The sequence below is a fragment of the Pseudonaja textilis genome, chromosome 4, assembly GCF_049901715.1.
Source record: "Pseudonaja textilis isolate UNSWEBS1 chromosome 4, rPseTex1.2, whole genome shotgun sequence".
NCBI classification, from domain to species: Eukaryota; Metazoa; Chordata; class Lepidosauria; order Squamata; family Elapidae; genus Pseudonaja; species Pseudonaja textilis.
In genome coordinates this window covers 65972420-66044508 of record NC_141993.1, presented here as the reverse complement: position 1 = coordinate 66044508, position 72089 = coordinate 65972420, and the positions used below count along the sequence as shown (strand labels likewise).

Sequence of the window (72089 nt, the reverse complement as noted above, 5' to 3'; positions counted from 1 at the left end):
CTTCCTTCCTCCCCTTGTAATTTCTATTCAACTCAACCCTATCCAACTCAATAACAGCCACTAATGCTAATCTCTGGCATGTGGGTCAGCATGTGGGTCAGTTGTGGACTCGCTGTATTGCAATGGTGTCTGCCACACTTTAGTTATCACCTTGACAAAGGAGAAAATATTTTTTCACATAACTTATTTTTGACAGCTATGCTACAAAATAGAACTTATTTTATGGCAGTCATAGATTATACAGCCATGTTGATTGCTAGCCATCACAGCATTGTTTTCAATATGCTTACAAATGGCTTAATTAATTATACAGTATGTTCTAAGATCTTTTCAGATGTTAATGTTAGGCTCAATGACAATCAGTCTTGGCTCATCCATTTTCCCCCCTCTCCTTTTCCATTTCCTGATCTCCAATTCTCTTATCTACTTCTTCGAGAATCCTCAGAGATAATTGACAGCTCTTAAGTTTATTTAGAAACTGAAATAGCTAAGAGATCCTTTGCTGTGTCTTTACTAAACTCCACCCTTTCCTCTTTTGTTTGTTATTGATCTATATGATTTAAATTGGCATTTTCTATAGTACAAATATGGATGTAAAATATGTGATGGCATTTTGGGAAAAATAAAAAGAAACTTGCTGGATTTTACTTCTAGTGTCAGGATTCTGGCAGTTGTCCTAATTAAATCATGAGCCTCGAGCCAAGTTTCAAAAACTTCAAAGGATTTATAAGGAGCTAACATGTCGATATGACCTGTATGTAGCCGATTCTAAGACACGTAATTCACTGTCACCCTTGACCCTGGTTTTCTCCCACTCCTCTGGGTGTATCATAATTCATATTCTCCAATGAAACATGTTCATAGCCAAGAGTCATCAAGCATATTTTCCAATTAGAGATTTGCATGGCAGAAACTCCAGTTGCTTAGTTATAATCTTTGCAAGGTAAGAATGGAATGCACTTTCGGTTCCAAACTGCTGCACTGCTTTTTCAAATTGCTGCCCCCACTTTCTGTTTATGGCAACTCTAAAACAGGCATAGGAATGTTTTATGAGTTGACATTAGACATAGCTCATTTTCTTCATTTCTATATTTTTGAGCTGAAGTGTTGTACACTTCTTAGTGATTATTTCTAGAAAATTTCATTTTCAGCCTTTTTTAGCGTCTGCTTCTTTGTAAGATGCCTATTAAAAATACTCTAGATGTCTGCAAGAATATTATTTCTATTACTACTACTATTCTTCTTCTTCTTCTTTTTCTTCAGCGTTTGTCTCGCGCTCGGGCGAGGTCCGCTAATGTCCTTAATGTCTATTACTACTACTATTATCATTATCAATATCATTATTTATTGCAGTCAGCCAGATGTCCAGACTGGGTTTGGCATTTTTGTCTACCTATCAAGTCCTTACCAAGGACCTGGGATAGGCAAATCTGGATGTTGTTGTTAATAATAATAATAATAATAATAATAATAATAATAATAATAATAATAATATCATCTTCAATTATTAAAATCTGTCTTTCCAAAATCCATGGCTGGTCTTTAATTAAAATTCCTGTTACACTCAATAAATCAATTAAGTCCTCCTTGTTAGTAAAGATCAAATCCAAGATAGTTGATCTGCTAATGCCTACATCAACCCTTTGAATGAATGTTTTTTTTCTCTCTCTCTGTTGACATGTACATATGTGTGTGCGCATTTACACAGATACACATTGTGTTTTGTAACATTACTTTTCCCATGGATATCTGGATTACTTATCAACACTACCATAATTTTTTGAGGCTTCAGTTATCTGCTTTAAAACATCTTCATCCACCTACCACTTTTGATGGGTGTAGCGATCTTAGCAAGATAGTCTTTCTATTTGCATGTTTTTAAAAATATTTTTACACTCATGTTACTATTTGTCCAGTTAGCTCTATACGGCTAGCTTAATGCCTGATATATAATACTACATAACTTTCTCTCTTGTGTTGCCTGTTCCTCTCAAATCCACTGGCCCCTTCCAGGCAAACTTCCCTGTTTATTATTCAATAAATTCAAACTGCAAATTCAGGGCACGTCAAACACTCTGGATTGTTATCTTGGTAATGGCAATAGGAGTTTCCTCATTATTATGCACCAAACAGAAGGAATATTGTTCAGATCTGTTTGTTGGCTTTTATTATTGAAGTAGGTGTACAGCTACCTGCTAAGCGGCCAGTCCCTCCCTATTTGGGAAGAAGCAATTTTTTAAAGAAAAACTAATTTCAGTAATTTTGTTTTTTATAGGTAGGCTTGCACAAGACATTCTGTGTACTGCTTCATGTTATTGGATCATCACTGTTTAAATCCACTAATCTTCTGCATAATCATGAATTGGCATGCTGTGCAAACACTCAGAAATCATTTTCAAACCCAATTTGAGTGGCAGGGAGGATACATCGAAAAAAACCTGCCTGTTATAAAATGACTAATGAAATTTAGGCTTTTTATATATCAGAGCTGTAAACAGCTGTTTCTACCTAGTATTTTCCCTGCCCCCACCCACCCCGAGCATTAGAGTAAAAGGAAACATAAAATGCAGCACAGAACAAAAAATGAATAGATAACAATTGACTTTTCTACCATCATTTTCAAAAGATTCTGCCAGCTATTTATTTGTCAGCAAGTCGATTTAAGTCTCTGATGCTCCAAAAATTGTTTTTCATGTTTTGATATTGATATCACAAATTATTAATTTGGGGCTTTCAGTGAGAAAAAAAATACCACCTTATTTCCTCCTTCTAGTGCTGACCCTTCTCTCTTGCCCTCTATACCTACTGAGAGACAGCCTTACTTCTCTTTCTGGCATCTGGATAGCATCTTCTTGAAAATAAAGTCCCTCCCACACCAGCTAAAAATTACATTAAGAATGTATTAAAATAGCCTTGGATAAAGTGACCTTGATCTTCTATCAAGCAGTATAATAACATACTGATTAGTTGTTACTCTTGCCAGTCTTCTAAAAAATTATGACAGGCCACACAGCAGGATGCAAATGATCCTTAATATTTTATCCTTTGGGACACAATAAAATGCCTTTCACTTTCATACAAATAAAATATACATAAAGCTTGTCATACAAGATGGCAGGAGAATAAAAATGCTTCACACTGACTTTGCAATGTAATTATTGAACACTTTTGTCTTAGATATGATCTTGCTATAATTGCTGTAATTACAGTATATATTTTCTATTTAAATCTACCAGTTTCTCTTTCTGTCTGTCTGTCTGTCTGTGTCTCCCACTCTCTCTCAGCCAAAAAATGTATCTGCTTTCCAAATAATATTTTTCTATATGTGGTTGAGTCTTTTATGAGAAAATCACCTATTTTATTGACTTTCCTTACAGATTTAATGAAGGCCAAGTCATCTTTTGCAGTGAGAGTTGATAGATTTTAAAATACCATGAAAAACTCTAATATCTTTTTCTATCATAATTATTGGTCTGAGTAGATATGTTGTACCCCATGCAGTCAGTCTATATACTGATATCCTTATGAGGGATACAGCAAAAGCTCACAAAACAATGTGAAAGGTTTTGCATATTCCAGAACTCTTCTTGAGGCAAGATCAAAAAGAAGGAAATCCAAGAATTAGGTCAATTCTTTAAAGTCAATTCTAAGTTGAAGACCATGGACTAGGACGATGTAAAGCTAACTTGAACAAACATTCATTTGAAGCATCTTCATACTGTAACAATGATGAATTTATTGTACCATTATTACTTCGTTTTAATGCTTCATTAGGCAATTCCATTTACTAGAAGAAACTTCTCGGCATGCATTCCACCCATGCAGAATCCTCTTCCAGCTAGTGGAGCTGCCAAGCGAGTGTTTTAGGTAATGGAAGGTGCTTAATGAAAGAAATTATATTGTATCCATACCTGAGTCAGGTAAATCTCTGCACCTAGACATGACCATGCTATACAGCTTTATTGTCCAAATGAATTGTGTTATAAGTAGCAAATTTGCCATTGTTAGATTACACCTAACATTCAGAGACAAAGAAACTTGTGCTCTGATTTAAATACTTGTATACACACTCATTCAAGTTCAGAAAACACACAAAAAAACCCCTCATTTATCTCTAATCATCTGTTGCCTTACTGAAGCATGCAATCTCATTACCTGAAAAGGAACAGAATTACAATGAACAATTACAGTTATATTCACGTATGTATGTACTATAATTATATATAGATTTGTAACTGTTTATTGCAACAATGTATTATACCTCATTTTTTGTTGTTGTATGTTGTCACTCATTTTAAACACTTGAAAGTAAATGTATTTTTGTGTCTTGTTTCTTTTCTTTTTAAATTTTTTATCCCACACATTTTTAAAATAAATAACTCAAGACAATGACATACATTTCCCTCCTCCTATTTTCCACAATAACAACATTGTGAAGTAGGTTGGGCAGAGAGGTGGGGGGGAGCAAGGTCATCCAGCGGCCTTTCATGGCTAAGGCAGTACTAGAACTCATAGTTCCCTGTTTCTAGCTTGATGCCTTAACCACTAGACTAAATTGGCTCTCTCTTTTTCTTCTTTTTCTGTCATTATTTTAAATGTAGTAAAGAAATTGTTAAAAAGAACCTGAAAGAAAGCAAAAGTATTTCATGTGAAATTCCCATTATTTTTACATTCTTCTCCTTTTCATGGGATCTCTTCAGTGTCAGTAGATTGTTGTGAGAATAAAATGAAATTTAATTCAGCAGCACTAAATTCAAGACAATTTTATTGTTTTGCTATGATATAGGCCCATCAGTTGTAAAGTACAGAGGAAAAATGTGTTGATCACAAAAACATATGCTGGCCAATGAGAAAAGGAATTTACCCTACTAATTGTTGCTGACAGTGAGAGCAATGCTCATTTCTGTTTCAAGGCCTTGAAACAGGCATTGTCTAAAGATGGCTCCATGCTCATGTGACCAGCCTGATGTCACGAAGTGCTGTTTCCTCCCCACTGAAGTGGTATCGATTTATCTACTCACATTTAGATGCTTTTAAACTGCTAGGTAAACTGCTAGGTGCTAGATGAAGATGGGGCTGAGTGCATGATATTTCTAGCCAACAACCCAGGATTTTAACCACTGAGCCATCACACTGCCTAGTGGCACATAAGTGTAAAAAATGTCTAGCAAAATAAGACTTCTGGCAGATCAATTTTGTATAGGTACAAGCAAGATTATTGTATGCTTAGAAATGGAAGAATAATTAAATTCCTACAATGGAGGAATGAATTGTGAAATGTCAGAATTTGCTAAAATGACAAAATGAATCAAAGGCAAAAGCAAAATACTGAAAAACATATATGGACTATTTGCTAAAAGAAGAATTATTATTTAATTATAATTATTTCTTCTAATTATTTGTTATTTTTTTATTTTTAAAAACAAACATACATATACAAAACATAAAAACATCTTCCATTTTATATACATACAGTGTGTCAGTTGGTTACATTTCTTTTGTGCGATCCTTTTGTAGTCATTTACTTACAATTTATATCAGTCTTCACATTGTCGAACTAACATATGCTTATATATTTATCAGTTATTAATCATCCATGACTAAACTATTTAATCCATCATTTTATATGAGATGTTCCAAGTTTTATCTTAAAGTTTGTGTTATACTTTCAACCAGTGGCTATATATATCTATATTATGTTTTATATCAGTCTATTAAATTATCTAGTCTATTATATTACCATGCCTTTTTATCCAACCATTGATAAAACAAATCCCATATCATATAAAATTGTTTATCTTCTTGTTCTCTAATTTCAAATGTCAGTTTATTCATTTCAGCACAGTCCATAATATTTTTGATAACGTCCTCCTGCATAGGTATTTTGTCATTTTTCCAGTTCTTCACAAATACAATTCTAGCTGCTGTTAAAACTTTTCCAATCAAATATTTAAGTTCTTTATTATATATGTCTGGTATGACTCCCAATAAAAAGATCTCTGGTTTATAGTCTATATGTTGTTTTATCATTTTTTCCAACCATGTGTGGATTTTAGTCCAATATTTCTTCGCATCTGAACATGTCCACCACATATGGTAATATGAACCAGGTGTCTGATGACATTTCCAGCATAGATCCGAATTATTTGTTAAAGAGGTTGGAATTAATTATATTTCATAAGTTTAGATACTTTCCTTTTTTCTTTTTTTCTTTAGATTTGTCTTTTATTTCATATAAAATCCTTTACAAATATAAATTAAAAAGTAAATCTATATGCGACAGTTAGTATTGCTATATACTATTCTTGTAAAAAATTCTAGAGGACATCAGTGAGCATAAAAGAAATTTAGCAAGAAAAATATAGAAATATGATTACAAAGATAAAAAGAGCAGAGTAATTCAAACTGTTGTAAAGTAAATTCCATTTGTAATGCAAGAATCCCAGTTATTTTAACATATGTAGATTTATTCAAAAATAGACTAATATATTGCCCTTAGGATATGTATAAGGTATTTGCATTTGCTTAAGGCAGCATATCTAGTTTCAAACTTTGCCTAACTTGCCTATTAAGGATTAGTTGCTCTTGGAAAAAGTTGGTGAATGTAATTGTGCTGATATTCCTGGATGATTGGTAGCTTGTATGATATTATAACATTTTGCTGAACTGTTTACTGTGGGGGTAGAGTCTTTTCTACCTTTACTGTAAGTTTTAACAGTGGCTTTAGTAGTCTTCTTGGTGCTACTAAGCTATAGAGATTCCACAAGGTCTTTGAATTCAGGTAAGTGTAGATTAATCTGCCATTTCAAGGTCCAGTGACATTGGTTGGATTGATTCATTTATTGATAATGTGCCATTGAATTGCTTTCATCTCCTAGTGATGACATAGATTTTTCTCCCTGATGATCATTGCAAACAGTATACTCATCAGCACTATAACTCAATCCATCCAACCTGCTGCTCATTGTTCTCTTCTTCTTTTTCCTTCCACCTTCCTTCCCCTACAGCCTTCTCCAAAGAGTTAGATCTTTGCATAATGTATCCAAAATTGGGTAATTTGAGCATGCCTCAAATGAGATCTCTGGGTTGATTTATTCAACATTGATTGGTTTTATTTTCTTGGTTGTCCATGATATTCTCAGGAGTCTTTTCCACAATAAAGCTCAAAGGCTTTGCTTCTTCAAAGTCAAGACTTTTTTTCTTTAAAATGGATTACCACCTAAGTATCACCAGCTATGGCTGGAAAAAAACAACATCTGTATGAAAATTTATAGCTTTCTCTATTCAGGTGTCTTCCAGATTTTGAAAGTGTAAATTCATACCTATTGGCTATGCTGAGGAAAAATTCTGGAAACTGTATTTCCAGCTGGATGATACTTAGCTTGACAAGGCTACACATTTACACAGTTCTGAGATAGGTGGACAAATATTCAAACTTGATATAAGATAATTCTGGCTTTATGAATCATTTGCACATTCACATAGCAGCTTCTTTCTTCTTATAATTTTCCCATTCCCATTCTTATCCCCATGCCCAGAACAATATGTATCAGAATTATGTTTTTATAATGCTTCTGGAATATGGTATATGGTAAAGCCCCTGCAGTTCTACAAATCTCTGCAATTATTGGAGTCTGTAAGATAACACTTTCTATTTTCCTATTCATGGGGATTATATCAAAAAGCAACATTCTATCTTTCAAATTGCATGAGCTGAGTCTTGGGGAAGTTCTGAAAACATGGTTTGAAAAGAAATAAATCTTGAACTGCAATAACCCACTTGGAAAATACTACATGTGTTTCAATCATTTGTTGGAATACTATATCCTGTTTTATGAGAAAGAAATAGACTTCTCATGAGAATGTTTAAAATGTCACTTAGGTTCAGTGTTGAGTTGGGTGCAGGTGGTCCTACAAAGCATTCATTTGAAAGATATGTGTTTATTCAGTTGTTGCGGAAAATGGAACTGATTGGCTGGACAACTAGTAAAATAAGCAATTGTGCTTTGATCTCCTTGATTCTTATTCTCTCTGAAGATGGAAAAGTGGTTTTCATTGTTTATTCCTTTTATTCTGCTTATTTTAATTTCTTAACATTCTCATGCAAGTGTTTGCCATCCTCTTTTTCTTTATAGGCATGAAGGCATCATGCTGATACGAAATATCTCCCACCGCCCACCATTTAGCTCTGCTATTTTACAGCTGCTTTGGATCAATGGAAATAAGGATTTGCTGACCCTGATTCTTCATAGATTGCATTTCTTCTTCGGGACAAGAAATTTCTCGAAATAAGAAACGAGAGGCATGTATATTTATTTCTAAAATCATTTTAGTTGCTGGAAGGAACAGTCATTTTGTTTACACTGGCAAATAATACTACATCAGCCTCTGTGGATTTCTTTGATTTTCAGAAAAGAATCCCAATCCTTACTTATCTGTACAACTGGGTCTTGTATAAGGCATTGTGGGAAGACTGCTTGATCAGATAAGGTGCTTTAAATCAGCAGAGGCCCAAAAAATATTTTTTATTGATTTATTAAATTCATATGCCACCAATCTCATAAAAAGGCAACTCTAGCCAGCTTACAACCAAGTAAAAGCAACAAGATAAAACAGGAAAATAATACAATAATAAATATTAACATTAAAATTGACTTAACATAAACAAAAATAGCAATAGAAGGGGAGCAAGACGTAGATGGGGTGGAGTGGTCTTAGTTCATCAACCATCTCCAGTATAACATGTCCCCCATTGGGACTCCAGGCCAACTGGCAGAACCAGATTTTCAAGCTCTTTCAGAAGGCCAAAAGAGTGGCTGTGGATCTCCTATTGGGGGGGGGGGGCACTATGTTGCAGAAGTTAGGAGCCATAGTAGAAAAAGTTATTCTCCTGGACCCTACCAGCCAGAGTTCCTTGACTAATGACCTTCCTTCTGTGATATGAGTGTAACAGACCAATCCCATTGGGGTAAGACAGTTCCTTAGGTAACTTGGATCCATGGCATAAAGGGCTTTAAAAGTGATAACCAAAACCTTGAATGGATCTGGAAGGAATCTGACATTAGACTACAAAGTTATATTGGTTACATGAGCTGTCCTATACTTTATAAACTTGTATGCTGCTGTCAAAAGCTATGGGAATCATAGTACCAAAATAAGCATAAGGCAATTATGGGAATATATTAGATGTTAAGGGATGTTTAGAATTTGGGGAGTGGTGGGAGAAGACGGGATAGGTTGGACAATGAGATGCAAACATTATGGGCTAGTGGAGATCCTCCATATTTGAGAGGAGTCCTTTGACCAAGAAGAAAATACGTATGTTTCTTTATGTATAACTGCCTATTTTGTGCTTGCAACTTTTCATTTGTATCCTTCATCAAACCTGTGGAAACTACACCATCAATTTTTGCAAGTAACACAAAACAATAATCAATTCATGTACTATAAATAGAGAACTGATATTTAATGTTTTTATTACATTTCTGAAGGTTGCAAAAGAGAATTTTACAAGTAACGTATTGCCTTAGTACACATTTACTAGTATAACATTCTGACTGCAGAATTAGAACTGTACATACCTCACCCACTCTTCAAAAAAAAAAAAAAGATTCCTAGATCAGTTTACATAAATATGAATGAAAGTGTTTATATTTTTAAAAATAGGAATTCAGTACTTAGAAATAAGCCTCATATATGTTTCATATATGCTTGGGTGGTTACACTTTTAGAATACGCATACTCGGAAAACTTCTAATCTAAAGTAGTGTTTCTCAACTTTGACATCTTTAGAAGGTCTGGACTTCAGCTTCCATAATCACCTGCTGGCATGAAGTTGAGAAACATTGATCTACAGGAATTAGGGAGAATTAAGTCTGATTCAGGGATAGATAGCTTGAGGTTCTTGGTTTTCTCTAAGCTTTGTTGTTTTCTTGCAGACATTTGATTGCTTATTGTACCCTATGACTATCATTAAGTATTGTACCTTATGATTCTTGACTCTTGACAAATGTATCTCTTTTTTATGTATACTGTGAGTATTTGCACCAAGGCAAATTGCTTGTGTGTCCAACCAAACTTGGCCAATAAAGAATTCCATCCTATTCTATTTCAGTACTCCAATAGGTAACAGTATCAACACTAGCTACAAATATTCTCTACCATACAGCTCTGGCTTCGACATGTAGCCTGGATAAGAGATTTTAAGATAACGTTTAGGTAACCATGCTCCTATATGTTAACCTAAGAAACAAGCAGAGAAATAAAAGTTTTTCATTTATACATATAAGTAAAACTAATTCATAGTTTTATTACACAGTCAGGTCTTTTTCTTCCTTTGCCCTTGTTCCACACTTTCTCATGGTCCAAAGACTAGGTTCAACTATGGTTATGATTCCCATGTTAATGACATTAAAACATACTAATATTTTTCATAGGCTATAAGCAGCAGCAGCAGCAAAAGCCAGACCATTGGTTTGAAAAATTCCACACAGTTCACTTTCAAGCTTTTTCCTGTCCAGTGAGTAAAATTAACTGATTTGAAACCCCTTATTTTACTTTTATTTGTCTATGTTTAATTCTACCTGTCTCAACATTTTTTCTCTATGATAATTCTTATGCTGTGGGAGGGATTTTCTTGCAAGAGAAATATGTTTATTTGTTTGCAGAAGAGACCTATGTTTTGTTATCTCTCTGGGAAAAATATCTGAAATGCATGTAAATGAGGCATGCAGTTTATAATGAATTGGTCTGAAGAACATGATGATCTATCTGCTCATAAGCATTTCATTAACTCCGTGCATTATAACTCTCCTATTAAATCTTAGTTTTCAGATTTAGAGTGAAGATAACATTGGTTTTACCACTCTTACAATGTTACCCAGCTCTCCCACAAATTATAAGATGAATCCTCTTCTTCATTTTAATTTATGGATTAACAGAAGGGCTAAAGTTAAAACTGAGAATTTTTGGCTGGTTATAGAGTACACAAACCACAATGAATGTTTAACAAACAGGTATCTATCTCTCCCACATACATACTTAAAAACATATTCCAGCTAGCATAATGGAGTTTATTCTGTATATACTGTAGGATGAACAACTATAGGAAAGATATAGGTTCAATAAAACAGGTTGCCAATCCAAGGACATCCTTGAACTCAGATGAAAGAATGAAAAGACCTGGAATAATATTTGACCCTGTAAATGTTGTTACTATGACAGTAGAGGTTGAATGAGTGAGACCAGCCCACAGTAGGCTCAGACTAATTCTAGGGTTAAAGCTTTGTTCTGCTTTGTACTCAGTGCTTATTAAATTGAAGAGGAAATTGAAGAGATAAAGAGTATACATTGCTCAGCACCATCTCTTCAAGGAAATTGAAGAGATAAAGAGTATACATTGCTCAGCACCATGAAGCATTATATAGGAGATGTCATTTCTGAAGCTATAATCACTATTTGTTTGCCTACCCTGTGGTTCATTTTGTATACCCTTATGCATTAAAGAAGGAAAAGGAGGCACTCTGACACATACACTGCGCACAGAGTTATATTTGTAGGAGATACTTAATTGAGAAAGGGAACACAATATGTGAAATTAAACCAGGGAATTTTATTTTTAAAGTCAAACTTTTCACAGGTGTGTGCGTATTGTTGACATTAATTTATTTACATGTCTTAATTAGTTGAGGTGTTAATCCGCCAGTCTGCCTTTATTATTTATTTATTTCTTAAAGTTCTACACTTCCCGTCTCATCTAAGAGACCCTTGTTATGATGAGAAATCTATTACAACTTTGTAGTTTGCACAAAACTTTGCTTTAAAACTATACAAATCTACATATAGAAACTCTGTTCTACTTGAGTCATCCCATAGATTTTTATTTCAATTTATGATGCAGTTCTATGGAAGGAGACTGTACATAACTTCAGACTTTTGTATATATATCAAAGAAATCTATATTTGCATTATTCATGCTTAATTTTTGAATTGCTTTTGTGATAAGCTCAGTCATGGACTATTAAAGTACCATGTCTTCAGATCTTTTTTTAAAATAAGAATCCTAGGAAGACATGGCAATTAATGGCAGGCTTTCTGTCATTTGATTGTTGACACAAATCACTGTAACTAAAAAGTAGCAAACTTCAAATTAACTATAAATGATAGCTTTACTGTATTATTGTTTGTTTTATTATTTCATATTTTAAACTTCACAACTGTTAGGTGGATTCAGATTTAGTCAGTTATGACTAAGTCTTGTTGATTCAGTTGCTATATTTTAAGTATAATTCAGGTAGCTTCAAAACTTTTGATATCTGTAGCATATTGTAAGATAGATATACTGTATTTTGTTGTTTCATTTGGTGGTCAAAGTATTTGAGTTTCAGCTTTATTATGTGTCCTTCTAAAGGACAGTTGGGGTTGATTTCCTTTAAGATTGACTGATTTGATTTCCTTGCAGTACAAGGGATTCTCAAGAGTTTTCTCTAACACCACAATTCTTCAGTGTTCAACCTTCCTTACAGTCCAACTTTCACAAGCATACATTATTACTGGGAAAACCATAGGATCTTTGTTGGCAAGGTGATGTCTCAGGATGGATATACTGTATATCTCCATATAAATACATTAATTGTTGAAGATGTTTTTGGCTTGTGAAATTTAGCTAAGGGACTGAGAGCACTGCTATGCTGGTAAATGTTTGAAAGAATTAAATGGCACAATTCATACAATTGAATGAATATATAACCATCTCTAGCAAAAGAAGAAGTGATTTGCAGTTTCTTGTTTGTTGTCATTTATCTTATCTCACGTAGTTGATGTGAGATATAGTGTATCACTCACAAAATAAAAGAGAAAGAAAAACAGATATATTGCTCTAAGTTTCATCAAAAGAAGGGGAAATACAAACTTTCTTTTGTACTGCTCGTCTTAGCTTTTTACAATTTAGAAAAAATATTAGGCACAGGATAAAGACAACAAGGATTATCAGACTGATGGTTCTGAAGAAACTTTCCCTAGCAAGAAAAGGTGGCCATGACTTTTAGATCTTAATATGGGTATCTCAGAGTCATCTACAGAGTAAAGCAACTTGTGTTGCGAGAGTTGTATCCATCCTCCAAAATTTTAAGAGATAACTCTCAGAAATTCTACAAATCATCTTCAGAAGAGGAAAATTATTATTATATACACAGATTTGCATTATATGAATATTTCACTACAGTCCTTTAACATGCTCTTCAGAGGACAAATGCAAGCCTCACATGTTTGTAAATATACTATCCTACACCCCCCAACTGATTTGTAAAACTGCTTTTATGACTATAAGCCACTCAGAGTTACCCTGGATAAGATGGGTGGCCAATAAATTTTATAAATACTGTAAATGAAAAATAAAATGCTGAAATTATATTTATATTTTTTTTTACAAATTGTAAAATTATTCTGTCTTTCACATATGTACATCTCAAGCAGGAGAAAAGTTAAAAGTGTTTTAAATGGCACATGTAATATCCCTTTAAAACATAATCTACAATGGGATTTTGCTTTAAAACTCTGCCATTACTCAGGATGCCCAGAGACCACCTCCTGCTGTTTCTTACACAAATGAATGGGAAATCCAAAGATAAATTGCCACCCAGAGTGCCTGATAGTGGACATAGCAAGCAACTGTCATTGCAGCTCTATAATTATGTATGTATTCTTCCAATATTAGACAATTAGATGACCTCATCTTTCTTTCTTTTGATAACATTTTGTAGGTGTCAAGAACACTGAAGTACTTGTTCATTCACTTAGGTATTAACTTAGGCATTAATAGAACACCAATGCTTGCAGGGAAACTATGTTTTGGGATGTGATTTTTTTTTTTTTAGTTTTTCCAATGACATAACATTTTAAAGATGTGATACCCGCACATAGAAAAATACATATGAATGATCAGGATTAATTTTTATGCTGATGCAATGAAAGTAATTTGCTTTGTGGTGTCTCTAAATATTTTATTTATTTATAAGCAGACGCTATGCCTAAAATACATATTTTTCAAGCCTTCTAATTTTTATTAGGGCTAGTGGCTTAATATTCACTGGAAATCTCATCCCATCTCATCCGAGAAACATTAAAATATGAAAAAAATAAGTATTATAAATATTATTTATTGTAAATAATACTTATTTATAATATATAAATAAATATGCATGCATGCAAATAATGCATAGTTTTGCTCAATGATGTAACCCATGATGCAACTTAAATAGTTTGTATTTAAACAAACATTTTAGACTTTAAAAAACTTTGATAATAAGATTCTATGTATACCCACAACAGTTTTGGCTGAGTTATAAAAACTATCATGGCAACATAACTGAGTACTGTTTATAATTGATGGGTATTAAATACATACATTTCTATTAGTTAAATGCCTCCTTTTTTAATGCATTATGGTTTGGCTGGTCTGAAAGTATCAAGTACCTACAGTTTTTTGACACATTATTTTATTTTTCTATGTATCATAAAAAATCCTTCATTACTCTAATATGATAGCTGAGTTTATATTTGTATATAAATTCACACGCACACACATAACACAAAACATTCTGGTGAAATAACAATTTGCCTCAAACACATCAGTTGAATTGCAATATACCAGAACCACCACTTGGTGGCAACATTTTATTGTGCAGGTTTATTTTTTTTCCACCTGAAGGTTGGAGTTTTCACTCTGCCTTCAAAGGAAAAATCTGTTGTAAGGTTGCAGCTTAATTTGGTATCACCCACTTCTCCTGCCTTACTTTTCCTTCCAAAACTGCTCATTTAGTTCCATGTTTGTTTCTTTTTTTAAAAAAAAAGCAGTGTCAGAGGCTGAAGAACACTGAGCTTGTGTCCTGTGTCAGAAGATCAAAATCACAATATGAAATGTCACAACTATCCAGTTCTGCAGAAATTGCCAGTAGGCTTCTGGTCCAACTTAAAGTGCTGATTTTAATCTTTATTGCCACATACAACATGCCACAAAGTTTCTGTAGAAGACCTTCTCTTGGTGGCATCACCTGTTCTATATATACATCAGATTGGGGAGGTTAAGGTTCTCCACCATTGTGAGATAAGAGAAACACACCCCAAAGGCAGTGTGTTTTCCACTTTATAGATCAACCTTCCACTGCTATATCCAAATCTATGTTGATATAATCTTAAAATCTCTTTAAAATGGTTCTTTCACTGACCCTATTATTAATGTATGCATGTACAACCCCATAGTTTTCTATTTGCATTATATGAATAACAGAATAACTGAGTTGGAAGGGACCTTGGAGGTCTTCTAGTCCAAGCAGATGACCCTATACCCTTTCAGACAAATGGTTGTCCAATCTCTTCTTTAAAAGATCCAATGTTGGAGCATTCACAACTTCTGGAGGCAAGTTATTCCACTGATTAATTATTCTGTCAGGAAATTTTTCCTAAATTCTAGGTCGGTTCTCTCTTTGATTAGTCCTGCCTTCGGGAACAGGCTGACCCTCTTCTTTGTGGCATCCCCTCAAATATTGGAAAACTATTGTCATGTCACCCCCAGCCCTTCTTTTCATTAAACTAGATATGCTCAACCATTCTTCATTCACATTTATATATTTTATGTACATATTGTATATGCATTTATAGCTGTTGTATTGTGTTAATTTAAATGACAGTAAACCTCTGAGAATTAGTTGAAGGTATTCAAACTCAGCTTTTGAAAAGCTTCCCCCCCTCAAAGTGCATGAGGAGATATCGGTTGCTGTGTTGAGGACTAACAAAAATCTTGAGGATTAACAAAAATAAGACTATTAGCCTGTGAGGTCAAGCTCTGCAAAATAAGAGAATCCTTAGTTCATTAGTGAAGCTTAAGCGCTTATATCAAAGACCAAGCAATTGAAACAATGATTGCAGTAGCTATTCTTTATATTTCTGTGCCCAAGAGACTGACTAAATTTGTTCTCCAGATCTCTAAGCTTTGACTATTTCTATACTCTGCATCTCATCCTATGAACTTCCAGGATTGTCTCCTTGGTTCTCAATGTCCAAGAAAACTTTGATTATGCTTCCCTCCACTGTATGTGCCCATTAAAATAGACCAAGCACCAGATGAGGATAGAAGGAATAAATCTAACACATTTGCATACCATGTAAAATGTAAAAGTAAACAAAAAATAGTTTTCATAACTATAATGTGCAAAATTTGAAATGAGTTGTGTGGCCAATGGAAACCCTGAAGGTTATTTACTTACCCATAATCTAAAAAGCTTCTTCAAAATCATGCCATTAGCTTTGTGAGGGTACCGCACAGCAGAGCTAATAATGCAAATAAGGTTCATGTAGTTAAACAGTGCTATTGATATTTTTTTTTAGTTTCCCAGGAGGTCTCCTTATCTAGCAGCTATAATCATATCCATTGTGAAGTGGTATAAATTGTATGTATCACTTAGAAAGAAATAAAAATGCATAAAATATCAGCATAAAATGTCCTTCTATTTTTTGTTTTGTAAATGCCAAATTTAGTAACTACTTCCAAATGCTGGAACCTATATATGTTTGAGTGCTCCATCAGAAGCCCAAGGTTATTGTTACTTCTATATTAGAGTGATTAGGGCTTTTCTTTGAATGGTGATCTCCCATCATATTTCTAAAATAAAATATAGTAAGTCTCTGTCTTGTCATTTTGGAAACAGCTCAGAAATACTGACAAACAAAAAAGAAATTTAGCATATCAAGCAAAAGTATGTATATGCAGGGGTGGGATTCTACCGGTTCTGTCCACTTCTGTAGAACCAGTTGCTCTGAAGAGCAGCAGACAGAGAGCATACAGAGAACCGGATTCAAATTTTTAACAACTGGTTCTGTGGGCGTGGCTTAGGTGGTGGGCATGGCTTGGTGGTCATGTGACTGGGTGGACATGGCTTGGTAGACATGTTATTGGCTGGATGTGGCCAACTCAATATCACTCACATCAAGGCACGCATCTCCTCACCTGGCTTCTCATGACTGTGGGGATGCTGCAACAGTCGTAAGTGTGAAAAATGGTCATGACACTTTTTTCAGTGCCATTGTAACTTTGAATGGTCACTCCACACAAGCAAAGTACCAGCAAAGGAGGGAAAAAAAACTCCAGAGAAGTTCCTGAGACAGCAAGTCTAGTCCTGCCAAGAATGTAATAAGGGTTAATGGAGAGGCAGTTTCTGTAAGCAACACCAGAATGTTTCCTTCCTGCCTTCCTTACAGGATTAGGCCAGTAATTTCTTCTAACAACTGGTTCTCCGAACTGCTTAGAATGTTAACTACCAGTTCTAGCGAATAGGTGTGAACTGGTAGAATCCCACCCCTGGAACTGGTTCTATGTTTGCTGCTGTTTTGGCCCTCCCGCCTGCCTGGGCTCTTACCTGACCTTTATTTCCTGCATTTTCAATTGCAGCTGCTTTGTGCGACACAGCTGTGGTTGAAAAAGCAGGAAAAAAGGGCTTTTCCAACTGCTGTGCATTGCACCAGCGCTGCTCAGCTGTCCGGGCAGCTCAGCAGGTCGTAAATTGCACTTGCACGACTAGAGTATACCATTCTTTAGGCCTTGAGTATATTTACTAATTCATTGGATTGCAAAGGGCTGTTCTCTTGTCAATCTATTTTTGATTCTGCTCTGTTCCACATTATCACTGATGAAGAAGCACAAAGAAGGCTGATTATGGCTATTTCATCCTTCAGTCAAGCATTGGAGCACATTGGACCACAAGTCCTCGATTAACTTCTCAAGCTTAATTCCAAAAGTTGCCACTAGGTTGTAATGTTTGCTGCGTCAGGAGGATGCATTATTACTTATAATCATAAAAACAGAATAACAGGGAACTTGGAGGTCTTCTAGTCCAAACCCTGCTCAAGCAGGAAATCTTATATCATTTCAGGTAAATCAAAATGAAGGCATTTATTTTAACTGCAGTAACATTTTCAATCAAATCAAATTTTAGTTTAGTGTAGTCAATGATTTGAAAAATGATAAATTTAATTATTTAAATGTATAAGTCATCTATTAGAAGCTGAAGTAAAAATGTACACATTTGTTTGGTGCTATGAACCATGCAATATCATTTAAAACACATACACACACACAGAAACACAAACATTCCTTTAGATGACCATGTTTAAATTGCAGAGCCACTCTAAATATTACAAATAGTAAGTTCATAGCTAGTTCATAAAGTTACCTGAAGTAGAACTCTGAAGAGGTGAAGTAAAAGATAATTTTCATGACTCTATGGCTCACAGAGCATCAGACGGGCAGTATCAAATTCCCTTGAACCACTGATATTAAGAAACACAATGCTCCAGAATAAGGGTGAAAATATTCATGCAGTGATGCATGCATTTTTTCCTCATAAATCATATTATTACAAAGGATGCAATTTAATATTATTAACAGAGATACTACAGCTCCACATGTCTGACTGTCTGTCTGTTTGTCTATTTCTTGATCTCTGATTTGCTGATTGCTGAAATTCTGGGAACATGTACTTCCCCACAAATGTTCTACTTTCCTTTCCTTGTTTCTCCACTTACTGTTTCCAATAAAATTAAAAGAAATGAATTGGTTTCCCCCATGCCCTTCACCTTTTGTGTCATTTTAGTAGGTGAATAGAATGGTTTTATTAAGTGGTGGGATTCAAAAAAATTTTTTAGTACCAGTTCTGTGGACATGGCCTGGTGGCCATGGCAGGGGAAGGATACTGTAAAATCTCCAGTCAGAGGTGGTCTTTGCCGGTTCTCCGAAGTACTCAAAATTTCTGCTACCAGTTCTCCAGAACTGGTCAGAACCTGCTGGACCTTTGATTTTATTGTTCTTACTGTATTTGAGCCTGTATTTATGTGCTTCTTTAAATGGATTTTGTTATTTTTGTTGCAGTTACTTTGCAGCTCACTGATAATAAATAAATATGATAAAATTGTGGGCTGTAAGTTATAAGGCACTCTCAAAGAAGCAGATTATGTAAACCCATTTCGGTCTGGATTTATTTCCACTCATGGAATGGCATTAGTTGGCAACGCTTTGGAAGACAGACTCAAGATTCAGAAGGATATTAACCAGGGGTGGGATTCAATTTTTTTAACAACTGGTTCTGTGGGCATGGCTTAGTTGGTGGGTGTGGCCAACTCAATATCACTCACACCAAGGCATGCATCTCCTTGCCTGCCCTCTCATGACTGTGGGGATGCTGCAACAGTCATAAGTGTGAAAAACAGTCAAAAGTCACTTTTTTCAGTGCCACTGTAACTTTGAATGGTCACTCCACACAAGCAAAGTACCAGCAAAGGAGGGAAAAAAACTCCAGAGAAGTTCCTGAGACAGGAAGTCTAGTTCTGCAAAGAATGTAATAAGGGTTAATGAAGAGACAGTTTCTGTAAGCAACACCAGAATGTTTCCTTCCTGCCTTCCTTACAGGGTTAGGCCAGTAATTTCTTCTGACAACTAGTTCTCCGAACTGCTTAGAATGTTAACAACTGGTTCTAGCGAATAGGTGTAAACTGGTAGAATCCCAGCCCTGATATTAACAGACCTGAGCAATGGGCCCAATCCAAGAAGTTGTTCAATGACGAAAAGAGGGGGGGAAACCCCAATTGCACAGATATACAATGGGCAGTATCTGGCACAGCAGTAGTAATTGTGAGAGGGATCTTAATGTCATAGTGGACATTTAAATATGAACCAGTCTGTTCTCACAGTGGCAACCATTTGCACAGGGAAGCCACTACTCTCCAATAGATGGAAGTAACCAGGAATTACACTGCAATCAAATCTAATAGCTGCTGAGCCCCATGACCTTCATGAATTGTACTAATTCTTTTTGGAAGGAGGCAAGGGTGGACAAGCAAAGGTTTTTTCTAGCAGTCTTTATAGAATACTCTGTCCACAAGATTAGATTAATACCTTCATTATTGGTCTCTGTAAAAGGCAGAACTTGAAAGGCTTTTGGGGAGAATGAATCATCACCATCAATAGTGGGATTCATTTTTTTTTACTACCAGTTATGTGGGCGTGGCTTGGTGGGCAGGGGAAGGATACTGTAAAATCTCCACTCAGAGGTGGTAATTTGTTGCTTCTCTAAACTATTCAAAATTTCCACTACCAGTTCTCCAGAATTGGTCAGAACCTGCTGAATACCACCTCTGGTCACCATCACACATATAGCTTGATCAGTGTTTCTGTTGGGTTTTATGTTTTTATCACGTGTGTAGAGTTTTGTGCTAAGAGTGGAATAACTACCATGAGTCACTTGTGTTGTGTCTTAAATAAAAAGAGAATTGTGAAATTTTAATTGATCCAAAATGTAGCAAAGCCCATCCCACCCAATACTTGGGATAAAAAAAATAGTTCCAGAGGCAGAAACAAAAGTTTGAGGAATTAGAAGTAGGTCAAATTGGTAGGGAATCACAGCCATAAGTTCTATATGCCAAAACAAGGTTGCAAGGCCTTGGCCAAGTATTCCTCTGTGAAGAGATACTATTTATATATGGAATGTACATGCTATGCTCCAACCTTTCTTACTGGGAGAAAATTGAGTCTTGAAAACTCATTTCAGTGCTTTTGGTTCTGTTGTAGCACCTAAAGGTTTCAGGCAACCATGTTCCTTCATGTTGTCATTTAGGATAAGAGAAATTCAAGGGGAAATATGATTTAAACAGGGAAAAAGGAATATTGATGACATCAGCCATGGCTTGCAACAATAAACCGTTCAAAAAGTACATGAAAAATACCACATTGGGTAACATCTATTCTCAGTAAGCTAAAACTTGGAAAATTAAATATGACCAGTTTCATTCCTTGTTTTCCCTTCTTTTTCTATTAAATGCATTTAATAGAATAAGCACACAAATTTTGCTCAGGATAATTATTGTTCTAGCAACAATTTTACCTAAATGTATTACTCCTTGGTTGAGTTCAATTGCTGTATAATGTAGGAAAAACTATCCTCTCCTCCTTCCCACCCTCCCCTGCAATAAATGGGAGCAGGATATGTTCCAGTATTTCTGCTTGTTTATTTAAAAATTCCTGATCAGATCTGAAAACCTTGCTGAGTGCAGTAACTTTTCCCTGTGGATTACACATGGGAAAAAAGAAATAACAGGACACATTCAGAGATAAATTTGGGAGATAGGTTTGTCTCTTGTGCATTTAACAGTATTTAATGGGCAATCCTTTTCCTTGTACTTGGGAAAAAATGTTTAGGGATTTTCCTGGTAATTTATCAGTTGCTTACTGACCACTGGATTTACCACGTATCTTCAGACATAGTGAACCTGCTGTGCTGGGAATGCATCAGCAACATCTGAACCTGCTATTCATTCTGGTGGAATGTTAATGGAAAACAGCCAGTTGAGCTGATCAGTGCAAAAGGTTCTTTAACAGACCATATAGCCTTCTTTTTGTTATCTGCATTAATGGCAGAGAAAACATTATGAGGAATGAACTGATGTGATGTCTAGCAGAAATAACTACTTCAGGGGAACAGAATAATATCATCAGCATGCCATCAGGAAGATATTTGAAAGGAATTAAGCACCAAAAATAAAACATTTATGAATTAAAAAAGATTACTCTGCAGCTACATTCAATAGTGTCTCTAAACATTGCTATTAAATGCAGAAAATAAATTGGATGGAGACTTTTAATTCCTTTTATTATTTTTTTAGGAGATGAAATGCTTTATTACAATTAAACTCATCTGAAACTTATTATTCTTTCAGTATGCTAATTAATAGAGTAAGATCATGGAATTGTTAATTAAAATACAACACCTCAGGGAAACTGAAATTAATTTTGATGTCCTAATCGAGCTACCATTATGTCATTAAATCTTCCCAATACTTTGTTTGTTTGTTTTAAAAAAGAGATGTAGATGGGTTTTTTAAAATGTATTTTGCATTTGTAATAGAACTGTAGAATGACACAGTTTTAATGTGGGCAAATGTGATGAATCAGTAGAATTACAACTGTGGATGCAACAAGAACTGAAATCTTGATAAGCTAAGAGTAAATCATTATCCACTCTTAGTAGACCATTGGCAGACTCTTAGTTTGCAGTCCATACTCCAAATTGGATAATACTAAGCTAACGCCTGAAAATTAGTGGTCTTGGGACTTGCTGAAGAGAATTCTCTGGAGTCCTGATATTGCTAGAACCCAGGTTTTTCCATGACTTCTAACTGACCTTTTTGCTATCTGTTTCCATATTTAGATATTTTAAGCAGGTCAGTGTCCTGAGCAGTTGTGGGATTCAATTTTTTTTTACTACCCGTTCTGTGGGTGTGGCTTAGTGGGTGTGGCAGAGGACGGATACTATAAAATCTCCAGTCAGAAGTGGTATTTGCCGGTTTTCTGAACTGCTCAAAATTCCTGCTACCAGTTCTCCGGAACTGGTCAGAACCTGCTGAATACCAACTCTGGTCCTGAGGCTCTTATATCCAGCTGTTATTGGTTGTTCTGCATAAGAGTTTTAATAGGGATCTCTAGTTAATATTTTCTTGAGTACCAATACAACTTTAATTTCAAGCATGTGTTCATAACATTTATCATAATTTTTTCTTAGCTATTGATTTCTTCCCCAGTCCATCTTGATCTTGTCCTTAAGATTTAATCTACGCTTTGGTCCTAACTTAGATTTCTTCCATGGTTTTCGGTTTTATTATTTATTTATTTATTTATTCCAACATAAGAGAACCTTTCATGATGATTGCATGAAATTAGAAATTAAAATCAAGACCCAGTTTTGGTGTAGTGGTTAAGATGCTGCCATATAAGCCAGGAAATTATGAATTCTAGTTCCGCCTTAGGCATGAAAGCCAGCTCAGTGACCATGGGCCAGTCATCCTCTCTCAGCCCAACTCACATCACAGGATTGTTGTGATGAAACTAAATGGAAAGACTATTATGATTATACTGCCTTGGGTTACCAATAAAGGCAGGATAAACATAAATAAATTATCAATGAGAAACATGGATTTTCATGGATGTGAACTATTTTAATTTTTTTCACCAAATTCTTATTAAACATTAAACAATCCTCTGAACAAAGAATGTCTCTGATGCTTCTTTACACCACTCAACTTATCACTTTCAAAAATAATTTCTTTTTTTTGTGGGGGGGGGGGTATTAAGTTTTTTATTTTAAAGTTACAACAAATCTATCTTTCATTTAAACAGTGTGTTTATTGGGTACATATATCTTGTGCTAACAATTACAATTAAGATACTTTCCTTGCCAATATAACAGTAATCCATTTTCTTTTTAAGCAGTTATATGTTACATATTTTATCTTTATAACAAGTTTAACTTATTTCTCTATATATTCATCTAATTTTAACTTGTTACTTTATTTTATAACCATTGATAAAATAGATCCCATACCATATAATATTCAGTTTCTTCTTTTTCTTTAATTGCCAATGTTAATCTATTTATCTCTGCACATTCTAATATTTCCTCAATCACCTTTTCCTCTTTCAGAATTTTTCGCTTTTCCAGTTCTGAGCCAATACAATTCTAGATGTAGTTAATACATGAATAATTAAATATATTTTTTCTTTGTTATAGCTTTCAGGTACCATATTTCAGGTTTTAAAGCTATCTGTTGCTTTATCATTTTTTCCAACCATGTGGGTACTTTTGTTCAGTATCTTTTAACTTCTGCACATGTCCACCACATATCATAATATGATCCAGGTGTCTGGTGGCACTTTCAGCATTTGGCTTATTTGTCTTTAAACATCTTTACCAATTTTGCTGGTGCAAAGTGCCATCTATAAACATCTTATACAAATTTTCTTTATATGCTGTTGATATTGTTAATTTATAGTTTCTTTCCCATAGTTTCTGCCACTTATCTAATTCTACAGCATACCCAAAACATTTTGCCCATGCTATCATCATTTCACTTGTTCTTCTTCTAGTTTGACACCTAGTAAATAACAATACAATTTTTGATCAGCTTATCTTCCATTCCTGTTAGTATTTTATCCAATTCTATCAACTCCTTATAAAAAACCCTCAGCTTTGACATCTTTTTCATATCTTGACTATATTTGTATATATGAGTACCAATGCATCTTCACCCATTGTTCATTCAACTCTTGTTTGGTTTTGAGCTCACCCTTTTCATTCAGTATATCTTTATATCTGACAATAGTTTGCATTTTACAAAATAATTTCTGATTCTTCTAAGTATTGTAGTATTATTCATAATTGATCTACACTTGATCTCAGTCAAAAGGCTGAAAAGAACTCTAGTACTTAAGAAATCTGATAACTCTGTGCATTAAAAGCATGTTTTGTTAATTTTTATTAGAACAAAAGTACACCTGATTGGAAGCAGAAATATATAATTCCCATAGAATTTTAAAAAGATATAATTATAAACTATATGATCTGCACAATCATAAGGAAAAGATGTGTGAAGATAGTTAGATGTTTGTTTTTCCTCTGCCATAAACTATTGAGCATGCATGCTCACTGGGCACGGACTTCCTTAAATTTGGCATCTAGGGCACAGATTCTGCTTGTCAGCCCTGAATGATTGACCCTTTAGTGCAGGAAACTGGTTTGTTCTCCATGTTTTTTAAATCTAATTTGCATTTTCTTACCATTTGTCATATTGCTTGGAGATTATAGGAATATAAAGTTCACAACATCCACAAAGCTTTGGATAGCCTATCTTTGCAATAGGACAATATTATCTTTGCATTGCACAGGGACACAAGAAGTTGTTAGCAGATTTTTTTGTCTATAGCATTGAGAAATGGCTGTGCATTGCATTTAAAGTTGGGATAACCTTAAAAGAGTAATCATTCTGAGGATTAAACTGCAAACTTGTTTCAATAAGTATTTGACAGAGTAAAAGCCAATGGTCAGCTGATTCTCTTAGAAATTCCAGAACTCAGAAAAAGCCATTTTCAGTCCATAATCCTTTTTATGACATTAAAGAAGATGAAAACAAAGCAAAAAGTTTTCCTTCTCTAAAATTCATTACAATTAGTATGTAGGATTTAAACATTTGCTCTTGTTTTGCCCTGCCATTTGAAATCTATGGTTAAATTATCACTGTGACCTAGTTCTTCATTTCAGTTAATTGCCAACATAAATAGTGAATTAGCTATAGCTACTAAGAAAATTTGCAATAAAGTGTTAATTGTTATTTTAAAGATTTTCTTCTTTATGTTTTGCAAAAAAAGTTCAGTTCAAACAAAGATTTTTATTCCTTCCATGATAAACTATCAAGAACATACTGTACAAGCAGTGAGTTCTGTGAATTAAATGCAGCTAGCAAAAATCAAAATAATATGGCAGCATTTACAATTACAATTACTACTAGACTATCTGCAATACCTCTGCAAAATGATTAATATCAATGAAGTTACTATACATACCAGATGAAGGAAGAGAATCAGAAAAGGCAAAATACAGCCAAGTTACAAAACACTGTTCATTTTACCCTAATTTTTTATCCTTTTAGATGAATATGACAAGTTATTTGCCAGAAAAAGGAAAATAATAGCAATGTGGTGGGAAACTTTAACAAAGCAAGTTTCAAATTCCAGTATAGCTATCAGACTGCCCACAGTCTAGAACTTGAACTTCTAGATAGATTCTAGATTCTTGGCTCTATTTGTTGAGAAAGATATAGTTTTATTAGAGATCAAGTGTATTGCGGTATTGCATAGCCAGAACTGAGAATCAAAATCCCTAAGTTCTATTATACGTCCCACCCCACACTTTACTGTCTCTCATTGGCCACCCAGTGTAACCAATCAAGTTCATGCAAGATGTTTTCATAACGGTCAGTCCAAGTGCAGATTGATATGCAGCTCCGTCCTTCTTCCAGCTGAGTGACCTTGAGGCAGCATATTGAGATAGTACAGCCTCTATTTTCTATTTCCCAAGCATTTCCCCCTTCATTCCCCTTTCCCACAGCCAATGACAGTCTGTCACCACCTAGCAGCAAAGCACATAAAATGATAGCTTCATGCATTTTCTTGATATTTAGCACTTTAAATAACAATATGTCTCCAAATGTCAAGACTTATAAATGTTCTTTCTTAGAGATGAATAAACTCATGAAATCCTAGTATATGACTGAGGGAAATGCTTGTAAAAGTTTTTGCAGATAGCAGAAGGATTAGCCATTGGCATCTCCTTCAATCCTTCTGATTCCAGAAGTATATTACTTGTTAGGCAATACGGAAAAAGTGGGAATTAAAGTAATTCTTAGTCATAGCACAGCAACACTAATGGCTCTGTAGACACATTCCTACTTTGCAATTCATTTTATGTGGTATGATAGGATTTGATCAATCTGCCTCCCAAATGTGAGGTTGCAGCCTATTTATATTGTATCCTCCTTAGTTTTAGTTGTACTTTAATTCTTATTTTGGCAGTAAGAAAAAAAAAGCCTGGTTTGATAACATAGCTTTTAAATTAAATTTATAACAAATGTAATCTGCATTAGGTCCCAAAGACAAAGAGGCAACTAGAAAAAGATGTTTCGCTTCTCATCCATTCGCTTCTTTACTCTGATAATATGGTGGGAAATGGAAGAACTTATATTCTTTGCAGACAGTTGGTCATTTGCATTCTTTTAGACATTCATTGAGGCCATTTGAAGGTTTGTCTGTGTAACCTGGTGCAAATGGATGTGGAGCCCTCCCTGGAACCTCATAAAGTACCTTGCCATGGAGCTGCACCCTCTGAAGGAAGTGACGATAGAACACTCGAAGAGGCCATTTTTGAAAGCCAATAATCAAAGCAAATTGTCTGAAATAAAAATATAAAACCTAGTTTTGTACTTGTAAAGTTCATTACTCAATTTTTTAAAAACACACAAAAAAGAAAAATTCAAATAACCCAACTGTTTAAATCAAGAATATCAGCTAGTTTCCTATGGAAATCGTTTTGTTTTGTTTTTTACAGTCCTTGGATCTCTCTAAACTTCAGTGCTGAAATTTAACTTCATGCAGAGAAAAGAGAACAAAATAAGCAGAGGCATTTATCTGCAATAGATTTGTACAATCTATATTAATTCAATAACATTGCCTCTAGAATAATAAAAAGTTACCCAAAGTTCAAAGTTTCATCTCCCAGCGATGTCATAGTATAATTACTCGACTCTGTGACTACAGGTGTTATTTTAAAAAATCCTCTCAGAAAAAATTGCCCATCTCTGCTTTAAGCATATTTTATGAGACATATTTTCTCAAACCCAAATAAATAAAGCCAAATGGAAGAGATTTCCCAGAATAGTTTAGGTGGAATTGAATTTGATGTTTGGTACTGGCTTAAAGTTTGTATTTCTAAAGTTTTACTTTTTGAAATTTATATAGTTGTACGCTCTGATGCTATTATTAACCAAGAATTTCTGGCTGCAATCCTATAATTTATAAACTGAAGGATTGTGTGAAAGTGATTGTGGAGAATTGTGTGAAAGTGTTGATCCTCCAGTAGAAAGACATTCTGGTGAAAGGATAGCAATTATCTCCAAGGAAAAGATTTCAGGACCCTCAGTACTTCAGTCACTGGTCATTAGTTCCAGCTTCTAAAATCAAATCATAGATGGCTTTGATAGGAAAAACTTGTGGAAGTTAATTACATGGTTTCATAGGAAACTATACAATCAAAAAGATAATTTGCATTCAGAAATAAAATATATGTGATTTTTTTGTGGAAGATCATGAGCTGGACATTAACCTTACACTGTTTCCAAAACAGCTATGCCTATATGGTATTTTTCAGCAATCATAAGAATACAGAGAATATACGAAAAATACAAATTTGGGGGAGAATCCAGGTAGTCGTCAACTTACAACCATTCATTCAGCACAGATTTGGAGTTCTAAGCATAACATAAAGAGGGTCCTGTAAGCACTTTAGAAACAATGCAATGATTATTAACAATCAACATGGATTTCTCAGTAACAACTCCTGGTAAGCTAATCTTATTTCAATTTTTGATAACTTTCTGTATAGATTGTGATAATGTACCATATATATCTTGCATATATATATATATATATTTGTTTTCTTAAGTTTTTGCGGGTACATATATGCATGGTATTCAGCTTTGTTCGGGTATTTTCCCACATCATTGTAGTTGTGCTTTGAAAGTTGTAGCAACGTTTCGGCAGAATCTCATCTGCCATCATCAGGCTTCTGTATTGTGTTCGTCTGTGAGTCAGACTGTTACAGTGGTTTCAGTTTTAAATTTGGGGCTAGCCTATTGCTGTGCCAGAATGGTTTTTTCTTCATCCTGATTGGTTGGGAGTCTTGGTCTGTGTTTATTGGTCTTGGAGTTTGCTGTGTTCTACTTGATTGGTGTTTTTAATATCTTCTGTCTGTTTTGTGGCTTTTTTTTGTGTTCCTTTATTGGAGGCCTTTAGGGCAGCTTGGCTCTGGGTAAATGGACAGCTATCATTTGTTAGGAAGCTAGGTTTCATCTGGGTGCCTGGTTGGGGTGTGTTTGAGCTGGAGGTATCAGGGGGGATCTGTTTGTGCCCAGGTGTTTGCCTGGCTAGTGGTGTGGAGATTTTTCTGTTTGTGAGTGCAGGCTTCTAAATGATTGACAGTCTGGTGGAATCATCTCTTCTATTCATGCTTTCAGGTCTTTTTTCAATCTCTATGGCTTCTCTGATAATTCTGTGGATGGGGTTTTCTATAGTGGCTAGGGTTTTGGTGCCATTGAAGTTGATGCTATGACCTGTGGCTTACATGTGTTGGACTAGTGAGGAAGTGTGTTCCAGCTTTTTTACTGCATTTTTGTGTTCATCCAGGCAGGTACTTATTTTTCTATTGGTCTGTCCAATGTATGTGGCTAGGCAAGATGCACAGGGGACTTCGTATATGCCTTGGTTTTCGAGGTCAATTTTATCTTTGGGGTTTCTAAGGATGGCTGCTATTTTTCTGTCTGTTTTGAAGGCAGTCTTGATATGATGCCTGTATAGTATCTTACTGATTTTGTCTGTAGTACCTCTTATGTAGAGCAGGACAGCTGTTCCATAGGCTCCTGTATAGTGTTTATCTGTGAGTCAGACTTTCACAGCCATTTCTGCTTTAAATTTGGTGCTAGCCTACGCTGTGCCAAAATGGTTTTTTCTTTCGGCTTCCTGCCAGTGCAAGCAGTGTGTGATCGGAGCTGCCGTCTCTCTATAAATACTCTCTATACTCTCTATAAATCCACCATACTAGTAGGGCCTCCTTTTATTACACAGGCTCTTAAAGGAATAACAGCCAAAGACTCTGCTGACTCATTCTCCTCACTGCATCAGCTGGTCAGATCTTAAATTATCACTTTGACACTTTCCAGGGCTGAAAGAAACTGGCTAGGCCAAAGTCACAAAGTTGGCTTTGCCCCTAAGGCTGAATTCAGTGAACTGGGATTCAGTGTCCCCCAGTTTTTTTCACTCTTGTGGTGTCTTTAACACCTACATCAAAATGTTTCTCAAGACAATTAAATCTATATATAATCCGACAGTGTTCTTGGAAATTCAGATAGTCACATTTTCTTTTGCTGCATAACTGTTTCCTTCTATCACATTTACAATTAAAGTAGCATTTGCACATAGTAGAGTAGTTGGCCTATGAAGTATCAAAAGAGCTGTGCCTAAAGCAGCTGCTATATATGGATGAACCTACATACATGAAAAACACATTATGCTTTCTCTAATTGTCCATTTAGCCAAGTACTGACAACTATTTCTTCACATCACAATATTTTAATTGTAAATATCAAGTGTTAAATCTAGTACTTCATGTACCAAGGTATGATCCTTTCCTTTTGCAGTTTAGGCAACTGCTGGGTTCCTATTGAAGCTATTTGATCCCAGGCAGGAATGGATCTTAATGTAGAAAACGGGCTGGTAATATGATCTGGAATCCTTTGGAAGCAGTAGTTATCTTATAGAACAGACTGTCAACATAAATGGTCTTGAACCAAGTTTAGTGAAGAAAATAAGAATATGGCTAAAATGAGAAACAGTGTATTATTGCTTTCTATATATCCTCCTTCACAATGGAACTTTTTTGTTAGTGTCAAAGGTTTTTAGAAATCTAGTTCAGCCATGGAAGCTATTATCAAGGACATAATCTTCTATCCTCTGTCTTGTAAGCAGTAAATATGTTCTGAAAATATAAAAAGGTAGCATTATTTTTGTAAGTATTTCGGAGAACGGTATGTTATTGAAAATGTCTGGTATAACTTCACAAGCATAATTATCTTTCTTTTTGCTATGATCCCCTTTCCCTATCATACAACTTTTTTTTTTCTCTTCTCCATTTTGATCATAATGTGTGGTCTTTCCTTCATAAAAAGGGCCTTTAATGTTGCAAAGAAATTCGTTACTTCAATTTGTTACACTTGGTTTTGTAGACTAGCAGCTTCTTTTACTACACACAGAGATCCTCGAAAACTGTGCAGGCCAAAGCAATTTTCTTTTTTCCTACTGATTATTTGTCAAAAGTAAGCCTACCATTGGAATAAGGTAAGAATAAAGAGAGAAATCATTTTTGGAGGAAAAAAATAAACATATTGTCACCCCCACAATTCTTTATACTGGTCTTTATTTTTACATTATCTTTGCTGAAAAAGGAAAAAAGAACTTAGAGTATGCTTAAAACAATCAAATGAGCATCAGCTGCCCATGATAACAATCATTCTGACACCTCAAATTGTAAATCACTCCATTAGGAAAACATGTTTCAGCTACAAATCCCATAATAAGAACCTTCTTTCTCTGTGCTGAATGATTCTGATAGCTGAGAGGCTTACGAACAAAGCTTATCGAGGAACCAATATTCCCCGAGTTGTATTAAGTGTAATACAAAAAGGTCAGTTTTTGAACTGGATCCTTAGATGCAGCTTGCACAAATTCATATATAACTTCCCATTTGATAGGCCTTTCCCCCTCTCCAGTTATAGTGAATAGTTTACATATGTTTCATTACACATGGCAAATGGATCCTCTGCTGTTCATGTTGTAAACTAAATCTGGAAAAATTTCTTTGGAAAGGCAGGGTACAAACTGTTAAATGTATATGATGCTTTCAAACTGATTCTATATTTCCAAGCTGATCTTTTAAAGACTGAATTAAACATTGACAATATGAGAAAGACCTGGTTCTTGGGTTTAATCCAAACATGTCTTTTTAGTCTGGCTTTGTTTTTTAAAAGACATCTCTTTTGAAATAAAAATGGTATTGAACTTGTCTCTTTTCCTCTTGTACACGCTTTAGCTTCTCAGACAAAATCTTATACTAACTCTTATCCTTATCTTTCTTTTGTCTTTAATTCCCTTACCAAACATCTTTTCTCAGGAAAGATGAATCTAATGTTAGGTTGGAGCATTCCAACTTTAATAGACCCTTGAGTTTTCCGAAATGAGGAGCTGTTCGTCTTCCTTTGTTCTATTCTGTGTTTTTATTTATTATTAAATTTAGTTTCCTTTTCCAAAGCATTTAATGCAGGAAGAAATTTAAACCATCTGTCAAACTCTTTTAAACTTATGCCTCACAGTAGAAAATTAGATGGAGGTTTCAGATGCGCTACTCCAGCCCTTCTGGGGTTTCAGATATCCTGATGTCAAAAACAGTCTGATCTGGAACATAATTCTAGTTCTTGGCAGCTGATGCACGTGATGGTGAGACCTTTCTTGTTTTTGTCTGTAGTACTTGGTCTTCATTGGGATTCATCTTCAGAATTCTTTTATTATTAACCAAAGAAGGAAGGAAGAAGAGGAGCAATAAAAGGAGAGAGGAAGAAATAAAGCAAAATGACAAACAGCCAGTTAGCCTGTCAGATAAGGCAGATGTAGAGTCCACCTCTTCAGAAAGGACAGAGGCTGTCTGTCACTTACACGGAGAGTGTCTAATGCCTTCCTTTCATTTGGAGATAAAAATGTTGCTTCTCCTTTTAAAATCTGTCCAAATTGTTGGAGCAAAGCTAAGAAAAGAAAGGACTAATGTCATTACCTGGAGTCTCAGATTAAAGGTTGGGATTTTCAAGGTGTGTTAGGGGAAGTCCAGATAAAAAGAAGAGGGGATAGGAAGCAGATTTTCAAAGGGGGGAAATCTACTAGACATTTCTACAAAGAATAAACTGATAAATATGTTAAAAAAGCAGGATTTTTTTATTTGTTTCAACATGCTATGTTAAAGCCTTGTTATCTCCTTTCCTATTTCTATATGCAAGACCAGAAACTGTAACAGCCTTTAATGCATAGCTCAGATTGTTCCAGATGATATTCTTTGGGTTAGAAATATAATTATAAAAGTTTAAATATTGATCAGGGCTTCATGCTTTCTTTTAATGAGGCCTACTAATATATTAGTTTTCCTTAAAAATGTCTAATTTGTCATTAATCATTAAAATGTGTAGTCAACACATCTTATGTTCCACAGAAATGTTTTGAACTGCCTTCATATACTAATATGTGGCATAACTAAAGGATCCATAAATCTTGAGTGGAATCTTGTACCAACAAGTTCTATACATTAAAATTAGTGTATGTTATAATTAGTGTATTAGTATATGAAACGATGAATGTCAAGTCACAGGCTATTTCTCTGAATAATTGGGGAGAAAGGCTAAAATTGTAGTTCTGCCATCAGCCATATGAAAATACAATTTAGATGTAATTATCCTGAGCAAGAACTAAAAAGACATCATAAAATGAGCTTGAGCATGTATAAATAACTATCAGTGTCAGGTGACAATGACTTTCAACCTGCTGAAATTTGTATGACAGCTTTTTCTTCTATTGCCCTTTTTGTGGTCACTTAATAGTTGTGAATCATGGCTGTGTGAGTCAGACTTGGACACAATCACCATGACAACTTGATTATGAGTTAGAAATATAAACTGGCATCTCAAGGTTATTTTTAGGATGACCATTAGTTTTATAATTTAGTCTTTATATTGTGAAGAAATATCTCCATATCTGAATTCTATTTCCATTGCAAAACAAACAAGCAGTTTACTGAGTAGGAGCTTCTTCTGCCAAGGAACACTCTCCCTTGATAAAAGCTGACTGTCAGGAGGATAAAACCTCCATCATACATGCACATTTTCTTTCTTTTTTTTTGCCATAGAAAACATTGTGACATCACCTTTCTTTAATTCATACATCTTAATGTTGCCATAGATAGCGGATAATGTAAAAACAAAATACTGCATACGATATGCAAGTGAGATTTAATCTCACAGCCATTAATACATCAGCTAGCTTGTTGAATATGATTGTTTATGCATTGTCTTTTCATTATTCACACAGATGCAGAATTCTTTATCTCAGTTCCAGGCATTATCTCCCCCTGTTGCTCATACCAGCAAAATGCAGGAATCAGTAATATAAAAAAGGTGTTTTCATGCTATTCTTTTGCAACCTGACTTGAAGTAGACAGACATTTTCTGAACTTTCTGCATGTTGTGCTTTTTCTATCCCCCTTCTGCTGTGTTGTAACCAGGTAACACATTATTTCTTTATTTATTTAACCCTGCTTACTTTGAAGAAGCGATCCAGGCAGCTTCATGGCTTCTCAAGGTAAGTGCTGATATATAAAGTATAAAAAGAAATACTATTCATATAGCAATCAGTAATATGATTAGATGGGAAGGTGAAAGTCCCTTTTAATTTCTGCTCTGAATTGAGATAGAATAGAATGGAATGTTAAGTATAATATATAAATTTAAATCTGCATATGTCTTCATAGATATTTTATTGATTATACTTCACTGCCTGCTCTAGTCTGCAGGTATGTATTGGTGCTATTTATTCAACAAGAGGAAAACTCAGAAATGTCAGGCTTCCATTAAAAAGGTTTGCATCCTTCAAGCACACTTCACCTGAGAAATCTCATGTCAGCAACTCCTGATCATTCTGAAACATGCTTGAGAAAATTCCTGCTAACAAGCTTCTGAAGGACAATTGAGTGCAATCAAACTGAAGGGTAGTTCATGCCATGTCTTCTCTTTAGTCTGAAACAGCTAACTTCTCATTAAAGGTGAAAATTACAGCTTGGCTCAAAAGCCTTTCAAATATCCCCCCTCCCCCTTCATCTTCTTTCTTTTTCTTCTTCTTTTTTTTAAAAAAAGAGTGTTACATTTAAAAATGAAGTCAAATTTCTCTCTTAAACCTTGCAGCTAGTCTCTTTAAATAGCATGTGTGAAAATTTGGTAGATGAAATCTCTAGAAGTACTAACAGGTTCACCCCACTCTCTTCCCATCATGGAACAATCATAGATGAAATGCTTCATTAATGCAGTCTTCAAGCCTGCATTATTTTTGCTGCTTGCTCCATAAAATCAAAATACTTTCATCTTGGCACTTTCTAGTTCTCTCAGAAAGGACTATGAAATGGAAAGAAAATGGTCAACATCCTGGACAAAAAAAAAAAATCAAGTAGCTATTATAAAAACATCCTGCAAAATGAATATTTTAATTTATGTGCTAAAACAGAAATTTATCTATGTAATATTTCAACTGTGTTAGCAAAATTATCATGCTCCAAGAAGCTATTCCACACCAAAGGAATATGAATTGTATATCATTTTTTAAAAAAAATTGGTTAAATTACTGTATTTTCAGTTTAGTGTATTTTAAGTGACTAGAAAGAAAGAGAAATAAGATCTGCAAATTAAGAAAACAATGCAAATCATGATTCAAAATGTCCTCATTTTTCCACTAATATTTCCAATGCATCTGATTCTTGATTTTCTGGAGTTAATTTAAGTCTGAGAGGAAAGACTCCACTTTGGTTGAACTTTTAACTAATAAAGCCTCACAGTAGTTCATGTAACACAGGTTTTGACAACAGCACAACCCAGTGAGGTAACATAATGCAGGAAAACCAATGAAATATTTACAATCCAGTTATGCATATTTAAAGAGAAAGAGAAATTCAAAGGGATTCTTTTTCCTTCCTATGGTCTTAAGCCTTGAAGGAAAGCTGTGGTTGCAATAATAATTAAGTTCTCAATACAATTACAGGATGAAGGACCAATGCACGCATTCAAATAAAGGATTGTACATTCATCTTAGTCTATAACTGCAAGAAAAGTGGATTTAACTTTTCAGTCCAGAATGAAAAAGATCATCATGCAGGGTCTCTTCAGATGAGCTACCTTGTCTCTTTTTATTTTTAATTCAGGAAAAGTTTGAATGGTAACCAGAATATGAACTAGAAAAATCTGGTAAAATATGAGTCCTCTGTGTATAATGATGTAGATAAGAGATCAATAGGAAGAAACAAAAAGTTGGAGACTTTGTTACTTTAGATACTTTTAATGAGTATGTAGGATGCTGATTAGTATATGGTGATAAATTTCCATATGCCTGCCTTGCTCCATATGTGGTGCTTTAGAGAGTGGGCCACAGCTCCCATCATATTTCATTTTTGATCATGCTGATGTAAAGATGAGAGCCAGTAATTATCATGGTATGATGACAGTGATATAAATAGTTGATAACTGATTGACTTCTTGGCTATGATATGTTCTGTAAACAAGTCATTGAAATATAGTGAGAATGAAAAACAACATATATGAATTGCTTTGAAGTGTAAGAGGGAATGTGCATCCTGATAAGAACTTTAACTTCAGGATATCTTATATTGCCTTCTTTTGCTCCTACAACTAGGAAAAGGCGGGCTAATGGGAAAGTGCTGGGGGAAAAATAAAAATTTGTTAATTCATTATGTTACTTGATGGAGCCTAGACAGTCCTATTTACTAATCTTACCAAGAATTTATATAAAATATGTTCATGCTATCCATTATAAGGCCATGAAGGAGATGTGTGGTAAAGAAATATGAAATATTAATGAATAAATAAACCTCTCAGAACAGTACAGGAATTATATTTCTTGGAACATATATTTGTATGTAGGTTTATCTCAATTATAACTAATATTTCTATCAACATCATGTGGATGAACTCCGAGGAAACAAATGTTGAATATTCCTATTTTTCTGCATACTTTTTGTGGGTCCAACTCTTAGTTTCTTGGTTCCAGACCTTCATACAACAACAACTATATATGATAAGACTATGTGGTTTTACATTTAATGGTATATATAATTGCTAGAATGGCAATCCATTCTCATTCCTAACATAAATATTCTGTTTCATGCAAATGCTCTAGGCCCAGTTAATAAAACCATGCAAGATCTTCTTCCAGGTTCTCTGCACATCCCCGAGCAAGCAAAGCCTTCAGAAACAACCGTAATCTGGAAACAAACCCAGCCTCCATCTGGTTTTCCATCTGGTCTGGAATACTTAAGACAGGTCCTGTTCCTATTCCAGATAATAACTATAAAGTTATAGTAGATGCATTATGAGCTCCTGTTTAAAATTTATTTTGTGTTAACAAAATATCTGTTATGCTTTGTGTATTTTTCTGCCCATAGTACAATGTTAAAATTAATATCCAGATTTGCTACTATACTTATTCCTCTGGTGTGTATTTTAAAAAAATGTGTTGTCTACAACAGGTGTCCCCAACCCCCAGTGGTAGGATTCAAATATTTTTACCACTAGTTTGGTGGGTGTGGCTTGGTGGGTGCACCGCACACGTGCACACACTGTGTGCGCAGGTGCACCAAATGCACACTTTGCGCAGGCGCAGAGGCATTCTAACTCACCTCCTGCAGGCCTGCACTCTCCCGGTTGCTTCAGCAGCTGCCGTGCGGCGCTATTCTGTGCCATGCAAAGCAGCTGTACTTCGAATTCAGAGGATAAAGGTGAGTATGGGAGCCTGGGTGGGCAGGTGGGCCCAACAGCAGAGCAGTGGAGAGAACTGGTTTGGTCTCCGCTGCTCATCGCTGCTACTGGCTCGGCAGAACCCGGCCGAACTGGTAGAATACCACCACTGCCAACCCCTGGTCCAAAGACCAGTACCAGTCCTGGGCTTATTGAGATGAAGGCCATACAAGTGGAGGGTATAGCGCACAAAACTCTATTTGCATGTGTGTGGTATTAGGTTGTACAAGTGAAACTAACCTTGACTCTACCAGTCCCATCACCACCACCTGTCTGTTTCTCTGTCCCATTTCAGATTATTGAAAATAGGTGGAGTATCTGAATCTTTTAAATAGTGGCTTACAAGTGAAGCCAACCAATATCCGCTGGTATACTTCCAAAAGATTTATGTAGATAAATAATGGTGTCCATTTCTTGATTATTTAATGATTGAAAGATTAAAATAGTTTAATAGTTAATTTATAAGAATTGAAAACCTGTCCAGGTGAAACTTTTACAGTGTAATAGGCCAGGGATGTCAAACTTGCAGCCTGTAGCCTGAATGCATCATGTGCTGGCCACGCCCACCCCCAGTTTAACGAAGGTGGGGGAAGTCACGATATGTCACGTGATGCCACCGTGACACCATTATTTTGACACCCCGTCATTGGCTCTTCCGGACTGCTGGCCCTTCCATTTCCAAAACCCTTATAATCTAGGTTAAAATCTAATCAAAAAGTTTCTGATTTAGCCTTTTCTTTCCCAGATCTATGCTGATATTCACATTAGGGCAAATGTCTATGTTTTTATTTTTGCAACAAAAATGAATGGATTTAAAAGCTGCATGGTTATCATGGCAACAAGTCTGCTTTCCAATACTTCATAAACCCTGGCAGGAAGGCTGTATGCTAATAAATGGGGATATGAGGAGAATTGAGAGAAATCAGAAATGAAATGGTTGAACTGCAAAGAAAACTTATTTTACCTGTCAGTAGAAATGATAGATGAGGGGTTGTATACATGATGCAAGAGATGGGAAAACGTATTGGCTGGGGAATTCTGGGAGTTGAAGGCTACAACACTTAAACTTACCAAGTTTAAGAGCCACTGATTTAAACAATATGTAAGCATTCCACTTGTCAGTTGAAATGAATGTCTGGAAGTACTGCCTGTTTCTTTCAGGAATTTTACAGATGGCTTATAAAATATAATCTGCAAATTAGCCCCCATATTCCACTTTACTGCTTTTAACTTTCTCCAGTAATGAGGAAAAAGGCTGGAACAGGAGTAGTATTTTTTGGAATCTTTTTCCTGGCAGCATCTGGCTAAGGTTCGATGGGAAACTACTAGGGAACCCCAAAGCTGTAATCTAGGCTGGAAAGTCATTGCTGCCAAGAAAATTGCATGGATATTCTTCTTCTTCTTTTTTTGTAAAAAATTTATTTGTGTTTTCACAAAACATAATACAAGTAAAATATTTTTTTTTTTTTTGAGAATAGCATGGTCCCGGCTATCACTTCTCCATACAGACACAAACTCAATTTCATATTCATCTTTGTGTTCTATTCCATCTTGTTACTATTTTAACATTTTCTCAATAATTTTCCCTTCCCTTAGTTTTCTCAACCTTGCTTTTAATTATCTAATTCCTTTCTAAATTCAATTATATATATATATCTTTTTGTAAGTTTCAATATCTTTCTAATCATTATATTTATACTTTTGTCTGTCCTGTTTCAATTTCATATTTTCTCATTAAGCAGTATTTTCCCCTGTAGTTACTGATTGGAGTATAACACCTTTGTATCTTTTAATTTTTGTCCATTTAAACTTCAATTTATGCCTTTACAATTATAACATTCAATATAACACATAACTTCCAGTCAAATTCTGCTTGGTACAATCTTACAATACTAGGTTCTTAAAGAGTGTGTGTGTGTGTGTGTGTGTGTGTGTGTGTATATATATATATATATATATATATATATATATATATATATGTGGATCTTTGGTTGTTCGGGTTTTCTCCCGCGTAAGATTCGAAGTATCTAGGCAACGTTTTGATTCACTCTGAGAAGCACAGAGCCGGAGACAGAGGCCTGAAGTTGATGAATGAGACTTCATTGAAACGTTGCCTAGATACTTCGAATCTTACGCGGAGAAAACCCGAACAACCAAAGATCACATACAAATACCTGAGAACCTCAGAAAATATATATATATATATATATATATATATATATATATATATATATATATATATATATATATATATATATATATATATATATATATATATAAAATAAAATAAAATACTATTCTATTCCAATTCAGCTCTATCATTAATGTTAGTTATAATCTTTAACATCTTTAACATTTATTTTCCTTAGGAACACTTCCTTAGGAACACTTACGATAGTTCCATATTTTTTCCATATTTCTTTCATATTCCTCTTCACTTAAATTTTTATAATAATTAAAATGTTCCTATCCTTTTCTAATTTCATTCTCTCATTCTCTTTATTTCATTTATTTATTAACAAACATTCCATTACATTGAGTATTTTATCTATCATTTTAATCACACTTGTTTCATATTTTCTAAGTTCATTTCTATTTCTAATATAACAATACTATCTTATATACCCTTGCAGAATCCCTCTTTCAATTAAATTTTCATCCATTATCTCTGTGTCTTCTAAATAGGCTTATACCTTTAATCTTTGTATGTTTTCCCTGTTTCTCTATATCCTGTTTCTGTCCTTTATAACTTTTTTCCTTTCCCACTTCTCCCTCTTCTTCTCCCTCCCCTTTTTGACCCCTTGTCTTTCTAATTCTAATTCTCTCTTCTGTAATCCTCTCTTCTGTTTCTTCCCAATGTTGTAATTTTCAAACTATTCTTTTTTTTTGGGGGGGGGTGTTTTTTCAGATCTTAAATTTTTCACTCTCTTTCCCCCCTTTCCTTTTCTTTCCCCACATAGAATTACTTGGACATTGAAGATGGTTTCTTCTTCTTCCCGCCCTTCTTGTTCTACAGGCATTTCTTGTTGTTTCTCATAGTTCAGGACCTCTATTTCTAAAAATTGAAATACGAAGTCAAAAAAACCCTCTTCCTTCTTGTGCATCTTCTTTCTGTTTTTTAAGTTCCATTTTCAGTTCTTCCAATAGTAATACCATTTTAAAAACTTTTAAACAACTACCTGATTGATTTTAGTCCTTTAGATCCAATAATCAAAAATTCAAAAATCACCAAGTAATCCAAGTAATCCAAAGTTGTTTCTTCTTGCTTCTTTTTTTCCACTTTTTCTTCCTGGGGTTCTATTATCTTGTTGCAAAGTTTCAGTTGGAATGTATCTTTTAGGAATCTTGTTAAAGTTTCACTGTTAATTCCTTTTACTTCCAGGTGGTCTCCTACATTTTTCTAGATCCCACCCTTTTGCTTTTTTCCTTTTCTCTCCTTTCCTGCTTTTAAAGGTTTTTGAGTATCCAAAAGTCTTTATTGTCCCTTTGACATTTTATTTTCAGCTTAAACCTGTTAATGTCAAAGTGGATTTTTGTCAGTTTCTTACTTAAACCTCTTAGTTGTCAATATGGGGAAGGAAAGAAAAAAAAACCAAATCCTTTCCCTTCCCTCTCTCATTCGCCGCTTCAAAATCTTCTTTGGGAGCAATGTTATTCTTTATAGTTCAAATTCCAGGGTACCTTATGTTGTTGCTTTTTCTGTTCGACCCGGTCACCCAAAACTTTTGCTTCTTATCTTCTTCCTGAACATTCTTTTCTGGTCGAGTTTTTCTTTGAGGTGGCCATTTCTGACCACCGCTGAGACCGCCTTCGGGAAAGGGAGTAATGGCCAGCTGAGGAGGAGATATGTGGTTCTCCTCGACCCTGCTGGTGGTCTCCCCACTCTTCACCACCTCTACAGGGTGGCTTAGCCCCAAAACCAGCTGGCTCGGGGCTCCAGCGGCGAGCACGGATCGAAACCACACATGATTGCGGATCTCGGTCCGTCATCAAAGAAGCTCAAACCGGAAGTCCCAAAATTGCATGGATATTTTTATAGTTATTAGGGATCAAGTTTAATTCAAAGGTCCTTTTACTGTTTTTCATATCTTTCAAATTGCAGAGGTGTTTTATGTTCTCCAAAGAATTTTCTCTTCCCTCATGTCTTCTTCAAGCAAGGAAAGAGCTCCCTGAACATAGCAACGTTTCTCTTTTTAATAAATATTGGGGGTCTGTTTATAATGCTGAAGTCCCAAAAGAGTCAATTATTAAAATTTGGGCAACAAGAAGCTAACATGATGTGAAATCCTTTCCTTCTGCTTATAAGGAAATAAAATGTGGCAATAATAACGATAGTTATCTTGCTACTTAATTTGTGCATATATGTATCTGTGTTCATGAATGCATCTTCACATCAGAGTTGACTCCCTTGCTGTTTTCTTGCAAGGTTTTTCAGAAGTGTTTTGCCACTGACTTCTTTCTAGGTGAGAGAGTGAGTGACGGATCCAAAGTCATTCTGTTAGTTTTCATGCCTAAGGCATAATTAGAATTTACAGACCCCCAATTTTTAGCCTGGTTCATTAATTACTATACCAATCACACTATGATTTATTTGCTTTTAGCTTAACATAAAATAAAGTCAGCCCATGTAAGTTTATAAAACTTGTATTATGACCTCTGTGAATCCAGTCAATTGTGGGTTTTTGAAGAAGCCAAATGTAATTTTAAAAAGCCAATAGATCAAGAGGAAAAAAGTGTCTAGGCATTGAGATTATAATTCATGCAAGAGCTTTCTAGTCTGGAAAAAAATCAGGAACAAATCTGAATGTTGCCAAACAAATCAAGCAAATTTTTCTAGCTAATTTATTAAAGTGATTAAAGAAAACTAAAATAAAACCCAAAGGGCATAAACAACAGATCAAAAAGAAAATACATCAGAATGTCAAGGAAACTGTGATGTAACATTTGTCAACAGAGACAGTCCAATATTAGTTTACAATTGGCTCTCACTGATTGGACTGACGTTCTTATAAATAGTGAAGTAAATCTTGCAAGATTGAAGTTTGCCAATGCCAATTGTAAATTCTGGAGTTCTTTTTTCTAACGAAGCAACATAACTATTTCCATGTTCTTTCTTATTGCAAAGTTCATGATGGAGGAACAAAGGTTTAAGGAACTATATAATTTTGTTATGATCTATCTTCTTCTGCACAAAAAAAAGTGGTCTAACCTGTCTAATCTTTTGCTCCAGGCTCCGATTTATAGAATGAAAGAAGCTAGTTTTGAAGTTTTCTACAAAGCACAACTTTTCATTTGCAGCTGGACCTAACTTGTGAAATCAAATTCAAATTATGAAACCTTAGAACGTCTGTCACACCATCACTGCAGTTTGATCTAAGGCTCTGTGCCTAACGCTATCAAATTTGATCAAACACTTCCAAATACTCCATGAAAAGTGTTGCTAGAAATACTGTTCAGTAATAACAGCATAGCAGATTCCGAAACCTTCTATCATTAAATAATGAGGGTTGGACTTGGATTTTTTCCATATCTTGAAAGAAGGGAATAAACTTGTTCAATGTCAAAAGTGTTTGTGTCAGTGACAATGTTGTGAAAGATGTCTCTCTTCTTTTTGATTAAGTTTCTGGGTCTGAATAATAAGTTCCTTCCTCCTCACACTAAATGTCACAGCTCTGTAAAAAAAATGTGTTACTTCTGAATGATCACCTGTTTTAGAGGTCCACAAGTCATTTCAAGAACTGAAATTATTGTATAATGCAATATTTTACTTGCTTTCCAATTTAAATGGAAGAAAATGAATGTGTAATTTGTCAGTGCAGCATATTCTTGGTTTTTCTCCAAGATGTTCCTGGTGTAATATTGTTTCCTTTGGGAATTATAAGAAGCATAATAAACAGACCCAGCTCTATTCTTATTATTATTATTTTTAAATCAGGCTGATCTTTATTAGAGTCCTCAATAGAATATTTAGAGATTCAAGGGTCATGCTCACTACCACCAGCTAGTAATAATGTGGCAATAGAAGGGCATTATCATTTTTTACTGTTTGATCCTACTTAATTTTAGGTGTTCCATTTTGCTTTCCTCACATCATACATGAGCAGAATTCTTACAGAAATGATGTTGTAAACATTTCCAACATATTTTTTTCCAAATATATTCTCTGAATCTCCCTATGCAGATTTGGCTTAGTTCTACTTCAAGTAGTTTACGTTACTGAATTTCTACTACACTGTGCAAAACCATTTGATTTATCAATGAAGGTAGTTGATAAGTATGAACTTTTTAAACTGTTCTCAGATATTCACTGTTCTCAAATTATCTCTTCAATTTTGAACAGTTGGATCAGATCATAATTCACCAGCAAGTGGAACTTCTTCAAGGTATTTGAAATCTGGATTCTTACATTAAGTAGAAAGTGGCCAAATTTGTCTGTTTCTAGAGCATATAACTTTTTGCATTTGTTAAGTTTTAAGCATGTGGTTAGTTTTGCCACATAGTTTGCTTGCAGAACTAACTGTATGATTTTTTTCTCACTAAAACCAAGCAATCTTGAAAAATGTTTAATATGCTGGTGCATTCCTTGAATGAATCAGCTCATGTAAATCTCAAAGAGTTGTATCCTATGTGATATTTAGCAGAATAAAATATTAAGCTACAGAGTTCCACCTGATGCTAATGTAATCCTTGTGCTGCAGTCTATTGTACAAGGAACATCAACTACTGCACAGAACTGGAATAGAATTTGTGTTAATGGAATGAATCCAGAGCTAATATAATCTCATTATATGTAGGCTATTTGGTAGTTGATACATCTCATCTCAAAAAGATTAGATTTGGCTCAGCTCTAAATGTAAATATAGCATTGTTCAAAATGTCTATCCCTTTGACTATAGTTATACTCGGCACTGAAACCTGCAGTAAATATGAGATAAAAAATCACATGGGGCAAAGACTTTATTATGCTGTGGAAGAAAATGGTTTCTTTGATCGGAACTTCTGTGCACCATTACGGTCTTTCACCATAAGAATCACAGACAATACTGGTCAAGAAGTGATCACTGTGAATAGACCTTTAAGATGCAGTAGCTGTTGGTTTCCATGCTATCTTCAACAGGTTTGTAATGTTTAAGAATAATTTAATCAAAGAGTAAGTGGATTAATTTTAATTTAAAACGTACTTTGATGATAAAATTGTTTTGTATTTGGAAGTACATTCTATTGAAAACTCAATTCAAAATTCAATTCAACAGAGTAAGATTTTTTAGAGGGCTGGGATTTTAAAAAAAAAATCATAAATGAGCCTTCTGATCTCTAGAGATATTCTTTCCCAGTTTTATTTCTTCCATAATTTCTGTGCCCAGCAGTCCACATGTGATTCTATCCCACTAAGGAGTGATATGATGATAATTACAATCAGCAACAATTGTAGCATGTATATAGCATCAACTTTATAGGATAAAACCATACTCCCTTATCCAGCATCCCTGTCTTGAAAGAACTTATGATATAAGAAGAGAAATTGAAAATATAACTAGATATGCATATGTGCCAGTGAATATGCATTGGCTAAAGAGCTTGTAATATACTAAGAAAATTCCAGATATTTCATATTAATGGAACTAACAGGTATTCTCTGATTAAATATAAATAATAGATTATACCTTAAAATAAGAGAACTTTTATTTCAAAGGACACAACTTGGTCCTGGAGTTTCTTCTTCCAGAAACTGAGAAGAGATAGAATAAAGGTGGGTGGGACTAGGAAAAATACTGTAATTAACCTAAATTACATTAATTAGCAAAATTCTTAATTAGTACAACATGTGTGTTTATTGATTTTCATGTTCAGTCTTACATTATTGTATTTTAATTGTGGCGTTAATGTCTTCAGTTTTAACTATAGTTTTATGTTTTCCTTTTAAAACCTTAAGAGATTTGCTAATTGTTAAGATAATAAGCTCAATAAACAGCCAAATATAATGATTCAGCCCCAAATTTTAGAAGCACTTTAGGGCTGAATGCAAAGCTGGGGGATGTCCATGTTGTAGCTGTACTATTTAAAGAACAAAACAAAACAAATGAAAAATGAATATATGCATCACGTGTGTTATCCATATGCTGTTAATCGTATTTTTGATTGCTACTAGTTAGAAGTTCAGTCACCTCCTGGAACCACGATTGGCTATGTTGTGCAGAAATGGGACCCCCTGCTACCAATATTTACAATCAGGAATGGGAATGATGAAGATGTGTTGAAGATCACAGGTCCTTACATCACATGCGGTTGCTTTGGAGATGTTGATTTTGAGGTTCTTTTGGCAACATTATTTGAGTTTTCAGTGATAAGAATCTGCATCAGAAATGTCAGGCAGAAGTTTGAGAGAGAGTGAAATGAATCAGCATTTTGTTATCTAGAATGCTCATGTCGGGTACCTTTAGCCAAACTGACAGGAAATTGAGGGAGTTGCATCCTCTGGATGATGTTCGTTTCAGGAAAACCCTGATTTCCATAAATGCAACTTTAATTATGTGGGTCACTCTTATATTCCTTGTCTTCTGCTTGGAGCATTAATAGCTCCTAGAAGGTAGGCATATGTGTTAAAGTCTGTAAAGGCAATATCCATTCTCCACAGTATGTGATTCATTCCAATATATTATCAACAATGTCAGTTTGAATAGTTCTATTATTTGCAGAGCAGCTGAGAGACATGATATACTACTTTTGAAAAAGTAAATAAAAGGAAGTTTCTTTCTCTTTCTTTCTTTCTCTCTCTCTCTCTCTCTCTCACACACACACACACACACAAACACACAATTAGAATGTGGGGGTCCTACAATAACACTGACAGCATACATAATAGAAGAGTTAAGTGAAAGTACCTCTTCAGTGAATGTAAAATCAGTGGTTGCAACTAGCTTTTACAAGATGGCCATTAGTTCAAAACTTTTAAATAACTCCAAATTCAGACAAAATTTGGCCAATGTTTGTATTAATACAATTTCTATATGGCCTATCCATGTTGCTAATAGGACAGTTACAGAGAGTCTTTGAATGTTATTTGCAGAAGTGCCATAGTTGTAAAAGGCTTTTCTCAGAAAATGGTATTCTTAGGAACCCCAGGTATCTGTCATTTGAAATATTCTTGTCCTTACTTATCTATCACTTAAAAGAGGGGTGGTAGTTGAGTTCAGGCTCAATGGTTTTAAGCAACAAGAACTACAGGGACTAAGATGATGAGGAAAAGTAGGTCCATGCTATACATTTATTTATTGATCACCCAAATCAACAAAAATGACTGGATAACTAGAAAAGTCAATTACAAATACAAAAGGCACATGATGCTTTTTCAGCTAAAGCCAGAAAATGTCAGCTAGACTGAAATGTACTGCAATACATTTGAGACTTCATTCACCTGGACTTAAAGGCTTGGGGAAAGAATCGAGTCTTAAGGTCAGAGGCAATGCCACGTACCGTATGTATAGGTTGGACCTTGCTTTCTTTGGTTTTCCTGGGATTTGAGATATTTGTTTTGTTTTTCATTTTAAATTAAGTTACTTCTCTTTGAGGCATATACATTATTTCTGGTTCATTTCCTAAGTACAGGGAAATAAACTTTGGTAGTGCAACCCAAAGGGTTACAGAAAACACAGACAGTATGGTTGGAAGTTATATCTGTTAGAGTTTGCAGCATAAATTCACACCTAGAAAACACACAAGTTTACAATACCATTTGAAGATTATTTCAACGTAACATAAGCAAAAACACAAGCAGCAGCAGCAGCAGATAGCTAGTTTTCAGAGCAGATAAGCTAGTTTTTGCAAGCAAGCAAGTCAGTTTCACTTTCAATTCTCAACAAAGCACACAGAGCCAAACTACACCCAGGCTGTTAGCTCCCATTGGCTGGTCTGTTACCATGCTTACTCACTTGCTGACTTTGTTAATCATGTCTCTGCCAGTTAATGAATGTACTCTGGCAATATCCAGTCCTGGGAATACAGATTGCCTATCCCAACATTTATTTATGTATTTTAAACATATTTTCAACCCTCCCATCTGATGGATCATAATCCAGGATGGCTCCCAAACAACAATCCCATTAACATCAAATCACAAAATCATAGGGAAAAAAACCTCTTAGTTCCACAAGGGCAACCCACCCAGCCACCTGCTCTGCATTTCATTTTATTGGTTTTTAGCTTTGCTTATGCTAACATTTAACATGCTAAAAATATCCTTGGCCAAGCAGAGAGAAAATCTTCAGTAACTATCAGTTTGTTACTTTGCTAACCAACAATGTGTCAGGAGGACTCATCAGAGTTAGAGAAATTATTTAAATATTTCAGGAATATACAGCTGAAGTTTTCCAAATGATTTCTAATGCTGTTTCTTTTTCCCTGCAGGTAAAATCTTTAAACGATATGTCAACTATTGGCAAGATTTCTAAGTATTGGTCTGGATTTGTCAATAACATATTTACTAATACAGCCAACTTTGGCATTCAGATTCCTGTGGACCTTGATGTAAAAATCAAAGCTGTGATGATCGGTGCTTGCTTTCTCCTAGTAAGTATGTTTCCCCTTCTTTCTTCTCCTTTGATTACTTTATAATGTTTTAATGCATCCCCAAAATAAACTATGTATCACTTGGCAACTTTTAAATATATATCCAGATAATCATCTGTGTTACTACCCAAGGCTTGTGAACTCTGTGCTAAATACAATAGACTTATATTGGGATGTATGTATCTTTGTTCCAATTTGGAATTATTTTTCTGTGTGCCATCAAAATCCATTAGCAGGCAATAGCATGGCCTTTGCTAAACAAGCATATTAATTATGGGAGCTGTAGCCCTAATATATCAAATATGTGATATTGAGAGAAATATATTACATGGCATTTTTAAAATTCTGCTGGAAATTCTTATCAGCAAAGAAGAAAGTCTAGACAAGTTATGTTCTACTTCTGCTTTCCCTTCCGCAACCCAAGAGCTGCCATATAACTTTTTAAAGAAAGAAGACTGGAAGTAACATTCTCCTGATACTTTAAGGCTTTCCAATTTCTTCTAGCACAAAATTGTCTTTGCCCAGAGGCAACACACAGAAGAGCAGCTGTCTAATAAAAATAATAATAAGCATAATAAAAGTCTTTGGTGTAATGAAACCTTACAAATCAGCTTTTTGATATTAATTGTTGCCATTTTGTATCTTGCTCATCATTCACAGTTTATTTATTTGTAGGACTTAATGTTCTTTGAGAATTCTTTGGATGGATTGTAACAAGCAAGATGATAGGAATAATAAAATATGCAAACGACATTTCAGTAAGTAAGAATGAAACATAAATTGGTTGCTTTGGCTTTGAAGATTTATACATAAGACACTTCCTAATTCTTTTTCATTTTCTTCCAGCGGTCCCATGAGCACTGGATATTACCTTTGAACTGTACAATCTGATTTTTGGGGGTAAGGGGAGGGGGCAATAATCATGATTATTAAACTATAGCTTATGTAAATAATTGTTTTCTTCTTTTAATTGTGGGGTGGTTGTTAACTATTTTATTGTGAGTGTGTGTAACGTTGCTTTGGAGTAGCTGCAATTCTCTTTGGGTTCCTTTGATGTTATTGCATTAGAAAGCATGAAAGATTAGAACTCCGACAAGAAGTCCCACTGATGAAAAGCTTTAATTCACAAGCCCCTTTGAAGTTTTGCAAGTGTTGGCCCCAGCTATTAGCAAAAGAGAGAGGGGGGGAGGGAGGGAGAGAGGGAGAGAGAGAGAGAGAGATTTATTTCCTTATACCCCAAGAAGCTTTCAGATTTAGAGTTCAATTAACAGTAACTAAGAGAGACATCATCTACTGGGAAAGTTTAAGACAGCGATCTCTTGGGACAATGGTGGATGATGGTATAAATTGCTCAAATTTAAGAGATGCATAAACAATACAGTACCTTTTTAAAGATCCAGACTTGGAATTCAAGCTTGAAATTCTCCCCAACCCCCGCGCATGCAATATGTGGAGTATAACGCATGAAATGCAATACATAAAATGCACAGGATTGCAAGGATGTTTGCTTGACAACTGTGACTCTGAAATTTATTTCTTACTTTTCAAATTTCTATTCTGCCCATCATGCCTCTGAATGTTTACAGATAAATAGGTGCTTCCTTTGACATTGTAATTCTATCTGCACATAAGAATAGCCATGCAGGAAAAGCTCAGGCTTATCTTCTTCCAATATTTTGTTGATCACTGCAATGATCTGTGGAAATACCCTTTGAAGACAGGAGGAAGAAAGGCCTGGGCCAGAGATGGATAAGATACATTTCAGTCCACAGAAGGAATGGGGTGTGGAAAGCATCTCAGAGAGGACACTCTCTAGTCCCCTGCAAAGTAAAGGCAAGGGGGAAGAGAGATGTTTTAACATTAACATGATTCTGTTTCTGTACCCTTACAATAAAGGTAGCATTACTAGTTGTGGTATTGGTTTCTTGTCTCAATTACCATGAAGGGTTGACACTCGCAAAGGTCAACCAGATGCCTCCCACATACTTGCAGGCCAAAAGCGAGGCTTCTGCTATTGTTCCCTCAAGAAGAGTCATTCTGCACCTAACTAAGGTAACAGTGAGTCAGTCTTCAGGACCAAGGACCTTTGCTATCCTTGTCCTCCAAGAGTTCCCCATCCAGTTTTAAAGCCATCCACACCAGTGTCCATAAACATGTCTTATGGTAATTTCACCAGGTAATGCTCTGTATGATTGCTGAGAATAAAGAGGATGACCTTGACAGAGAGAAGGAAGCTCTATTATTATGGCAATAAGGGAATAAACATTGAAAAATCTCAGATAAATACCTTCTGAATTCACATAAATAAAAGGAGAAACAAACTCAGACTTGCAAGATTATGTTACTACGGTCAATGTTAATTTTTAAAAAGTAGCTTTAGCCATAAATAGCATTTGTTTCTTTATCTATCTTTTAAGGGTGGCAATAAGGAACTGAACAACAGAGTTTGAAAGGATCTTGGAGGTCTTCTAGTCCAATCCCTGCTCAAGCAGGAAAACCTGGACCATTCCAGACAAGTGGGTGTCCAGTATCTGAAAAGCCTCCAATGATGGAGGACCCACAACTTCTGAAGCAAGCAATTCCACTGGTTAATTGTTCTCATTGTTAGGAAATTTCTCCTTAGTTCTAGGTTGCTTCTCTCCTTCATTAGTTTCCATCTATTGTGTCTTGCCTTGCCTTCTGGTACTTTGGAGAATAGGTTGAGCCCCTCTTCTTTGTGGCAGCCCCTGAGATATTGGAATGCAGCTCTCATGTCACCCCTAATCCTTCTTTTCCTTAGACTAGACAAACCTAATTCCATTTTTATATGTTTTAGCCTCCAGTCCCCTAATCATCTTTGTTGCTCTTTTCTGCACTCTTTTCAGAGATTCTATAATACAGTGACCCAAACTGGATGCAGTATTCTAAGTGTGATCTTACTAAGGTTGTATAAAGCGATACTAATACTTCACCCGATCTTTATTCTATCTTTCTGTTAATTCAACCTAAAATCATGTTGGCTTTTTTGGCTGTTGCCGCACACTGCTGGCTCATATTTAAGTGATTGTACATTAGGACTCCAAGTTCGCTCTCACAGTTACTGCTGTTCAGGCAGGTTTCTCCTAATCTGGACCCGTACATTTGATTTTTCTTGTCTAGGTGTAAATCCTTACTTTTCTCTACGTTGAATTTCTTTTTGTTAGATAGGACCCAGTGCTGAAGTCTGTTGAGATCCATCTGGATTCTCAGCCCTCTTTTATTTATTTTTTATTTTTTTAATGTTTATTGAAAGTTTCAAAAAAAAGAATCTTTAAAAAAGAGAGAAACATGTTCTCACATTTTTGCAATGTTTCATAGCAGTGTACATTTCTATTAGAGTCAATTAAAGTCATTTGCTACAAGTAAATCTATAACTTGTTTCCTAAATCCTTACTTATTTATGTTATTATTACAATTATAATACAATATTTATTTAATTATATTACTTTACATATATACATAGCTATATTTATCCCTATTTCCATTTTCCCTTATTTTTTGTTTAATCGATTTCACTAGACATCTTTATTTCCTTTTTATACAACCATTTGTACCATATATTCCAAATTGTAAAAAAAAACTCCCCCCCTTCCTTGTTTTTTAGTAACATGGTTAGTCTAACCATTTCTGTGCATTGGTGGATTTTATTAGTTATTGCCAGGTCCATGGGATGGGTATCATTGTTGATTTCCAGTTTTGGGCAAAGACTATCCTTGCCACTGTGATGATATGTGATATCTCAGCCCTCTTTTAAACCTCCTTCCTACGTGTTACTTATGGTGAAATAAGAACTTCCTCTATTAGCTGGCCATTGGGCTGTTGATGCTTTGCAATATAACGAAACAATTCAAGCTTCTAACACATATTAGCAATTACTAGGCAACTTGTTTACTTGCCTATTTTACTCCTTTCTAGTTCAATTAATTTAATTCTACCCTTTCCAATCCATTCATAAAGAATATATAAACATTTGGGCAAGAGTGAATAAATTCTTGTTCATTGATTCCAGCCAAATTTAACTAGCATTGTTATTCCAAATATGGAGACATTATGTTATGCCAGCTGTTAGGGCACAATTTTTTTTCTCAGCTCTGTTTCTATATCTGAATCACAAACATAGTCGAATGTGCAACAGTTCAGATTTGTGAAGCTCTTTAAGAGAGACACATTCAAAACAAGAGCTGGTATCTTGCAAAGCATGCAATGAAGCATTCCTCATTAAGTATTAAAGTAATCATTCACCTTTATTGTACCTGAAAGGAGGCAGAGGTACAATCCCATTTTAAAGGCTATCCTTGGGCTCAACAATATTGTATATCTTTCATCCAGTCTTTGATTTCTCTTTTTAGGGGCGATTGTTGAGAGGGTGATTGGTGTTCAGCTACAGAGGGCAATGGATGACGCAGATTATCTGGGCCCTTTTAATTCTGGATTTATGCCAGGGTATAGTACTGATACAACTTTGATTACATTTGCAGATGACCTTGGAAGAGGTCAGGATTGAGATGGTATAATTGGTTCGGCCTTCCAGGATCTTTTTGATACTATTAATCATGATATCCTCGGTTGGCTCTGGGGATTAAGAATGGGAGGCACCATTTTGTTGTGGTACTTCTCCATCCGCTGTGACCATTTCCAATCAGTGTTACTAAGGGATGGCACCTGCAGTGTGGGGCTCCTCATAGCTATGGTCACTTGCCACTCCTCTTCAACAGCTACATAAAACTGCTGGATGAAGTCATTTGAAGGCATGATATGTGGTATCATCAGTATGCTGATAACACCCTCATTATACATCTCTATCCCTGCCTAGATAGGAGATGCTTCTCTCGTTTGGATCCAGTGCTCCAAAAGGTTATGTGGATCTGGATGAGGAAGAACTAACTTTGTCTCAATTATGGCAAGATGGAATGGCTTTGAATTTTAAACTATCAATCTGGTGATGTCATCTTTGACTCTAGATTTTTCCAGACAAAACTGCTGCACAATGGGGGTGCCTTCACTGCTCCTATTTGAGGAACAAGTGGGTAGGGGGACTTGGTAAAGATTTATCTTGTGCATCAATTGTTGGAAGGCCTTGCTCATTGCCATATATTATACCTAGATGTTTTAGTCATTTCCCCATTGGACTACTGCTGTGCACTCTACATGAGACACAGGGCTAACCTTGAATATCATTCTGATATTGAATCTGGTGGCATGGGCATTATAAAGCACCCCTAGTTTCACCCAGGTTATACCCTCCACTCAAGTTATGCCCTTTCTTGTGCAAACTTCAGTGAACCTAGGAGTGCTGGAATGAACTTAGGGGTGCTCTATAAAATCAGTGCCACCAGATTCCAGACCAGAATGATATTCAAGGACAGCACTGTGTCTCATGTAGAGTGCACAGCAGTAGTCCAATGGGGAAATTACTAAAGAAATCTAGGCATATATGACTATGAGAAAGGCCCACCACATTATTTTGCAACATAATTCAAGGTGCTGATTATTACCTTTCAAGTCCTGCTTGGAGAGACCTGATCATCTTCAGGACCACCTCTTCCTGTGGGCATCTGACCATTCCATAAATTAGATACAATAGCCATGTTCCAGGTCCCTTGTCTTAAATGTTGTCATCTCATGCTACGTAGGAAGTGTGCCTTTTCCATAACACCTTCTTCCCTCCAGAATCCCATTCCTCTTGAGATCCAGTAGATGCCTACCATCTAAATCTTTCAGAAGGCCTAAAGAGCTGGTTTCTTCCCTTCAAGTACTTTGATAGAGTTAGCACAGAGCCTGAGTGTGGTGGTTTTGATTGTATTGAAGGAGATTAGTTGTGCTAGTTATTTTTAATTGCTTTTATGGAGTTTTGGTTTTGCACTCCTGCTGTGAGGTGCTCCGAGTTGTTTCTCTTAAGATGGGTGTCCTTATAAGCCTTATAAATTAATTAACTAGTATCTCGAAAAACAATATCTTTCCTAGTTTGTTTCTTCTAGCTCACAACTTCTTTGAACAACTTTGTTTTTCATCCAAATTATTTACAAGTCTTGTGATTACATTTCTTTTATATTCAGATGAGCCTAGAATTCTATATCTCTGTCTGAAAGTTAAATATCTAGCAGGAAGTTATTAATCTTGGAGATAAGATATCCAATTAAATCAGTCATTTCTACATTCCCTCTGATGCCTTTAACTCTCATTTCTTCTCTTCTGGTCCTAGACATCTGCTAAATCTAGTTTAATGTCTGTAATATCTTTTTGAACTTTTTACAATATCAAGCTCATTTTTCATAGCATCTGGCATATGTTTTGCTAGAAGTCTGTGCAATCTCTGCAATTTACACTTCTGTAAATTGTTTATTAATGTTTCCAAGCTCTTTCATACCTTGGTGGCTCACTTGCCCAATTATCCCTTCAGCCCGTGTTTAAGTTACTTAATCCTATATGCCAAATCCAAATCTTGTAATTTTCTAGCATCTTTCAAAAGGTTGTCTCCTTTTCCATTTCTTCTTCCTTATTACTAAAGTGCGTTTCCACTCGGTTTCTCCATTTAGGTTTTAATTCCTCTGCCTCTTTGTGAAGATCCCTTTTGGATATTTTTGAATATATTGAATGTATTTATGATGACTATTATCATGATTCATCGCTTATATCTTTTATGTACACTGAGAGCTTATGCACCAAAGACAAATTCCTTGTGTGTCCTATCACACTTGGCCAATACAGAATTCTATTCTATTCCTTTTCTTATATATTCTTATCCCTTAAAAGGAGTCTAAATAGATTTGAATGGTTAAACATCTCAGAAAAGCTGGTTCATCAACAGCTCAGCACACTATCTTCACCGGTGCTTAGTTCTGCCCCGCAGTACCGCTAAATAATTCTGTCTTTAGCATCTTTCAAATGCAATCAGAGAGAGGGAGGGAATCAGCTTGATGTTCATAAAAAGACTTTACATAGAACCAGGCAGCTACCAAGAAGCAGCTCTTTTTGACTTTTCAGCCTTCTGAAAAATAAGAGACCAGGAGTGATTTCTCCAGAATATAACTTAATAAATCAGGCTTATTCTATCCAGAGCAAAAAGAAATATAGAGATCCATATGCCAAAACAGAAACAGCTTTATAGAACAAAAATAGCACTTTGAAATGTATTTGGAAACAAATGTATAATTTTTGGAGGGAAAAACCACAATGAGCCAAGCCAAAAAGTGTTAGTCTTATAAGTCTCTCCCTTCATAAGAAAAATCTACTAATTATCATTTACAGATTAAAAATGGGCACTTCTGGGGCAAAGAATTTATTAGTAGTAATTTCACATAGTAAATCTGTATCTGTACCTTACAGACGAGAAAGAAAAAAAAAACAGCTTAAAGACTCAAAGCATTATACAACAATAGCTTGCAATGTTAAACCTGAACAGCAGGGGGCGGTATTGCTTCATTTTAACATACTTCTAAGTTTAAGTCCCTATTAGTAGCATTTGAAAGAGAAGGGAAAAGAGAGTGAAAACACTATATTAAAATAGGGATTCAGGGGAAATCGTATTGTGCAGCCCAGTAATAAAAAGGGGGGTTTAATCAATTTGGTTCAATCAATAGAAAGATACACAACAAAAATAGTCTTTAAAAAATACACTCAAACTGATCTTGCCCTGAAATGGCCTTATATTGCTGCTTAAAAGGGCAGAGCTGAAATCACTGGCAAAAGTAGGTTTTCCTTTCCACAGCTACCAAATTAACTTTTGAGGAAAGTTAGGAAGACAGAGAGCTAACACAATAATGCATATAAATATGAAGGGCCACTAGGTGGCAGCACTTAGCCAATTTTGAGTACATTTAACAAGGTTGTCGGTTTAATACTTGGATAGGAGATAGGAGATATATGTAGTTCAGTTCTACTCTGAAGGCTAGTTTATTTTATTTTTATTTAAAAAAAAAAACTTGGAAAATGACCATGGCAGTGTACTTTTGTGTTGTTTGCAAGAAAATAGCAGGAATATATCCATATAAGTCCCAAACATTGGACTTTATGTGGAAGAGAGGTTACTTTTTCTTATTATTTTTAATTGAAATTAACACAAAGAATTTTACACAATATAGGTATTAGTTGACTTATGACCGCAATTGAGCCCACAATTTCTGTTGTTAAGAGAGAATTTGTTAACTGAGTTTTGCCCCATTTTATGATCTTCCTTGCCACCGTTGTTAAATGAATGGCTGCAATTGGTAAAGTGAATTAACCCAATTGCTAAGTGAATCTGTATTCCCCGATGACCCTGCTTATCCGAAGGTTGCAAAAGGTGATTGCATGACTCCAGGACACGGCAATGGTCATAAATATGGCATCTGGATTTTGATCACATGATCATGGGGATGCTTCAAAGGTTGTAACTGAAACACGGTCATAAGTCACATTTTTCAGTGCCATTGAAACTTTGAATGGTCACGAAATGAACTGCTGTAAATCGAGGACTGTCTGTAGGTGAAAGCAAATTGTTTGTTTTGTTTTGTTATCATATATAAACAAACAATGAACTTTCATCCAAATAACATATATGTGATGATCCAGAATGTAACACAAACATACAAAATCCAAAACGTAAATAAATGTCCTTTAATGCCTCCAACTTAGCCCCACTGTTCAATAATTCTCAGTTGGAGATAAAACATATTCAAAAATAGTCTTTAAAAGAAAGCAACACAGTCCAAACTTAATGAACAGATAGAGGTGAAATAGAAAACCCAAAACAAACTACAATGAAGGAAATTCCACAATGGACCAGAATAAGTAATTACCAACTTCAAAGAGATAACAAGGCACAGTCTGTTGGAAGGACACCAACCAAGATAACTTCAGCCCAAAATAAAACATGCTTTGCTTCTGGCAATGCTGTGTTTTAACCGTCTTTCTTATATACTATTCTTCCCAGCTGCAACCAATGAGGGGGATCATGACCGCTTCCTCTCTCATAAGCCAAGTTGTTTCCTTCTCCATTCTTTCCTGTGTGTCCTAGGATGCAGAGGGGATGGGCCTGGTTCTTCTTCTGACTACCCAGCTGGCCTCTGTCCTTCCCCAGCCTCCTCCACAACCTCTGGTGCCACACATCCATTCCCTGTCGGCTGTTCCTCCTTTCCCTCAGAGTCCAGCTCTAACAAGAGCATGACAATATATATGCTTTGCACTAATGTCCATGATTGAATTACTATTTTAATCTGTTTAGAAAGCTTGACAATTGACAAAATTAGCAATGTTATGATAATGATTGATATCATGATACATTTGCAAAGCTGGGCACTCTATTCTAAGCAGGCAATTCATTCATCTTGTTCAATGGGGTTCACTTTGGCTAAGTAATTTGTCATCTCTTAATCCTGTCCAAAGAAGCCAAGAAGAAGAGGAATTTATCTTATACTCTAGACCAGGGCTGTCAAACTCCTGGCCCATAGGCCAGATGCATCATACGGTGGCCATGCCCAGGGCCAGTTTAACCAAGGGGGAAAAAGTCCTGATGTTGTTGAGCTCTTGTTATCATTCTGTAGACTTAAATGCGAATTCCTACAGTGCTTGGTCACTAGTAATTTACAGATATTATCATTCTAAGTATCTTTTTATGTGCTTCATTTTCTTCCAGCTACTCAATAAATCAAGCAACCATTTGGAATTGGTAATGGGAGAAAGACCCTGCAGGAGAAGTCTCATCCAATATTTTCAGTTTCAGAGATCATCTGGGTGTCAGATGAAACAGCCCACTCTCAGGATGCCCTCCAATGCCTCCATCCTAGAGGCTATCTGGAATCCCTATATATCTACTAAAGGCCTACAAAAACCATTCTAAACATCCCCTTACACATTAAGGCCCATGATATATCCTCTGAAAAGGAAGTGATCTGACCACATTGAAGGGCAGATGTCATTGTTCTCCATTCTTATGACTCATAAGCTATGAAATAAGGCTTATGCCTGCCTATCGTAAGTTATGGCTGCAATTACTTGTGTCAAGAACATGAAACTACAGTATAAGATTACGTCCCCATGGAAGTTGAAGTAATTCCATAAAAGAAGCCCAGGAAACTCCAAAACCAGCACTAAGCTAACATGCAGTTGCTTATCAAGGGTTGGATCTGGACAGAAGGGTGGTTAGCAGTTGACGTCCAATTCCACTTAAAGGTGTTCACACCCAGCCAACTTCAGGGCAGAATTACTTGCCACTGTGAGTGTTTTATACACCAATGACAGGCACTCTTTTCCCTGGCTATGGTGTTGTCACTGCTGCAAGACCTGAAACTCAGATGATGGGGATATATTTCTGACAGAGCTAAATCTTGGCCAATGGCCTGATAAGGCTGAGTAATACATGCTTAGTCTTTATGTTCATTCATCACAACTTCTTGGATGAATGCAGTCTTGGTGAATAAATATTGTACATGGGGTTTATCAGCAGCAGCTGGAAACCAAGGCACCCAACAATTTGAACACACATAGGTCCAGATAGGGGCAACTGACTTAATGCTACTCCTTTTCCTGAAGTGGCTTATATCAGTGGTCGCCAACAGCCCACTGGTGGTCTATGAGAAAATGTTGGTGGTCCACAGAGAAATGTCACCTCCAGAGCACCCCCTAAAAGCAATTAATCCAGGTTGTGGTGGGACACAAGGCTGTGCTGTCACCATGTCTCACGAGAACACAAGGCTTGCATCACTTGCATTGAGAACAATATGAGGTAGTGAGGGGAGGGGGAAAAGAGTGGAGGGGGGAATTTGTCTGGCCACTGGGTTGCTTCTTCTGCTTCTTTCTTCTGCTTTTGGCTACATGCAAGGAAATCACCAAAAGTCTTTCTCTCCCCCAAACTCTGCTAGAAATGAGTCTTTGGGATCCTGCAAGGCATCCTGCTCCAAGAGGCTGCACCAGCAAAGACTCATTTCTGGTGGAGTTTGGAGGAGAGAAAGAAAGACTTCTGCTGGTTCTGCTGCTTTCCTTTCATGAAGCCTGAGAACTGAGCTCAAAGCAGGCTAGGAATGTGGCTTCCTTGGAGTGGGTAGAGGTGTGTGAGGGATCTCTCTCTGTGGGGGGGGGGGAGAAAGAGAAAGAAGAGAAAGAGAAAGGGAGAGAGAGAAAGAGAAAGAATATCACCAGCCGTTGAGGTTGGATTGGATCTCTCTTTCGCCCCCCTCCCTCTGAGAACGGAACTCAAAAGCAGGCTAGGAATGTGGCTGCCTTGGAGGGTGTGTGTGTGTGTGAGGGATCTGTGTGTGTGTGTGTGTGTGTGTGTGTGTGTGTGTGTGTGAGAGAGAGAGAGAGAGAGAGAGAGAGAACACATCACCAGCCCTCCGAGGTTAGATCAGATCTCTCCCTCTCCCTCTCTCCCTCCCTCTCCCTCCCACCAACATCAGTAAGCCACGTCAGTCAAAATTCACATTAGTGGTCCGCAGGATTTAAAATAATGAATTTGGTGGTCCCTGAGGCCCGAAAGATTGGCAACCCCTGGCTTATATCATGTTTCTGCACCATTCCTGATCCTGATCTTGGCCCCCATTGCATAATCCCAAACAATAGGTCCTTCTTGTGTACTCAGCTCCACCTATACCTCACCACTGTCCAGACAAGACACTCATAGGACCTAAAACTGCAATAATTACCCAACTCCATCCACCTGCTTCAGGAGCCTTCCAACCTCAGTGTTGTCCTGTCTTTCACAGTAGTGGAAAAGTTCTTTTAGCATTTCTCAACTTTCACACAATTTATTAATACATAATAATAAATCTGAATTGGAGTTCCATAGCTCACTAGATCTTTCCAGTTGGTCTACTAATAGGTCTATCCTTGAGTATCCACAAGGTTTATAACATAGACTTGTATTTCTCTCAATTCATGCTAGAATCTAGATAGCTTACAATCAAGATAACTAAAATACAAAATAAAACTCAGAATAGCTCAACTCAATCCCCACTCAGTGATTTCTTACAATCAAGTAGAACTTTTTGAACTGAAAGGTCTTGGAAGAAAGTAGTCTCTTCTGAAGAAAAAGAGCTCCTAGCCTCATAGATTCTAGTATTCCAAAGCAAAGAAACTTGCTTTCATGTTCTTGCCCTTTTTATATTCTGAAAAGGGTAGATTCTGCAACATGTTGTCCCTGACCAAATATATTAAATGGGTAGATTGAACAGAAAATCCTGAACATAACAAGGGCTGAAATCATAAATGCAGCTCTCACAGAATCAGTATTATTCAACCAAACCCATTATTTCTAGTCAGCATGTAAGCCAATGTATTTCATACTAGTTGCTGCTTCACATATCTCCATGGTAAGCTATATAAAAAATAATCTAAGATGACAAAGACCCTATTGTCAGTGTCTACTAACTAAGCCAAGGAAAAATGCAACTGGTCCAAGACAAAGGCATTCTTAACTATGACTTTCGCCTACTAATCCAGCAGCAAGTTTTAGTCTAGAGGATTTCTAGATTGCATCCTGTGGAGAAAAGGGATAGCTGCATACCATCCAGTCCTTCACAATGTTCATGCATCAGATCAAGACATCTATCTCTTTTACGGTCCAGCATGTAGATATAAAGCTGGATATTATTATGATAATGCATTCAGAACCAACACCTTGAAATTCTTAAATACATGAGTAGTAGATAGGAAATCTATTTGATGTACATTCAATTTCAATTTAGAGTAGAAGCAATTAATAGAATATGTATGTACTTTTTTTCTATAATATAGTGTGTGCCTGGAGTTGAGCAAAAGCCAAGGAATATGGAAACATACTGTAACTTGACAGTACCACCAGATGGCAGCCTGAGATTATAGCGCAGTTCCCAGAAAGACTAAATTAACTGCCACTGAAAGGTGTATAGTGCAGGATGTAATTCAGCCACACATTGTAAACCTGATTGTCTTTTCTTCTATTAGTCTATAACACATTCTATTTTTAAAAAACAAAGATGAAACCAAATTTGTAAAACATAGTTGGACATTAACAAGAATCTGTGCCATCCAAGATATGGTAAACAACCTGTTGCCACACTTTCACAACGACTATGCAAAACTTGGCTATCCTGAGAATTACATAGTACTTCACATCTAAAGTATGTCAATTTAACAGTTTGGTCCCAATGTAACTTAAGTACAAGTTATTATAGAAAGGTCAGTAGAGTAAAATACAACTTATTGTTCCAATTTCCCCACATTCACAGTGGCAGGTTCTTTTGTCTATTAAAAAGAGAACCAATTTGGTGTAACGGTTAGGTGTCTACAAGAAAACAGGAGGGTGATTTCTAGTTCCACCTTAGGCATGAAAGTTACCTGGATGATCTTGGGCCAAGTGCACCAAATTCACCTGACAGGATTATTGTTGTAGGGAAAATAGGAAGAGGAGTAAGGTGTTAGATATGTTTGCTGCCTTGAGTTGTATAGTTTTTTTGAAAAAAGGCATAATAAAAAATCCAGATGGAAAAACATTGTTTGTAGCATTTTCTTCACACCTTTGGAAAGGTAAGTTTCCTAAACATAGGTAGTCACTGACTTACAATCAGTCACTTAGTTACCAAGTTACAAAGGACCTCTCCAAGTTAATTACACCTGGTTTTCTGACAGCTGTTCTACCCCATCATATGATCTCATTTTGAGTGTTTGGCAATCAATTTATGGTCATTTGCAGAGTCTCAAAGTCATGTGACTGCAATTTTTGGCATTTTTTTTTATGGAAACTAGTGCTTATTTAACAGTTTCTGCCAAAAACCATCCATTGGCCCAAAAGATTTAATTTAATAAATGCCACGTTACAAGCCATAGCATTTGCTTAATGACTGTTGCAAACAAAGGTCATAAAATTGGGTGCAATCACACAATGACTTGCTTTAACAACCTCTACAACTTGCAAGCATAATTCCAGGCTCAATTACCATTGTAAATAAAAGATTACCTACAATTTGCTGTTCTCAAGTTGAACTTTTAACCCGAATTTTGTTGTTGGGTTCCCTTTGTTTTGGTGTTCTACACCTTCGATTCTTTGAAAGAAAATCTGATTATCCTGATTATATCCTAGAGACATAAGGAACTTTACCCAAAGCCTTATGTCAGTATTTTCTTAACATTTCCATTTTGATAAATGTTTATCTGCCAAAGCTACTGAGACTGCATCTGAAGAGGGGGAAAGCCAGTAATTAATCATTTCAAGTTCTCCTTTCTGTTTTAAGTATCCCAGTCTCTAGTCTAAGGATTGTGTCAACTAGTTGCCCATTAAAAGAACAAAGAATAGGAACAGTTCCAGTATGTAGCGCTTCGGCGGCAGGCAGGAATCTGCAATCATGCATGGTTTCTGCCTGTGCTCGCCGCTGGAGTGCCCCAAGCCAGCCAGCTTCAGGGCTAAGCCTGGAGGAAGTTAAGAAGTGAAAGTTTTGGCTGACTGGGATAAGAAGCAACAACCAAGGTATCCTGGAATTTAAATTTTTAAAAAAGATACATCATTCCCAAGGAAGGTTCAGAAGTGGCAAATGAAAGTGAAAAGGGAACTTTTTTTTTTCCACTCTCCTTCTTAACGTTGACAGCGAACAGAAATGAATGAGAAATCCGAAAAACCCGCTTTGGCATCAATAGGTAATTAAACTGGATAATTAAATGTCAAGGGGATAATAAGGATTTCTGAACACTAAAAAAAAAAAAAGTTTTTTTCTTGCTGTAAGTGGGAAGGGAGAGGAAAAGAATAAGAGTAGGAGAAGACTGCCTAGAATTTAAAAGAATCTGTTTAAATCCTAACAAGACTTCTAAAAGATACTTTTTAACTGGAATTTTGTAACTAAACAGTAACCCCAGAAAGAGAAAGTGAAAAAAGAAGAAAGTGTCAAAAGAAACAGCTTGTGTGTATCTGGATTGCTTGGTGACTTTGGGACTTTTGGAAATTATATTTGAATGACTAAAACCACTTGGGTGCTTGTTTGAAAAAAAATTTTTTTACAATCACATCTCTTGTGGATGAACTGAAAATGGAATTTAAAAAGTACAAAGAAGAGGAACAAGAAGGGAAGGACTCTCTTGGCTCTCTTTTTCAATTCTTAGAAATGGCGCTCTGTACCTATGAGAAACTACAAGAAAGAACTGCGCAACAAGAGGATTGGGACAAAGAAGAAGCCAGAAGAAGCCATCTTTAACGATCAAGGAGGGAAAGAAAATGGAGACTTTAAGAGCTAAAAAAACAACCCAAAAAGGGGAAAATAAGGTGAAAAGTGGATATAATGTTAGGAAGCAACAGAAAGGGGGAATACAGAAGAGGGAAATGGAGGTGGAGAGACAAGGGGGTAAAAAGGGCAGAGAGAAGAAGCAAGGGAGGAAGGAAGGGAAGAGAAACTTCAAAGGTATGGAGCAAGACGTAAAGAAACAGGACTTATTTAGAGATAATAGGTAAAAACTTAACTGAAAAAGTGATTCTGCAAAGATACATAAGATTGTATTGTTATATTTGTATTAGAAATAATGTTAGAAAATTGGAAACAACATGATTAAAAAGTGGGATAAAATATTTAGTGTAATTCAGTGAAACTTTTGTGAACAAAAGAAAGGAAATGAAATAAATGAGAGAATTGAATTAAGAAAGAATGGGAACATTTTAATGACACAATGTTTTAAAATACAAGTGAAGTGTGGGGGAAATAATTATGGAAAGTTTATAAGTGTTCCCATAGAAGTATGAAACTTATTTGAAAAGTAATGTGTAAAATGTTTAAGACTTAAATGAATATTAATATTAATGATAGATTTGAATTGGTATGGATTGTTGTTTTAATTATATTATATATTTATAATTTTTTCTCTTTTTAAAATATAGTGTGTAACTTTAGAATCTACTAAGCAGAATCCAAATGGAAGTTATGTATTATACTAAGTGTTATAAATTTAGGGAAAAGAGATATAGGCGTCATACTCCAATCAGTGATTACAGGAGAAATTTTGTTTAATGAGAAAAGATAATAGACAGCTAGAAACAGGACAGACAAAGAATATAAGTATAATGATTTGAACTGAGATGAGATAAATAAAATAAAACTAAGAAAGTTAAAAGACAGGAGAAGCTGTATAGAAAATGTAGAATGGCAATAAGATATGGAATGGTATATAAAATGAGAATAAATTTGATATATAAATTTTGTGTCTGTACGAAGAGATGTAACCCGGGATCAAGCTGCTTTCAAAAAAGATGTTTTATGTTTTTATGTTTTGTTTGTGTTTCTTTTTGAAAATCAATAAAATTTGTTTAAAAAAAAAGAACAAAGAATAGGCCAGAAAAACTTAGTCTGCACAGTCTTGAATTCATTATGTAGAAGTCCACTTGTACCTCGTAAAAGTTGGGCTAGGGATTTTGCCTCTAAAGTTTTAAAACTGCTGGGATCAGTTCTTCTCCTTTAGATAATTAAAAACCTTTAAACAGCCCTTGAGGATCTTACTGAGATTTTTTTTCCTGAAATACTCAGTGTGTTCCTTCCAGATCTCCAGATGATTAAATCAGCCAGATGAAATTATGGATCTGTTTGATTTTATTTCCCTTGATTATCCATCTCTGTGGTTTCATCTTTTTGGGAAATACTATAGTTTTGCTTTGTGAAAGTTAATGGCTAGCATGTTGTCCCTGCAGGATGGATTATAGCTTTTATGGCTCTCTAAAGGCCAGTTGGAATGGTGAAATGATTGCTGCATCATCAGCTTATGGCAAGATGGGAGTTTTGCTGCTTGCCAGTAGGAGAAAGTGGAAATCTGGCATGTTTAAGAGTTTGGGCTAGAAATATAGAGTGGAATAAGGCATTACATCAAACCTCAACTTTCTACTTTTCCGTAATAGTATAAACTAGCCATTTCTATAATGACATATCAATCTAATCAGTAAAACCCCAAATCAAGGTTTCATTTTTTTCCACCTCAAGAACGAAGTCCAGAAGCAGCTTCCAAGTAGAAACAAAAGTACTTATATTCTATTCTTTGATCAAAATGGTCAATCTAGCCATTGGCTTATTCTACTGCAACAGAAGAAATAGGAAGTTTTTTCCTTTTCTCTCTCTCTCTTCTTCTTCCCTTCTCCTCTGTGTCATACTATTTGTGTTTGTATTTTTGTATTTTACTGATAAAAAATTGATCCTAAACAAAGTGAATGTAGATTGGGTACCAATATATATCTCCGCTTAATTCCTTTCTGCATAATACCACTTGTGGTTTACATTTCACTATTAGGGAGGTATTAGCACAGTGTTTCTGGAGGAGAAAAAGAGACAAATTGACAGGCAAATTTATGTTATGTTATATTATTTATGTAAAAGACTTATATGACCACCTATCGTATGTGCCACAACCATAGGTAGCTCACAAAACAGCACTGAAAATGTCAAAAAACTAGAAAACTATAACTAAAAATTTCAGCATCCCAAAGGCAAGCACTTCTCCACATCAGCATTCAACTGTACTAAAGGATTCCACCCTCATTCTACTCCAGTGACTTTGTGAAAAGCCAACAATTCAAGGTCATCCAGAAGGTTAGGAGAGTAAGATTTTAGGGGAAGGTCCTCTACATAAGATTTTCTTAAGTTCCTCTGTTCCTAAATTTTTGATCTCCACCCTTTCACCCCAGCGAGAGCTATGTTTCTGCTCACTTTTCCTGTGCTTTCCCTGATTAGCGATGGTTGGGGCCATGGGGGGACAGCCGAGCAGAGCATCGAGAGGGACAAGAAAATGGATGCCACTGAACCCGCTCCATTCTGGACCTTGGAACTGGATGGTGAGTGCAGACTTGCCCGCTCTGCTCCGCCCCATCCCACCACCACCAGCTGGTACTTTTCCTGCCCTGGGCTGTCCCTACAGCCCACAGCCATCCAGAGGAGGCGATCTGGAAGGTGCAGGAATGCTGTGGAAATGCAAGTAGCATGGCACTCCTGCACCTTCCCGCCATCTTTTTCACCGCTTCAGGCCATCTGTGCCGCCAGCTCCCTCTTGCTGCAACAGCACAATTACCTCATCCTGCTTGGCGAGGGCTGCACTGCTTTTTGCAGGTTTGTGCTTGGCCAAAGGGTGGGAGCCAGCGGGTTGACGGGCCATGTGGGAAGCACAGCCTAGTGTTCCCACACAGCCTGGATTAATTGCTTTGGGGTAGACATTTCTCTGCGCCCTATTAAAATTTTCTCACAGACCACCAGTGGGCCGCAGCCCACCAGTTGGCAACCACTGTCTTATACCATTCTGGACAAGAAGCTATCCATGTTTCTTCCTGAACACCTCCAGCAATGAAGCACCCACAACTTCCAGAGATAAACTGTTCTACTGATTAATTGTTTTCACTGACAAAAAAAAATCTTCTTAATTTTAGGTTGGTTCTCTCTTTGATAAGCTTCTATCTGTTATTTCTTGTCCTGCCCTCAGGTGCTTTAGAGCAGGTCCCCTAACTATCAGGCTATGACCCACTACTAGGCTGTGACCTATTCAAACCAGGACATGGTCTGGCACATGCATGTGAATGTGCAGCTCGACTCACATGACTGGCAGGCAGGTGCACACACCCACATGTGCACACAGCTCAACTTGCAGTCCAGCGGCCTGTGTATGCATGTGCACATTGGCCCCTACTCATGTAAGTTGAGCTATGCACCTGCACTTGTGCACCAACCCACTACTTGCATGGCCGGTTCCTCTCTCCTCTTCCAGCTGGGCCGCCAAGGCACAAAGGTTGGGGACCACTGTTTTAGATAATAAGACAACCCACTCTTGTCTTCCCAAAAATGCTACCCTGGCATCCCTAATCGTTCTCTTCATCAGACAAGACATACTCAATTCCTTCAACCATTGATTGTTTGCTTCAGCCTCTAGACCCCTAATTATCTTTAGTGCTCTTCGCTGCATTCTTTCTAGAGTCTCAACACCAGTTTTGTATCCTGGTGATCAGTATTCCAAGTGAATTATTACCTGTAGAGTATAAAACAGTACTAACACTTCACATGACCTTGATACTCTTCCTCTGTTAATACAGGACTTCAGCAAGAGTCCTATGAATGAATGGATTATTAAAAATGAAGGAATGAAATAAAATGAGTAAAAATGAAGTGACTAAAATGCATGGAATCATGCCCATCTACTCAAGCATTAAAATCCCTTCTGATTATTTTCAAAGCTATAGGCTTAATTCCAAAGGGTTGTTCTACATTCTTCCAGTAAGTATAATATGAAGGTGAATTCTGGAATGATTTCCTCTGCTGTTCTATAGTACTAAACTTGATTCCCCACTCCCATGGTTAAAAAAAAAAATAGATTTGCCTGCCTCTAAACTGTCATGTCAAAGAAAGAAAGCCTATTATTCCATCCTCCTATTCTCTCCCCACACAAAAATCCTGTGAGGATTGGGCTAAGTCATAGGAACTCACCTAAAGCTACCCCACTGATTTCCCAAAACATCTCCTTAAAATATCTGAAAATCTTAAGAGTGTGTTGTGGCATTGCATTTCCTACTGGACTCTCAGTCTCTAAAAATTATATTTTGCTCTGACAGTGGCAATCAAGTTTGCTTGGTCTGTGGTAAGTTGTGGTTTTTTTAAGTATGGTTCTTGAATAAACCACAGTGGCTAGATTTTATCTACAAGTTGTGTCAAAATCGAACAAATTACATTGTGGAACACATGCTTTTGTAAACCCATTTAAATTGGTTCTTGATTCTCAGACCAGCAAATGAGAACATTAAAGTGAGAAAAGAGGAAGTTCAGACAAGCAACCCCTCAAAAACCCTGGGTGAAAGAAAGAGGTCATATTGCAATTCTCTTGAGTAGAATTTGCAAACTTCTGAGAACAAATCTCAAGAACTGTTCCAGGAAGGACCTGTAAATATTTCAAAACAATTATGCAATACAAGAAAGAAAGATAAATAATGTTCATTGTGACTCAGCCTTCCTAATACATTCTGTCTGTTTCTTTTCACCTACAATATTTTTCTTTCATGTCTTGACATTTGGCAGTAATGTTTTAAGAGAAGGAAATTCTCTCCACAGTGTTCTCTATGTACAAGTACAACTGCTAAACTACTCCTTGTGTCATTTCACGAAACTGTGTTAAAAATCTTCTGTGCTTTTGGGGAAATAAATCTGAATAAATATAATCATAGAATCAGATGGCTGGAAGTCATCTCAGAAGTCTTCTAATCCAACCTTCTGCTCAAGGCAGAAACCTTATGCCATCCCAGTCAAATGGTTGCCCAAACTATTCCATTGATTAGTTTTCTTTTACATGTCTTCTTGCCACTTTACTTGGGTTGAGAATTCCTTGACCAGATGAAACTCGGGAAGCAGGTAGGTACACCTGGATATGTTGGAAGCATTCATGGCAGCCATCATTTTGTGGAGAAACATTGTAAAGTAGAGGAGTTAGAAGTGAATGAACTCTCCTGTCTCTGCCCAGGCTAACTCACAGAGACGGCATTCATTCAACATGTTGAGCTTGGTTATAGAATTAATTTATTTTGGGGTTTGCACAATACAGTGGAAAAAAAGCAAAAACAAAGAAATGTGAAGATGCTAAAATGTAACAAAATAATAGTGAAGTTTTACACTAACCAAGCTTAATAACTTGGAGAATACAGCTACCCGCTCATAATTGATCTGGTTAAGTCTGTTGTGTAAACAAAGCCTTGGTCATTCATTACCAATTTATTAGATCACAGGTTCCATTTTATTGTTATAACATAGATATTGCACAGTTTAGGAAAAGTGAATAGTTGAAGAAGAGAAAGTTAGTGGTAGCTATGAAGAGAATAAGAGCGAAGCAATAAAGTATGTCAATGTTTAAGTTTAATTCTAACACAGGTTTTTAATCTTATGCTTAGAATATTTGGTTGCTTTGAGGCAGCTTCAGTCATGCTGTCTTTTCATCTGACCCGAGGAAGACAGTAAAAATTATCATTCAGACAAAGGCATGTTCATTTCTCATCTTTTCACATAGAAAGGGGAAGAAATACATTTGGGTAATCATCACTTCACCCAAATCTCATGTTTTCATAACATGCTGTATGCATTTGACTAGTTTGTAAAAAAAAAAAAAGTAGTTTGTGTGAGATGCTGTCAAGATGGCATTTTTCTCTTTATAAATTCCACTGAAAGCTGTAACTATGAATAGAATAAAATAACAGAGTTGGAAGGGATGTTGAAGGTCTTCTAGTCCAACCCCCTGCCTAGGCAGAAAACCTTCCCCCACTTCAGATAAATGGTTATCCAACATCTTTTTAAAAACTTCCAGTGTTGGAGCATTCACAATTTCTGGAGGCAAATGGTTCCACTGATTAATTGTTTTAACTGTCAGGAAATTTCTCCTTAGTCTAGGTTGCTTCTCTCCTTGATTAGTTTTCACCCATTGCTTCTTGTCCTGCCCTCAGGTGCTTTGGAGAATAGCTTGACTCCCTCTTCTTTGGGACAGCCCCTGAAATATTGGAACGCTGCTATTATGTATCCCCTAGTCCTTCTTAGACTAGACATATCAGTTCCTGCAACCATTCTTCATGTTTCAGCCTCTAATCCCCTAATCATCTTTGTTGCTCCTCTATGCATTCTTTCTAGAGTCTCAACATCTTTTTACATCGTGGTGACCAAACCTGAATGCAGTATTCCAAGAATGGCCTTACCAATGTTATATGGTATAACATCAATTTGCAATGCTATTTCTCCCAATAATTGCAACTAGGGTTGTAGACTGCAGTGCTGAACAATTGTATCCTGTTGAATGGCTACAGAAAAACAGATCACTTGACCTCAGAGTCTTCAGAGAAGAGGTGAATCAGAAATGTTGAGCATTTACTGTATAGTAAACTTTGTTCATGGGTTTCCTGTAAAATTTACTATGCGTCAACAAAAGCAGGATGAAGCAAGATATTATACAAATACAGCCCAAAGCTATACAAATCCCAACACTACAAATTGCAAAATTTGCTCTTTGAGTTTTATTGCAGCCAAGCCTTAAGGAAAGCAGCTTCTCAGTAGGAAAATCATAACACAACCATGTAACATTTATGTTGGGAATGTACATATGTCACATGTACAAGTGGGCTTGAACTCTGTTGAGATCTCTAGAAACTGTTTTGCTGCTTCAGATTTTTACAGTTTCTGCTATACTTAAGCCAAATAAAAATTACCAAGTGTATAACTTACTAGACTTTGCTTATTCAGAGGTGTATCATAATTTGCATGTCAACTATGGTTTATAGTCCTGGATGAATGTACAAGCTAATGTTAATTGCTGGTTCTTTCAGTCTGATGAAACCTCTTTCTAGTGGCCACTGGTGGATTTTATGTCTCCAACTTGTCCGTTCCAGTCTTAGAAAGAATTGTTCTTTGGTGAAGGGTAACAACAGCAGGCAAATAAAACACTGAGTGCAAAATGAGCCCAATGGATGGCATTTGACAATGAGGCTAATGGGGGGGGGGGGGGACCTGAGTTGTGAATGTAAGTTCATTTACTCTTAAAAATACATCTGGTTTGTGCTGAAATGAGTAAATTGACATTTGAAATTAGAGAATAAGAAGATAAACAATCTTATAAGATATGGGATTTATTTTATCAATGGTTAGACAAAAAGACATGGTAATGAAATATATTAGGAAATTTCATAATATAAGACTAGTAGAATGATATAGAATATAAAAATATATAACCATTGGATGAATGCATAATATAAATTCATATAAAATTTAGAATATTCTGTATAAAATAATGGAATAATAGTTTAGTCAAATGAACGATTTACAAACTGATAATGTATAAATATATGTTGGATCGATAATGTGAGAATCTATACAAATTGTAAGTGAGGACTATGAAAGGATAGCACAAAAGATTTGTAACCAACTGACATACTGTATTTATATAACTGAAAGATGGTTTTATGTTTTTTATGTTTTGTTTGTGTTTGTTTGTTTCAAAAATATTTTTTTTTAAAAAAATACATCTTGGTTAGCATATTGTACAGATGCAGTGACAGTCTCCTAATATGAATTAGCATGGAGATTACTCAATGAAGATAGGAAGATATTCAGTATAAAACCCCCGTAAGAAATACAATACGTATCAAAGGTTCCTGACTCAAGAATAAGGAAACAAAATAATATTTAATCTTGTGGAAAAGATTTTAATACATACCTGTACGCCAATGTCAATGAATCTTAGAAATTTTAAGAGTTAAGGTTTAAAGTTTGTGAAGTTGTAAGCTTGAAGAAGAGTTAATTATTTACTGTCTTGGATTTGGGTTGGACTAAAACACCTCCAAGACCTTTCAGCCCTATGATTCTATGTTTCTATGTCTTCTCAAACTTCTTTCAATTTAGATAATCACACAAATATGTTGGTTTTCTGTACTGTTTACTCTTTTTTTCCAATTTCTATTTTTTTCAACAATAAGAAAATAATCAAAAGCAGGTGATATTATCATCAGGATGTTGACAGGTACTTAACAGATCATAGCTGTACTAACTATTGTACAATGTTCATTAAATGAAAAGTAAATTAAAAAACAGGTAAAATAAATAAAAAGGTAAATTAAGTAAATTAATAGATAAAAAATAAAGTAAATGACTGAGAGGCAGGAAGAAGTCTTGATGTTTCCAGACTTTGGATAAAATCAACTACACTAACACAAATCACAAAATAGTCTTTTTTCATATGAAGTGAATTCGTGGGAAAAAAATGCAAACTAATAAATTTACATAAAGCAAATTTATATAAAAGCAGGAAAATCTCTGGATATGTGTGCTTATGAATCCCTTTTCCTGTTTGTCTTTTCAGGACAGTCATAGAATGGAGGCACAAAGTTTGGTTTCTATACTGTTTCAATTCCACATATATTGGGAAATCAATGGTGATCTCATTCTCTTCCTTCCTTGCTTACCCTCTAATACTCCTGTTTGAACAGCTGCACCCTTTCAAATGTATTTATTTATTCATCCCATTTCTATACCACCCATCTCACCTAAGTGAGTCTTGCATCAGAATCATCTTATATTACTACAAGTACAATAGAAAAGAACAAACAATGGAATAACTTGCATCCAGAAGTTGTAAAGATATAAATACTCATGCACTTGTTAAGCAGAAGGAAATGCTAGGTGAAGTTTTTGTTTTATTGTTTAATTGTAGCAATATCCTGTTCCCTTTCACATTCTTGACTGTCCATCATGATGATGCAAAATGGATTTTTCTTTATCCACTTCCTTTTTTCAGAGATTTAATAATTTATTTATCTTTGAAAATATCCTTTGAATCAGTTTTACAGCACAATCTGATGCATAAGAGATAATTCCTATAACGCTCATTGGAAATTATGAGAATTAAAAACTGAGGAAGAACCATTGTTGCTGGTTGCTCTAATGGGTACATTATTATTTTGAACTAGTTCCCAGGTTGTCTTGGTTTAAACCAGTTTATTGAATAAAACCCAATTATCTAGGTTTGGGAAATGCCAAGACATAAGAACAGGGTCAAAAATGGGATACCAGAAAAATGTTCAAATGGCAAACACTATGTCCCCAAATTGAATGAACATACTACGTAAAGAGGTTCACCCTATAGTGCCAGTTGACAGCCTCTATCAGATTTGAGTGAACAGACCAGATCAGGAAACAAACTTCAGAGGATATAATTATAGAACCTCACAAATCTGATTGTCCTGTTTTCCTTCTTATATCCTAATAAATCAAGGAGAAATTTGAATTTCT

The 72089-nt window shown here is 35.7% G+C and overlaps 1 protein-coding gene across 1 annotated transcript; it reads left to right on the top strand.

The window, feature by feature from the left end:
- Positions 1-33459: 33459 nt before the first annotated feature.
- On the top strand, positions 33460-48256 carry LOC113436947 (phospholipid scramblase family member 5). The gene is made up of 8 exons (XM_087933896.1): positions 33460-33592; positions 36227-36333; positions 43148-43190; positions 43704-43924; positions 44957-45118; positions 47212-47373; positions 48049-48131; positions 48220-48256. Exons 1-7 carry the CDS (start codon positions 33580-33582, stop codon positions 48085-48087), a joined length of 747 nt encoding a protein of 248 aa, XP_087790022.1. The 5' UTR covers positions 33460-33579; the 3' UTR covers positions 48088-48131; positions 48220-48256.
- The last annotated feature ends 23833 nt before the right edge of the window (positions 48257-72089 follow it).

Bases quoted from the DNA above. Each gene is read 5' to 3' on its own strand.
- LOC113436947 (XM_087933896.1), top strand. The intron at 36,334-43,147 runs GTCCTGTTCCTA...AATTTTGAACAG, and splicing joins GTCTGGAATACTTAAGACAG to TTGGATCAGATCATAATTCA. The intron at 47,374-48,048 runs GTAAGTATGTTT...ATTTATTTGTAG, and splicing joins TCGGTGCTTGCTTTCTCCTA to GACTTAATGTTCTTTGAGAA.